The sequence below is a fragment of the Salvia splendens genome, chromosome 7 (assembly GCF_004379255.2).
Source record: "Salvia splendens isolate huo1 chromosome 7, SspV2, whole genome shotgun sequence".
Classification (NCBI taxonomy): Eukaryota; Viridiplantae; Streptophyta; class Magnoliopsida; order Lamiales; family Lamiaceae; genus Salvia; species Salvia splendens.
Window position 1 is genome coordinate 13409032 of NC_056038.1, and position 70131 is coordinate 13479162.

The following is a 70131-nucleotide window of genomic DNA, read 5'->3' on the forward strand; positions in this document are numbered from 1 at the left end:
TTTCTGCAAGACATATAAATCACCCTCACTCATTTTCTGCAAGACATATAAATAGACATAAATTTATGCACTTCACGACAACTGTTTTATGATATTTATGTGTATCTATTAAACTAATTCTTTTCCTTTTGAAGAAAACTAATTTTTCATCTGAAATGCAATTACGATAGCAAACAATGTGCATATCTAATCTAGAGAGAACATAGTGTTGTGTATTAAATTTGAGAGACAGACACATGCATACCATTTTTGACTTCTTTCAAACTAACAACTTTCAATATATATACATAATTTCACTTCATTCCTCCACGAATTAGGATAGTACTCCCTCCGTCCCGCACTACTCGCACTTTTCCTTTTGGGCACGGAGATTAAGGAATGAGTGATAGACAAAGTCAACAATTACGGCTGTAGGTATAAATTGTTACTAAAAATGGAAATAGTGCAAATAACTTGGGACGCCCAGAAAGGAAATAAGTGCAAGTAGTGCGGGACGGAGGGAGTATAAAAGAGATGAAGCATTAATATTTGGAAAAAGAACAGCAGTGAAGAACAAAATGAAAGGTTGACCAACCTCTAACTGTGCGGCGGTGATGGGGATGCGGAGGCGGTGAAGTGCGGTGTTGGATGTGATCGAGGAGAGGAAAACAAGCGGCATAGGGAAATCAAGAGAGAATGAGTGACGAGAAGGAGTCCAGTAGGCTGGGAGGGCGATTTGAGGCAGCGGAGGTAGCGAGGTCGGCGGCTGTCAGGTAGGTGTGGAGAATCGAGGGAGAAAGTGGGAGGGAGAAGTGGAAGCAACGTAAAAGTGTTTCTGTGAAACTAATCTCAAAGCAAAGACCCCACAACCCAAGCAAAAAAATAATTTAAAAATATTTAAATACATATAAACCAGTTTTCGTTAGCGGTCCAACTGGTTCGACCGGCCGATTTTACCGATTCTGGGCGGGTCAACCTACAACTGCCTATTGGTTTGTGGTCCAACCGGTCGAACCGGCCGGTCCGGTTCGATTTTTAGGTATATATCATATTCTTTCGTATATTCCAGCGTCTCATTTTGTTCTCAAAACCGTCTCTCTCTATCTCTATCATTTCATTTCTCTCAATAGTTACTATCTTCTCCTCCTCTTCTCCGGTGATCTCTGTTAAAACTCTTAAATATTGTCCCACATCTACTTGGTGATGATCCTAGCATATTTATATAAGTATGGATAACTCTCTCCCCTATAAGGCCTTTTAAGGGCTGAGTGCCTCATTTCTAATATGGTATCAGAGCGGGCCCAAGTCGATGATGGATTTTTATCTCTTTATCTCTTCTCTTGCCTACCCACGTGATGGAAATCCGATGTGTCATTCTGGCTATACGTGAGGGGGCGTGTTAAAACTTTTAAATCTTGTCCCACATTGACTTGGTGATAATCCTAGCTCATCTATATAATTATGGACAACCCTCCCCTTATAAGGCCTTTTAAGGGGTAAGTGACCCATTTCTAATAATCTCTCTTGATCTCCGGCTAGTTGTGCTTCTCTTTGTGAGTTAGTTGTGGTAAGGATGAGCGGTCGTGCTGCATCGCGTGTGAGTGTGAGTCGAGAGAATCCGTTAGTGGTGGGTGAGAGTCAAGCAATGGTGCTTCAAGCTCGTTGGTGGCGTGGTTTCGTGAGGTGAGTGGGCGACGTTGTTTGTGGCTCATGGTTGGGCGGTTCACGCAACGTCTCATATGACCTAAGATCCTCAGTAAAGCCTTGGATCGTGGAAGATCTGGACGAGGAGTGCATTGAGCCTATGTCCCTCGAGGTAGTTCTGGACTTCTAGCATGTTCTTGGTGCGGCTTTGGAGCAGGAGGACCTTATGTAAGCATCATTCTCGTTTGAGCATCATACTTTATGTGGGCACTTTATATGAGCATCATTCTCGTTTGATGCACGTATAGTATTGTTTGTTTTGTTTTATATATTTAAACAAATGAATAAAATAACAAAAATGAACAAATCGAGCTTTTTTTTATGAATTGTGTAAAATTAAAAACGCCATAACAAAAATGAACAAATCGAGCTTTTTTTATGAATTGTGTAAAATTAAAAACGCCAATAATTTTTTAAGGTATAAGATTACATCAAATATATGAAACAAAATAATAAACGAGAATGATGCTCATAAAAGTTGCTCACATAAAGTATGTTTTTTTAAAATTTTGAACATGAAATTCAAGATGGACTTCATCTAGAAATAAATTATATTGATATTTTATGTCATTATTTGGTTGTCTAAATTATGTTTGATATCATTTTAATAATATTTGGTTGATATGATTAAAAGCAAGACTAATAGAAAATTGAGCTTATTCATTATAAATAACATAGATTGATTTTAATTGACTAATTACGCAATTCCACTAATTTTGCTTATTCATTATTAAGCAATTCCACTACTTACGCAGCAACCATTACCCAGTGATACCCATTGATAAAAACCCATTAGTCGTAACAGCTTATTAATCAAGAAGCAGTCGAAAAACTTAAAAGCCCAATGGGCCTTATATTTTATGTTTCTTGTTTTTAATGCTCATTCATTCTAACCAAATGCAATATCAGAGATTCAGAAATTTCCCTCATTCAAAGAAAACAGAAAATCAATTGGAAATCTATGGCAGATAGACAAGGGATCGACAATCCAATTTCTCAGACTAGTAAGAATATTCGGTTTAATATGCTCCATTCATTAACTTTCTTATTGTGATGCTTTCCGTTGTCATGTTTTTCTTCTTATTAACATCAAATTCGCTTCAATTTTATCCTTTTCCCCGATTCATATATGCGTTTATGTACCTTCCCAGCTTCATAATTTTTGTAGTCGCTTTCAATTTTTGTGGCTTCTGTGTATAAAGTGTATATTATGTCAAAGATTCGACCTTTTCATGATAAGCGTGAGTTGATTTTTGCATAACTTGAGATAGTCGTCTTTGAAATTTTGAAGAGAGCTTATAGTTCTTAGCTGATTATTGGTATATATTTGAGGTGGTTGAAATTTGGATTAGTATCAATGATCGAAGTGTTCAATGTTAAAGTTTATATAACTTGTACTATGTCATAAACTCTTTTGTGGTTTTGCAACAAATTAAATTGTGTGATAGGAGTGGTAGTATCCTGAAGCTATAATTTGGCCTCATAGATCATATCTACTTGCACGACGACTCTCAAGCTCCACCTCGTCTCATTTATATGCTCACGGGCTGGATCGTTCAACTCGTTTCCAACTAATCAGTAAGCTTAGTAAACTTATTTTGATCTAATGATGATCCTAACTATCCTGTAATCAAGCTAGAGCATGTTATTGTTTAGCTTGACCATAGCCTTACCGGACTATCCACCGTCTGAATACTTAGTACTTATCAACAGTTTATAATAGCAATTTACCCGAATTAGCAGTGGATTGAGCTAAGACCTGACTAAGGATTCATTTTTGATATACAAAGAGTTGCTCTTTTGCCACAGTTAAACATGTATGAAATGATCTCTTCAAAGGAAACTAGATATTAGTATTCACATTAGCGTTGCTACTTTGCAATAGATGATGGCGCAAAAGCATCAAATGTGACAGGGGAGACTAAGAGTGAGAGTGGGTCGAGGGTCCATAAGGAAGAGACACATGGAAAGAGCGATGACATCGATCAGAACACTCGAGTTGATGAAGTCAAAGGTCCAAGTGTTGTTCAACGCGTGAAGGAAGAGGTTGAAGCTGTGGTCGGAGCAGTGGTTCACCCCAATAAATAGTACTGATGCTTCTTGATTATAGGAATGGTGATAGTTATTTCATCTCCTTTATGAGTAACATCGTTTTTTTATCCTTGATGCTCTATGCTGAATCTCTTGGATTTTGTTGACTAGTCTGCATTTGGAGTTTTGGCTTTCTTGATGAATTGTATGAGTTATTTAATGGATATTTCTTGGCAGGCCATGTTTTTCAACATTAAGGTGTCAATGGTGGAGATTAATTCACATTGCATCAATATAAATAATAAATTTGTTTGTTCTTTTATGTTTGCAGTGAAATAATTTGATAATTTATTGCGAAGTACTACTACTCCAAGTCTCCACTACTATGTGTCATTTATTCATAGCGCCATATAAAATACTCATTTTAGGTTGATTAAATTTGATTTATTTTAATATATATATCCCAAAAAGTGCAAGTTTGAAAGATAAAGAAATATGATAAATATAACTAATTTCCCCAAGTTTTTGCCATTGACAACATATCCGGCTTAGTAAAATCGCAAAAAAAGTATTCAATATTTCTCAAATTCATATGTATGTTCGGTGTTATAAAAATAGAAATCTTTTTTATTTTGCTTTATCTCATAAAAATATACTCCTATGTTTTTTTTTAGCAACTTTTTCTATCGAATAACTATTAATACTTTATTCACATTTTCTTTTTTTATCTCCTATTTTCTTCGATCATTTTTTATTTCTATATTTTTTCTACTTTATTAATTGTGTAATAAAATTTGTATTATTTCAAAAATATCTATTTTTATAGAATAAATGAAGTAGTATGTTTATTTTTTATAAACAATGGTTATACAATTGGAGCGAGAGGGTTTAATCACTTTCACGCATTAGTTTTATCAAGTAGCTTCAAGAAAAAGTATTTCATCCCTCCATTATAAGTTATGTATTTTTTGTGTTGTCCCACTTAAGGTGAGTCATTCCATTTTAGCAAACTATAACACAATTATTTTCTCCATTTTAGCAAACGATGGCGGACCTACATGGGGTTTGGGGGTCCCATGGAACCTCCGACAATTTCAAATATTATATATTCATATGTATAATATGATAACTTAGCACAGGTGGTAAGTTCCCTCGCCTATCATCTCCCCAGCCTGAGTTTGAATCTCACCAAGCTCATTTTGCTTTTTTACTATTTTCAATTGTATTTTTACTATTTTTCTGACGTTTTCTTATATTTCTTATATCAATTATACATAAAAAAAAATTCATGCTTTATGTACCTATATTTCTTACTATTTCAAATTTTCTTTTAGCTAGTATTTTTGTGGTTTTTTTAAAATTTTATACAACTATTATACACAAAAAATTTCTTGTTATATTTCCTTACTTAACTTATTTCAAAATTTATTCATAATTAATAATATTAAATATACACATATATCTAGTTTCTATATCAGCTAATGAAATCTATCTCATTACTCATCTCCATCGCATCGTAATAATATCGCAACTTTTGGCTATGACGACATCAAAATGTCTTACAATTGTTATTGGTGAATTGGACCCCCAACTTCAAAATCATGCGTCCGCCACTGAACACAATTATTTTCTTATATTATATTATCTTATTTACATTATTCTCTCAAAATTCGTGCTTAAGAGACTGCATTGCTTATGGTGGGACGGCGGAGGCGGAGGGAGTATTAATCAAAGTTTTTCCTTTCTAATTAATTCAGTAGACTGTATATAATATTGGTAGGATGTGTGTACAAGCCCTTTTGTTACTGTATAAAATAAGAAACTATTATGATGGGTCTCCATTTGGCGTTATAAGTTGTTAACATCTTAATATGGTTAAATTTTAATTGAAAACTTTTCGTCGTCCTCCAATTTGCAAATATCCCATAATTCCATTTTGATCTACCCCTACAATAAAAATCCTTAACTTTATACATGAACTAAAAATAAATTTAATCCCTAAAATTTATTTTCTGATCATAGTTTTATTTTTGTAGCTGATGTCGCCCTTTAATCATCTGTATTGTTTCCCACTTTTATTCGATTCCATTTTTCTCTGTTATTTTGTATTGTTTCCAAGTCTTCGTACCCAAAGTAAACCCTCCCCAAAATGAATGGTTTTAGATGTGAGTCTAAGAAAGAAAAGACCGATCACCGACCATAGCAACCATTTATTATATCGAATTAAACACATACATGAAAAATAATTTACTGTAATACTAAACTATATTTATCGAAATCAAGCATCTAAAATGCATTTTCAACAAAGTTCATAATTGTTTTCTTTAATCACATAAATAGTAGTATAGGTTATCCTTCATGAATCAATCAAAAAAATGTGTCGTGAATCATACTTTTCTTGCAAATATGGAAAAAGCTAAAGATAATTAGTTCCAAAAATGATAAGAGATGCTACTTTTGAAATTGGAGTGGGTCATGTATGTTTTTCCAAGCAACTTCCTTCTTTTAACACAAAGGTCATGTTTGATTGGCGGGAAAGTAAAGTTGGCAAGGAAAATGATTCCTGAGAAAATGAATCCTGGGAATATGATTTCTAATAACTTTACTTTCCTATGTTTGGAAAATATCAAGATTTGAAAGTATATATTGACTTAAACACTAAACTAAAAATATACTTATAATTTTTTATTTATAAAAAATAATAATACATATTATTTAATAAATTATTAATTACAAATGATAATAATTATATTATTTATTTATTATTACGATGGATAGTTTAAATATGGATTATACATCATAATATATAATAATATAATAATAAAATAAGATTATTATTATTATTATTATCATTATATTTACTTAATTTTTAATTGAATAAATTTTATAATTTAAAATTTCACTACAAATTTATTGTTAATTACTAATTTATAAATTAATTATAATTATATTATTATATAATTATAACTATATTTAATTATTTAATAAATTATTATTATTATAATAAAATAAAAATAAATATTAATAATATAGTTATAATTATGATAATTTGAATTATAGTTATTTATTATCCTGAAATTAAGTATGGTTTATACTTTTAAATTATTTTTAAAACATTGTAATAAATAATAACAATAATAATGGTGATAATAATAATAATAATAGTAATAATAAACTGTACTATATTGCATTAAATATGTAAGAATCCTAAAACTGGGAAAAAGAATACCTAAGAAAAGTTAGGATTTAGAATCCTGGAAAGTTGTACTAACTTTCCTTGTTTCAGGATTTTGATTACTTTCCCAGTTTGATTAAAAACGGAAACAAACACAGAATTTAAAATTTAAGAAATCAGATTACTTTCTCAGACAGAATCCTGGCAACCAAATATGGCCAAAGTGAATGGTATTGGGATTTGAAGGAACAATTATTATAATTATGGCCCATAACTTTCCCAAATTTCAAGAGTTTATACATCCACTACTTTTGTCTTTGCAGTTTTAATTAATGATCAAACATTCCCATATGGTTTAATATTTACTAAGTACTCATATGGATGATACAACGAAGTATATACGACAACGACAAGGAGTTATAAGTACTATACTATGATTAATTCAAGGAAATGTAGAAGTATTAAAAATTTGGCCGACTTTACAATTATAAAGCAACTCTTCGAATTAGATTATAGTGGTGGAATATTTTTGAACATGTCCTACAAAAATAATGTTATTTGGAGTAAGTAGTAGTAGTAGTATGTTTTGGAGTGACATGCACTATAAAAAGTGCATAGTGAAACTCTTGACTTTCTCGGCCTATATATATTTTTAAAAATGAATATTGTTGTTCAAAATAAATAGCATAATAAAAAGGGCATAATGGTTATTAATTATGTAATTTACTAGTATATTCTACTTTAACTAATAACAAATCTAATGTGATATAGAACAACACCCCTAGAAATTTTAAACAGATAAATATGTATGAGCAAATTTTAAACAGACAAATACTACTAGTATATATTCTTATGAAGGGAGACAATTTTATAAATACAAAGTTGAAGAGATAGTTCATTTTAGTTTGTACCCTAATTATATTCTCCACGCACTATTTTTACTATGTATATTTATCATAGACGTGCTTGCTAATATTGGTGAAGAAGACTTTGTGCTGGCTAAAAGCGTGTCCTCAATTATTGATATTATAATTACTAATTCTTGTCAAGCAATGCATTAATATTAATTAAGACGAATTATTGGCTTAGTCTTAGTCATACAAAAATGTTAAATGTGCATGTTAGCCAATTGGATGTAATGTAAATTAGTGATATCTCAAAAAACTGCACCTAAATGTAAATCCGTGTCAAGCATGATTTGCCAAGTACACAACATATTTACTCGTTCATTAAAATTCATTAAAAGTGAAATGTCAACTACAAAAATCAACATTGATTTTTGAGCAATATCATACTCCATTTAACTCTAGAGTATCATATACAGACTTAATTTAGTACTCCTACTTATGTTATAATTTGCTTTCAATTAAATGTAAGAAAAAACAAATAATTAAAATACATAAAATTATTTTTGAAGTAGCATATAAATTTGTTGTAAAATAGTAGAAGAAGATAAATTTACACAGAGTTTACATTTTGGTATTCAAATACAAATAGTGAGTTAGATGGTTTCCTTCACGGCTTTTCTAGTTATAAGAAAACGCGTGCCCAAATTTGAAGTGGTTAGTTGAGATTGATTTAATTTGACAAAGTTTATCTGAAATCTTGTGATTCATTTTTAATGATATAATGCTTAAAAAGCTTGTCGGTGATACCCAACACCACCCATCGATGAAATTCATTGGTGTCTGATTAATATTGGTGTTTAATGATGAAAATAACTTGCAAAATTGAATACAACCGAAAATGACTCGACTAATATATCCCCAATGGTGACGTTTGATACAAATTAAGATATATAAATACTAAATAATTTATACTCCCTCTCCCTTCGTCCGTGAAATATTGTTCAGCTTTGCCATTTTGATCCGTCCATGAAAAGTTATCCACTTTGTTTTTTTCTATTTTTGTTACATGTTGTATACCCACATTCTATTATAAAACTAATTGAGTATATAAATACAGAGTCCTCATTCCACTAACTTTTTCAACTCATTTTTCTTCACATTTCTTAAAACTCGCGCCGAGTCAATCTTGGACAATATTTAATGGAGGGGGGGAGTAATTTATATAACTATTACTTAAGTGCGTTAATTAAATTCAATAAAACTCATTAAATCATTATATTTCAAGTGGGAACATAACTTTGATTCAATTATACCTAGAAAACTCAATTAGGATACTAAGTGTATATCATAGTATGAGCTAAAACCATTTCAGTACAAAAAGGTAAAATATATAGGTTTGTGTGATTCAAGAGAAATATATGTTTATAATTAAATTATGTAATTAATTATTTATATATTATATATAATAATATAATTAATTGATTGCGTAATCTATTAATAAAACATTTGATTGGCTCTATCGCTTTTTGCCAAGCATTTAGAGAGAAAAATCGACGTGATGAAACGAAAAAACGTGGACCCCATTTTTAAATAATGGGTCCATTTAGAAAATAGTTTCCTAGAAATGCAGCCACAAAATACTAAGAACGTGGAAAAAAAAAAGTTGGTACAAACATAAATGAGGAATATTACATATAATATTAACCTCAAAATGGAGTATATAATAATCTATTATATCCAACTCAATTATACAAGTTGGGTCGAACCAATAATCGAATAGTTCTTGATTAGTGTAAACACAAGAGTTGTGACCAATTGCAGAACTAAACTAGACTGAACTAGAAACTAAATTAGAATTTTCAGATCTATTATTTTAATGGATAAGATATATTGATGTGTAAATTATTTTATCTTCATCAAAAGCCTATTTTATTTCAACACAGATATCCAGGGCAATTAAGTCATAACATATTAGGAGGGCAAATTTTAAAAACCTGAGAGTGATAACCTAGTTGAATGAAGTAATACCCTAGTTGAATGAAGTAGTAATCTAATTTGTCATATGATATTTTTCTAATTTGATTTTCAGCTGAGGCAATTAGGTCTTATTTCGTTTGAGATGAAAATCAATCCATCTTCAGCGATGGGTAAATCCAAAGGTGATCACAAGCTCAAGAGCTCATCTTCTTCTACGCAACGTGCTTTTATTTCAATTTAATCATTCAATTTGATGGTCTTGTTTCCGCCGGTGGTGTAATACGCCAGCGACGGGATTTGGTGATTCCTAGCAGAATTGTGCGTCAAGTGGATTATTACTTCAGTCCACTATCACTTCATTCAACAAGTATATCACTTCATCAAAATATGTGTTTACTTCATTAAACTTCAAGTGGATTATTACTTTAGTCTAATATACGAATACATCACAAAAAGATAAGAAATATTTCATTTTTAAAACACTTCACACCGTCTATCCGTTTTAAAATTTATAAAAATTTAAACAAATACAAATTCAAAGTGGAATGAAGTAATAAACTAGATTTTTTTTAATAAATTACTATAATGAAGTAATAAATTATGAATATATATAAAAAAACAATTCTTGATTGAAGTAGTTTGACTATGTGATGAAGGATGGCAATTTTCGTGATGTCATCCATTAAAAACTAAATCAAGAGTCCTGATTTGATATCTAATTCTGAAGTAAGGGATGGATTTGCATATATTAACAAGATAAGATATGAATATTAGATATAAACAAATTAGGCAGATACAGACATACAGTCGTTGACAAGTGGGACCACAGATGTGCCGGTAGTGGACGGAGAGTTGTAGGCCGGCCCAAGACTTGTTTAATTACGGAAAATGATTTCGGTATGATAGAAATCCATCAGTTTCATCCTAAAATCAATTGGTAATAAGAGAAGAGGCCCATGAGACTTATATAGAGGAAAGGCTCATGAGACTTATATAGTGGATTAGGCTCTTTGTGTACATCGATGTGGTATACAAACAATATAGTAGGAGTAGGAGTAGGAGTAGGAGTATAATTCTACTCCATTAAAATTTATTGCAACACCTTTAAAATTTTCGGTCAATTGCTCTACTAGGTCTACGTCCAAACTTTACCATTAAAATTCTAATTAAATATGGTATGAAAGTTTTATTAGATCGACTAACAGTGTTTGGATCGGAGTTGATAACTCAATATTCTGATAAATATGTTTAAAACAATGCAAATTTTTATGTTTCGCATATTGTATGTATAATTTTAATCTGGTGACACTAGACTGACATTTTGTAATTTTGGAGTATCTTGGGTGGAAAAAATAGCTTATATAGGTAATACCGTAATAGGTAGTGTATTTATTCTCGTTTTGATTCACATATATGACATTAAGAAATGTAAAAAAATAGAAACCTAGTTGAATGCATGTTCATTTTTTATAATAGTAGTAGTATTATTTATTTATAATGAAATTTGAAGCTCAATTACGAAATATAATAAGGGTAAATAAAATATGTAACGATCATAAATAGAAAAAGGAAATTTGAGAAAGGAAGTTATGAATAAAAAAATACAAAAATTATAAAGAATACTATACAAAATTCTTATTTATTTTTTTCCATGACAGATGGCCTAAAATATTTTTTCCTACTAAACTTTGAAAATTATCAAACCTAACTTTCATATATTGACTTAGTAGACCATAAGATCCTAACCTAACAATTTATGAAAATAAATTTCAAAGAATTTAAGATCTCTCTCCCAATTAAAAACTTAAAAACTATTTCTACGAATTTATAAAAAACGGAAAAAAGAAAAAGAAAATAAAGAAAGAAGCAAGAGCGTGAGCAGTGGCGTTTGTATCGGAGTTGGAAGAGAGAGAAAGCTGTGATTTTCTGGAAATCAATCAAATCTCCCTCTCTTCTACAACCCTGGCCTCCTCACTCTCTCTCTCATTGTTTACTTTCCTGCGATCTCCCACTTGAAATTTCCATCCGCCAAATTCCAATCCTGATCAAGGTTTTACCGGGTAAATAACTACACCAACCAACCATCAACCTTTTCACATCTCTCTACGTTCCATCTGCGTGAATCTTGTTTGGTCAATGTGGGTTTCGCTTCCCTCTTCAATGGACTGAAGCTTTCAAGAACACTGTTTTTTAATTTTTTTTCTTCCAAGCTCTTCAGCTGGTTAGTACTACAAATTTGAGCTGCCATTTTTTTTGTGCGTTTTTTGTTTTTTTTGCATTGGTACTGTGAATTCTGTGATGTTTTCACGTATGAATGTTGCGGGAAGAGGTGGTGTATTCGTTTGTAGTGAATTTTTCCTTGTACTCGAGTATTTTGATTGTTGATTTGAATTTATTTGAAAATGAATTTCTGGGTTTATTTTGGCCTTCTAATTTGATTTTTTTGGTATTCGGTTAGGTCTTTCTTAGCTGTGATAGAATCGATGGTGTTAAAGATCTCGAAATCGTGATGCTAATGATCATGTAAATTGGTGGCTGCGTCATGCGAGTTAGTGGGATTAATTTGATCAACATGAGTTGTTGTATTAATTAAGTAGAATATAATTAATCTCGCTGTTATAATCTACTATTTCCAGTTGTTAGACAGCTCATACATGGGTTTTAGGGTAGATTTTGTGGGAGCACGTCATTTTGGCTGTGGGGGTTTAGTGGTTTTGTGAGCAAGCCCTTTGACCTGCTCTATGGAGGCTAGTTTTGGGTGTTTATGCTTATGAGTCTGAGTGACTTTGACCTTTGTAATTGTTTTCAAACAAACTGTAGTTAGTTTAATGAAATGTTTCAAACGATGACTAATTGAATATAGTTTGTAATTCGGCTGTTGCAATCTGTTTCGGGTCGTTACTTGTTAGCCGCTGCATTTGCTCATACAGAGGTCTAAGGTTAGGATTTATGTCGGCACGTCATTATATCTGTGGAGTTTAGCGGTTATGTCAGCAAGCCCTCTGCCTGCTCTCTGGGGAAAATTTTTGGGTGTTTATGATTATGATTGTGATTCTGTTTCTGAGGTAGCAAAGTGAGTCCGAGCTTTGTAATAATTGTCGAATGAACATGGGAGTTGGTGTGGTTAGTTTTATGAACATTAGATGTATATATTGAATCTAGTGTTTAATCTGGCTATAATAATCTGTCTCCAGTTGTTAGACAGCTGCATTTTCTGATACATGGGTCTAGGATAGGCTTTGCGCAGACACATCATTTTAGCCGCAGGGTTTAGTGGTTATGTGAGCAAGCACTTTGCCTGCACCATGGAGGCAAGTTTTGGGTGTTTATTTATGATTCTGAGGTAGAAAAGTGAGTATGAGCTTCATGTTAATTATTATTGAATGAGCATGAGAGTTAGTGCGATTAGTTTTATGAACATGAATTGTATACAATGAATATAGCATTGAATCTGGTTGTTAATATTTTCTTGCAGGTATTAGACAGCTGCATTTGCTCATACAGAGGTTTTAAGGTTAGGCTTGATGTGGGTATGGCAATTTAGCCTTGGTGTTTAGTGGTTATGTGAGCAAGCCCTTTACTTTTTTTGTGGAGGCAAGTTTTGGGTGTTTATGTTTGACTGCGAGGTAGCAAAGTGACTCTGAGTTTCACAGTAGTTGTCGGATGGCTCGGGGTAGGATAAGAGCAAGGATTCGAAGGAGCCAGCTGTATACATTTGGTTGTTTCAGGCCACAAACTTCTAAAGAAGATGGCCCGCATGACATCCATGGACCTGGTTACTCGCGAGTGGTTCACTGCAATGAGCCTCGTATGCACGAGCACAAGCCTATTAAGTATTGCTCAAACTACATATCCACAACTAAGTACAATGTTGTAACGTTTCTGCCAAAAGCTATATTTGAACAATTCAGACGCGTTGCTAACCTTTACTTTCTTCTTGCTGCGGTCTTATCACTGACTCCTATATCACCATTCTCCGCTCTGAGTATGATTGCACCTTTGGCTTTTGTGGTCGGACTGAGTATGGCTAAAGAAGCTTTGGAAGATTGGCGTAGGTTTATACAGGATATGAAGGTCAATTTGCGAAAAGCTAGTGTACATAAAAAAGACGGTTTATTTGGTCTTAAGCCGTGGATGAAGCTTAGGGTTGGAGATATAGTGAAGGTAGAGAAGGATAAGTTCTTTCCTGCAGATTTACTGCTGTTATCTTCCAGTTATGAAGATGGAATTTGTTATGTTGAAACGATGAACTTAGATGGGGAGACTAATTTGAAGGTGAAACGATCATTAGAGGTAACACTTCCCCTCGATGATGACCAAACTTTCAATGAGTTCAAGGCGACCATAAAATGTGAGGATCCCAATCCCAGCCTTTACACTTTTGTTGGTAATTTTGAGTATGATCGACAGATCTATCCTCTTGATCCCAGTCAAATTCTCCTCAGAGACTCGAAGCTTCGAAATACAGCCTACATTTATGGAGTGGTGATATTCACTGGTCATGATAGCAAAGTTATGAAAAATTCCACGAGATCTCCTTCTAAAAGGAGTAGGATTGAGAAACAAATGGACAGAATAATATACATACTTTTCAGCTTTCTCGTGTTCATCTCGATCATTAGCTCCATAGGTTTCATTGTGAAGACTAAATATGATTTGCCAAAGAAGTGGTATTTACAAGTTCCAGATAGTGAAGAACTATACGATCCAGGGAACCCTCTGAGGTCGGGGTTCTATCATCTAATCACTGCTCTGATATTATATGGATACTTGATACCTATATCGCTCTATGTGTCGATTGAGGTTGTGAAAGTCCTCCAAGCATTATTCATAAACCGGGATTTTGAGATGTTTGATGAAGAGACTGGAACTCCAGCTCAAGCCCGAACTTCAAACTTGAATGAGGAACTGGGACAAGTTGATACAATCCTTTCAGATAAAACTGGTACCTTAACCTGCAACCAAATGGACTTCCTTAAATGCTCAATTGCTGGCACTGCATATGGCATGTGCGCTAGTGATGTGGAACTTGCTGCTGCTAAACAGATTGCCATGGACATGGATGGCCACAGCCAAGCAAGTACGCCTCATTCTTGGCGAAAAGGTGGGTGCAGCTTCGGAGAACCAAAAATTGAATTAGAGTATGTTTCTTCGAAAAATGAAATGGATCGGAGGCATCCCATAAAGGGGTTCAGCTTTGAGGATTGTCGCCTCATGAATGGGAATTGGTGTAAAGAACCCAATCCAGATGCTATTCTACTATTTTTCAGGATACTGTCGATTTGCCACACTGCCATTCCAGAACATAATGAAGAGACCGGCACCTTCACTTATGAAGCAGAATCACCTGATGAAGGTGCGTTTCTTGTTGCTGCGAGAGAACTTGGTTTTGAGTTCTGCAGACGGACGCAGTCAAGCATATTTGTCCGTGAGAGATATTCTCCCTCTGGAGAGCCCGTAGAAAGGTGAGACCATGAATTGATATATCCGTTGCTACTTGGTCTGATCTTCTGATAGACGTCTTGACATATGACATATTTTTGTAAGTTCAGGGAATACAAAGTTCTCAACTTGTTGGATTTCACTAGCAAAAGGAAGAGAATGTCTGTCATCATTAGGGACGAGGATGGACAGATCTTTGTCTTTTGCAAGGGAGCTGACAGGTAAAAAAAAGTATAATCAAAGAAAGGAAAAGAATATTAGAAAGATTGTTCTATTTGCAATTCCTTGTTTACGTGAAGGGATTTTTCTGTATTGATACTGTCTACTGCTTTTATTTGACTCTACTGAGTGCTATCATACAAACTTTGCTTTGCAGCATTATCTTTGATAGGCTAGCGAAGAATGGTAGAATGTATGAGGAAGTAACCTCAAAACATTTGAACGAATATGGGGAGGTTGGTTTGAGAACACTAGCCCTTGCCTACAAGAAACTTGAGGAAGACAAATATGCTGCTTGGAATGAAGAGTTTATCAGAGCAAAAACTGCGATAGGTGGTGATAGGGAAGCAATGCTTGATCGGGTTGCTGATATGATGGAAAAGGACTTCATACTTGTCGGTGCAACTGCCGTGGAGGACAAATTGCAGAATGGAGTACAGACTTATATCTTATCAATGCCTTGAACCTATCAATTCTCTATCTCTCCTGTCTTATTTGTCCTTGTTACATCTGTGCAGGTTCCCCAGTGTATTGACAAACTAGCACAAGCTGGTTTAAAGATCTGGGTTCTGACAGGTGATAAGATGGAAACTGCAATTAATATAGGGTCTGACTCCTAACTATTTAAATTATCGTATGGCAACTCAATAATCAAAGCTTTCAAAATGCTAACCCAGACCTCGTCATTATGCAGATTCTCTTGTAGTTTGCTTCGACAGGGCATGAAGCAGATATGTATAACAACTATGAACACGGATGCATTAGTCCAAGATCCCAAACAGGTACATTCTTTGTCCAGAATATGATCGATATGTGGTGAATTTTATCTATCTATGGAAGCCTTAGTTTTTGTCTTCTGCTCTGTAGGCTGTAAAAGAGAATATCTTAATGCAAATTACCAATGCCACCCAAATGATCAAGCTGGAAAAGGATCCCCATGCGGCATTTGCTCTGATCATTGATGGGAAAACTCTAACTCATGCCTTGGAGGATGACATGAAGAATGTATTCTTGAATTTAGCAATTTGTTGTGCTTCTGTCATATGCTGCCGTGTCTCACCTAGGCAGAAAGCTCTGGTAGAGTATATATTCTTGTCCTGGGTCAAAGAAATTCATAATCTGTTGTTTTGCCAATTCTGTTGGATGCGTAATGGTTCATGGTGGCCTCTTTTCCTTGCTCAAAATCTCACAGTTGGCTATGCTTTTGGTCTTTAGGTAACAAGATTAGTTAAAGAAGGAACTGGGAAAACGACATTGGCAATTGGTGATGGTGCTAATGATGTTGGCATGATTCAAGAAGCAGACATCGGTGTTGGCATTAGTGGATGTGAAGGAATGCAGGTTGGTAACAAATCTCTCTTGCATATAAAACTTTATATATGTACAGCTTACTAATTTGCTGTCTCGGAATGATGACTTTTCTTCCATTGGCGCAATATTGTAGCGTTAATTAAGCATATCAAATTGAAATAGAAAGCTAGATATGTTGAAGATTAATTTATAATTTCTCTTGTTGGTGAAAAAAATTACACCACATGCTTATAAATCCCATGAAACTTGTCTTGCTTTTGGTACACGTATTGTATTTGTACGATCCCAAACTGGCTTACTCATCAGCTATTTTCAGGCTGTGATGGCTAGCGACTTTGCTATTGCACAGTTCCGGTTTCTTGAGAAGCTTCTGGTCGTACACGGTCATTGGTGTTACAAAAGAATTGCTCAGATGGTAATTCCTTATGGCCTCAAATCATATCACCATAATGCAAAGACCGACCGTGCTCTCATTTTAACTCCGGGAATCCAAATATCTTAATGCAGATTTGTTATTTTTTCTATAAAAACATTGCTTTTGGCCTCACAATCTTCTACTTTGAGGCGTTTGCTGGCTTTTCCGGCCAATCTGTGTATGTTGACTGGTACATGATCCTATTCAACGTTGTTCTTACATCCTTGCCCGTCATTTCGCTTGGGGTGTTTGATCAGGATGTAGATTCTGAAGTATGCTTACAGGTTAGTTTTTCTGTTCCACCTCTCTCTCTGATTGTGTGTTCATGAAAACTGTTGATGCAACTGCAGTTTCCTGCTCTATACCAACAAGGCCCGAAAAACCTGTTCTTTGACTGGTACAGAATATTCGGATGGATGGCAAACGGGCTATACACATCCCTCATCGTGTTTTTCCTCAACATCATCATCTTCTACGACCAGGCCTTCAGGGCTTCGGGCCAGACTGCAGACATGACAGCCCTCGGGACTGCTATGTTCACCGGCATCATATGGGCTGTCAACTGCCAAATTGCTCTAACAATGAGCCACTTCACATGGATCCAACACCTATTTGTGTGGGGCAGTGTCGCCTTCTGGTACATATTCCTATTCATCTACGGGGAGCTGAACTATGCACTCGATGTGAACGCCTTCAGGATCCTCACTGAAGTCCTCGGCCCAGCCCCGATCTACTGGAGCACCACCTTGCTTGTGACCGTTGCGTGCAACATGCCTTACCTCGCCCACATCTCATTCCAGCGCCTGGTGAACCCGCTCGACCACCATGTGATCCAGGAGATCAAGTACTACAAGAAGCACATCCAGGATCATAAGATGTGGAAGTCCGAGCGCACCAAGGCCCGCCACACGACCAAGATCGGCTTCACGGCAAGAGTGGATGCGACGATCAGGCAGTTGAAAGGAAGACTCAACAAGAAGTACTCTCTCAACAATGCTGTGCCACAACAAACTTGATTCTGCGTATATAGTTTTTCTTGATGTTTTTTGGTGCTTTTTTTATTTTAGTTGTTTTGGTTTGATCGAAATCTTGTACCTATTTTTCTATTAATTCTTTCTTGATGGAGTCGCAAGTGTAGTGAGAGTTGTCTGTTTGTAGAAATAGTTTGTAAGATCACCTATTCAACAAAGGTAGCTACATATTTTCATTTCATTCTTTAATTTTTGTGGTTTATTAGCTTATAACTAAGTATTAAGTCGAATTCAATTTTTGTAGTATGACAATACTTTCAATAGTTAATTAATCATTACATACAATCAACTCAATTATAAATATGTTTTCTTTTGGAATCATTTAATCCCCAAAATACAAAAAGGGCGGAAATCCAGAAGAAAGAAGAAAAAAACTGACAAAAGTGAAAAAAGAGCAAAAAGCAAAGGAATATGAATAAATTAATCGTATTATTTTGTTTTACGAAAAAACTACACAAATGATCCCTAAACTATGCGTTTTGCAGTAAATGGTATTTAAACTCTAAAAATATCGTGGGTAGTCCATGAACTAAGATGTAATCACATTTTTGATACTTTTTCACTATTCATCATAATTTTGCACCAAAAATGCCCCCAAGGTATGAAGGGCATTTTTGGACTTTCATGTGATATTTTCTTTATTTTTTTTCTAGTACTAAATATGATATTTTTTTATAGTTTGATTACCTAAAATGATATTATTCACTTCACTTTTTTCAATCACTTTATGTTATATCTTCTTTCTCTCTTTTTCTCTAAAAATTTTAGGAAGTAAAAAATTAAAATAAAAGAATACACTATGAAATTCTTAAATATGAAATAAAATTTAAAATTTAAAATTTAATTATAAAAAATTTTTTAGCTAAATTTAATTTTATTCTGGTTCAATAATTTTTTTAATATTAAATATTATAATTAATTGAAAATTAAGAATTTAGTTTTAATTAAGAATTAATTAATTTTTAATAGTAAAAAATAATTTAATCACAATCAAAATGAAATTTTGCTACAAATTATTTTTATAAATTTATAATTTTAATTTTTATAATTAATATACTATTTAAGAATTTCATACTATTTTTTATTTTAATTTTTTACTTCCTAAAATTTTTAGAGAAAGAGAAAGAAAATATGATATAAAGTGATTGAAAATGTGAAGTGAATAATAATATTTTAGATACTCAAGCTATAAGAAAATATGATATTTAGTATTAGAGAGAAAGATAAAGAAAATATTAAATCTAGTACCTAGATATGAAAGTCCAAAAATATCCTTCATGTCGTGGAGCACATTTTTTATGCAAAATTGTGATGAATAGTGAAAAAGTATAAAAAATGTGATTATACCTTAATTCAGGGACTATTCACGATATTTTTAAAATTTAGGTAATATTTGCATGCAAAACGTACCGTAGTTCAATCTTGTTTTATTTGTTGGTGATGAAATTTTGGTGTGAAGCGAAAAAAATTGTGTTTTCATTGATCGAATCGCATCAAAGTGATGAATTCTAGGTGTTTCTTATTGAAATGCCGGTTCTTGATTCTTCTTTCCTCTTTACGTCGTTTTCTCTCTCCAGAATCCTGCCATTTTCAGCTTTATTTGGTTTAATTTTGTGAAGAATTTTGATATGATTGGGTATTCTGAATGGAGCAGCGTGTGGGGAATAAATTTCGGGTGGGGCGAAAAATTGGGAATGGCTCATTCGGAGAGATTTACTTAGGCATGTTGTTCCTGATTTTGTTTAATTTGATTGTTTAAATTCGAGACATTTTCATTGAATTGGTTATTTTGTGTTGTTTGCAGGCACTAATATTCAGACGCGATGTTGCAATCAAGCTCGTACGTAGTTTGAAGTTTTCATCTGTTCTTGCATGTAAATTTGTTTAGATTGAAATTGTATAAGTAAAAATATAACTTGAAGTTTATCTATGGTAGATTGATTATTGATGAATGAATGTTTGCTTCCTGCAAAAAACATGAAACTATTAGCTTTATCTTGTGTTTCTTTATCTTAGGCTTGAACCACTTTCAATGTTGTGAGAAACATGTATGTGATAATGCAACTTTCGTTGAGCATGAGATTAGTTTTATGCTCTTGCCTTCCATTCTTAGTGTTTTTAGAGATCGTCACTATCATTATGCTACTTCTTGTCATCTACACGATGCTATATATTATCCGAATCTTAAGATAGGAGTAATAATAATGATTGATATATAAATAATTGACAACATTATTTCTAGGGAGTTGAATCTCTTGTTGAGGGAACACAAGCTACATCCTACATAGAAGGTTCATAGTTGTAAATTTATCCCAAAAATGTTAGTCAAATATTTCCCTTGCTGTTGGATATCATCGTAATGTATTTATGCACTTCTTTGGTAGATTCTCCTACATTGTCTTTTTTGTTTATGATTACTTTATTAAGAATGTAATTCATGTGTTCAGGAAAATGTGAGGACAAGACATCCCCAATTGCTTTATGAGTCAAAGTTGTACAAATTACTTCAAGGAGGAAGTAATATCCTCTTTTGTTGTTTCAGTTGCTTGATGTTTATTTCCTTTTATACATGGTTATTATACTATATCATTATCCTCATTCTTGGCAGTTGGCATTTTTTTTATTTTGACAGCTGGAATTCCAAATATTAAATGGTTTGGGGTTGAAGGTGACTATAATGTTCTCGTTATGGACTTACTGGGGTCGAGTCTTGAGGACTTGTTTACCTTTTGTAGTAGGAAGTTGTCGTTAAAGACTGTTCTCATGCTTGCAGATCAGATGGCAATGCATTCTGTTTGACACTGTTTGATTAGGATTCTTAAACAATTTAATGTTTCACTTGTTTTGGAAATCTTTGTTTCTCTTCCAGCTTAATCAACTTGAGTTTGTTCACTCTTAAGTCTTTTCTGCATCGAGATCTAAAGCCTGACAACTTTCTTCATGGGCTTGGGAAGGTGTGCAAATCAGGTTTTCTGTTTACCTTATTTTGAAAGTTTTCTCAATTTTGTTTAACGGTATGCTTCTTAAGTATCTCGGATGAGAACTCCATTTACTGACCTGTAGGTTTATGCCATTGACTTTGGGCTTGCCAAGAAATATAGAGATTCTAACCATCAGCATATTCCATATAGGTATGGTGTGTTCTGTGTAGGTATCTTCAGAACTTAGAGATCTTACGTGGTAATCTGAGTTTCTAATCATTTAGTTTTGAACATTTTCTTCAATGCTATATTGTACCCGACCAACGTAGTTCAGCAATACTTACTGTATCATGCAGAGAAAATAAGAATTTGACGGTAACAGCCAGATTCGCAAGTATAAATACACATCTTGGCATCGGTACGCATGTGGCACGTTCCATATCTTTTGCCCATTTGACCTTTCAGATGTCGTAGAAAGTTAATTTGTAGTTTCTTCTTCTCCACTGTGTTAATCTATTGATAGAACAAAGCCGGAGGGATGACCTAGAATCACTCGGTTATGTTTTCATGTACTTCTTAAGAGGAGGTTGTTCTTGAATCTTGTCTTGTTAGTTCACTCTACTTTAAGTTCTTGTGATATGCTCACTCATAACTCGAAAAAAATGTAGCCTTCCCTGGCAGGGACTGCCAGCTGGAAACAAGAAACAAAAGTATGATAGAATTAGTGAGAAAAAAGTTCAAACATCAATAGAGGTGATTAACGTTTTATAGCTTCTGGATTGAAGTATATTCCCTTCTGTGCTGGAGATGGACTTTAACTTGGTATTTCCTTTGCAGTCTTTATGCCGTGGCTATCCAACCGAATTTGCTTCTTATTTCCATTATTGCCGCTCACTAAGATTTGAGGACAAACCTGATTATGGTTATTTAAAAAGACTTTTCCGTGAAGGTGATGACGTCTACCTTACCCTCCCAGCATCTTCTCCGTTCCTACCATCCTCATTCTATGCTTTGTGTTTCTTTTGGCAGGTTTTCAATTTGACTACGTATTTGATTGGACTATTTTGAAGTATCAGCAGTCACAGATTGCTAATCCTCCATCTCGTACCCTAGTAAGTAATAACCTCCATTAAGGCTGAGCTGCTCTAGTCTCCAAGTACAACCTGATGAATTTTGGGACAGGGTGCTGCTGGAACATGTTCAATGGTGCCACATGGTAATAACGACAGAGACTCATGTGATTTTTGGTTTGAGTTCCATCACAACTGGTGATTTGTTGCTTCCCAAATTAGCCCTGTTATTTTCATACAAACAACCTCGTTTTTTAGCCATCTTTTACCGATCAGATGGTTGTTCTGGTAAGCTTGATTGCAAATGCTTCAAATTTGATGGATTTTCTATAACTTCATGCAGGTTTGGATGAAGGCAAGCCACCTCTTCGTGGGAGAAATGTTTTAAATTCTGCAAATTTGAATTTGTCTAAAATGAAAGATCCAGTTGCAAGTGATAATGCTGTACCAAACGAGGTAAGACTACCCTTTCTCTAACTTCCAAAATTGAAATACATCGAAATTGAATGCATTTTCCTCCTCAATGTCTCTCTTCATATTGTTCATGTTGCTCGGTTTAATGATTTCTGCAGATATCCACTTCAAATGACCAGAAAGTCAGAACATCAAAGCAACCTGCAGTTTCTAGTAATCAGGATCCAGAGAATTATCGGAATAATGGCGATCCTTCACACACAGTCAATGGAAGTAATGCTGCCCAAAAAAGTCTGCCTGCAACGTCTCACAACCCCTCCAACACAAACGCTAGCGACTACGCCCTCAAGGGAATGGAGAGAATGAATATTGGCAATGACTAGATAATGAATGCAGTATTATCAGGACTTGTAGCTACAATTTTTCCCTTTATATACATATACGATACCTATTTAACACGGAGGGGAGTCTGTTGTTTCTCCCTCAAGGAAAGCTGCTCACGGAATCCTAACCAGTAAATGGTGCTTGCAGATAATGAGATGTAAGGTAGCTTCCAAGGTGAAGTGAGAGTTTTGAGGCGACGAGAGTGAGGTTGGTCATGGTGAACAAGTTCGAGGCCGGGGTGAAATACCACCTCAGGTAAGGCAGATTCATTACCTGTTTAATGTTGTACTAGCAATTCTTTTGATTTGCCATTTTCATGGCATGTAGTTATAAAGTTTTTGAAGCAAAAATGCATACAATTTTTAATGGTATGTATTATGTTATGGAAACTTGAGAAATTGAATGCACACTATGCTATTTGATTGCATTAGTTGTTTGCACGGTGCACACTATGCACAAACCCTTGATCAAGATCAAATAAAAACCTCAATTCATGTCAATCACCATATCATAATCAAGTTTCACAAAACAACTTATCCCAACATTTGGAAATATTAATTGAAGCCATTGGCAAGATTGGAGCAAGCATGTTTGATCCATCTTAAACTCTTCCTAAACGAGCTCTTCATCTTCCCTTCAACTCCATAGGCTTTGTAGCCTGCAATCCTCTTCTTCCTCAGCAGCTCAGGATCCATCCAGCTCTTTGAATCTGCATTAATTTTGTTTTTCTTCATCTTCATCTCTTTGAAATTGTAGTCTACATTTTGATAGTCTGAGCTGCTGTAGCTCCTCAAATCATTCATGCTTCTTGGCTGCATATACTCATCCCTTGTAGACTTGGATCTTGAAAACTTCTCCATGGTGGATGAGAGAGAGAGAGACAAGGGTTTTCTTTTCACTATATGGATGGACAAATACTACACATAGCACACAGTGACCTTGTCATTATAAAAGTGCTTCCCTTTTGTTATTTTGAGTTTTTTTTAAATGTTCATTGCATGTTGATACATGAGGCTGGAGGTGGGTTCTCGCCACGTGGCATGGCTGGACGTTGAATTTTCAAGTAGACTTGCATTGTTTTATGAAATCTTCCATGTGATGAGCTAAGCAATTATTTGGCATTGATCTATTCTTAGGTCCCACACATAGCTGATCAATTATAGATTTGGTTTATTTTGTGAAATCCGAAACACTCATCTACAGCCAAGAGTAATTTTGAAGTTATCTCATTGAGAACCAATAGTAATTCCGAGGTACAATTTGTAAAAAGATTTTTATATAAGTTGATTGTAGATATAGAGAAATGGTTGGTTGATATTAATATTTTAATTTAACAATTTTCATAAAAATCACAGTTGAGTTTGTCACTTTATTCATTTAATTTAAGTTATAGTGAAAAAATGAACAATCAAGCTTTTTTAAAGAAATTGTAAAATTAAAAATATTAATAGTAGTAATTTTTAATGTACTGCGAAATATTAAAAAATTGACTGAAATACCCATCGATGGAGTAGAGCAAAGAATAATATTCCAATTCCTTTGAGTCTTCCGTTGCGATTCCATCTCGTCGTTTCCGATGCCTGTTTATGTTTTCTTTCTTTAAATTCTCGCTCCACATTCATATCCTTCCTCCACTCTCGGTCTTCTCGCAAAGAATCCCGGCCATCAGTTGAGGTAGCAGCTCTCTATCGACTAGAGGTAGCAGCTCTCTATCGACTAGTATTTGATATCTTGTGTTTTAAGCTGATTTAGATCTTATTGTCTGTGTTTTGGTTTCCATTGATTGCTGATATGTGCAGTTTATCTGGTGTTATATCTGAGTTTTGTAAGTGAATTTTGATGCGAGTAGTCGGTGATTCTGGATCGTTATGTAGTGAAAGACACAATTCTTCAATTTACGCGGATTTGCAATGTGGATTTTGCTTCAAACATGTGAAATATAGATCAAACTTCTCGAGTAGTGATTTAATTAATGCCTTGTTATTTTTCTTTTTTGAGAGAGTTAATCTAAATGTTAGCTTTGGATAGATGATTTTGTGCGTTTGTGTACGTACGTTCTGAATTTCTGATGTTTTGTATATGGATGAGGTGATGTTTTGTATATGGATGAGGTGTTTCACATTAGAGTTTGACGGAGAAATGTGTATTTTCTTGGAATGAGTTTATAATACCTGCTATATAAACAATGTGTTTGTTGGTCTTGATGAATGGCAGAGTAAGTCTTTGAAAATGGCCGGTGACAGTGAACCAAATGAGAATCATGTTACATCCGTTGACAATAGTGAATCTCTGGAAAACAAGAGTGAGGTATCGATTGATGCATTGGCAAGGAAGGTGCAAGAATCTTTGTCACTTGCAAAGAGGCATAAGTTTTGGGAAACCCAGCCTGTAGGACAGTTCAATGAACTCGGTGATACGAGCCTGCCTGAAGGTCCGATTGAGCAGCCAACGCCACTTTCCGAGGTCAAGCAGGAGCCCTACAACCTCCCATCTCCTTACGAGTGGATAACGTGTGATATAGACTCAGAAGAGGTTTGTGCTGAGGTATACAATTTGCTGACCAACAATTATGTTGAGGATGACGAGAACATGTTCAGGTTCAATTACTCAAAAGAGTTTCTCCGGTGGGCACTCCGCCCTCCTGGTTATTTCAGGAGCTGGCACATAGGGGTTAGGGTGAAGAGTTCGAAAAAGTTGGTTGCATTCATCACTGGCATCCCTGCAAGAATCCGGGTTCGTGACACTGTTGTGTTGATGGCGGAAGTAAACTTCCTGTGTGTTCTCAAGAAGCTCCGATCAAAGAGGCTTGCTCCGGTCATGATCAAAGAGGTTACCCGGAGGGTCCATCTCGAGAATATCTGGCAAGCGGCTTATACTGCTGGTGTTGTCCTTCCTACGCCCGTCACAACTTGTCAGTATTGGCATAGATCTTTGAACCCAAAGAAGCTCATTGATGTTGGGTTTTCTAGGCTTGGCGCGAGGATGACAATGAGTCGCACAATCAAGCTGTACAAGCTATCAGATCAGACGGCCACACCCGGTTTCAGGAAAATGGAGCCTCACGACGTCCCTGCAGTCACTCGTCTGCTTAGGAACTATCTGCAGCAGTTTGCTGTCGCGCCAGACTTTGGTGTGGATGACGTAGAACACTGGCTGCTTCCAAAGGAGGATGTTGTGGAAAGCTATCTGGTCGAAAGCCCCGAAACTCATGAGATTACTGACTTCTGCAGTTTTTACAGTCTCCATTCTTCCATACTAGGCAGCCAGAACCATTCTGTTTTGAAGGCTGCGTATTCTTATTACAATGTTTCGACCAAGACTCCGTTGCTTCAGTTAATGAGTGATGCCCTCATTGTTGCCAAGAAGAAGGACTTTGATGTGTTCAACGCGCTGGATGTCATGCACAACGAGACCTTCTTGAAAGAACTGAAATTCGGGCCGGGCGATGGCAAGCTTCACTACTACCTCTACAACTATCGGCTAAAGCATGTTTTGAGATCGTCGGAGCTAGGCCTTGTGCTCTTATAGAGTCGACTTCTATGGATTTCCTGCCCAGTCCTGGCCTGTTCTTGAAGAGAACCCGAAATGTGCATCAACAATTGATGATTAACATTTGTGCTGAATTTTGATTTTCATTCATATTTTGAACTTATTTGCCTTGTGCTGTTGTATTCTGCCCAAACCGGGCCGAATGTGTGCTGTTGGATCATAGATGAGTTCCCTTTGTTAATCTGATGCACTGTGCGTTTCGAGTTAGTTTAAATGAGTTTAATGGAAAATGTTGGATTGAGGAATGTTGTTTCGAGAGCATAGTATTTGTAGAGATTGAGTTCAGCATTATTAGTTCTCCCTTCATTTCATAGTAATAGTCATTTTTTTGGTTTTGGACATTCCATAATAGTATACCCTTTTCATTTTTTTTAGTAAAAGTACTCCCTCTGTCTGAAGGTAATTGAGATATTTCTTTTGGGCACGAGATTTAAGAAATTGATATGGTAAAGGTTAAAGTAGTGAGAGTAGGGCACAGATTTAAGAAATTGATATGGTAAAGATTAAAGTGGAGAGAGTAAAGTAAGATAGAGGATAAAGTAAGAGAGAGCAAAGTACTATGAGAGAAGATTGAATTTTTGTTAAAAAGGAAATGACTTAACTATCTTGGGACAACCTAAAAAGTAATACGACTCAACTACCTTGGGACGGAGGGAGTAGCACATTTTCTCACTTTTACTTTTTCCTCTCTTCGAGTACTTTATTATCTTTTTATTTATTTCATTATGCACATTTTCTTAGTTTTTGTGGCGAAAATAAATGCTTCCAATATTATGTAACGGAGGGAGTAGTTGTCTAGCTTGTTTAGGAATCTAGGGTGTAGAAGTAGTTTGTTAGGGGGTGTATTCATTTTCGGACTGTTCGAAGGTAGTCGAGTTATTTCTTTTTGTGATAATCTTTTTTTCTATCTTGTACTTCAATCTTTTTCCTACATTATCTCTCCACTTTAATTTTTAAAGATAAATTTCTTAAATCTCATGCTTAGAAAAAACGTCTCAACTACAATAAAAAACGGAAGTAGTACTAAGTATTTACTATGTTTTACTGGTCAAGAAAAATAGTACTAGTTCAGTTTCAGCGTATGATGTGTGTACCCTCGACGTTTGTTAAAACCTGATTCCTAGCAGTTGTGGGACAAAAAACAACAAAAACAAAACAGGAAAAATAAAGCGACATTCTTCCTAGAATGAGATCAAAATAAAAAATTAGAATTGCTATCTAACCACCAACAATCACAGGAACTGAGAGTTGAGCAGAAACTGACAGAATATACATCTTTAAACTAACAGCATTCTTGTTGTTAACATCCTATGAAATAATGTGCATTCCTCAACTCATCCTCACCCAATATATTCATGAAGCTCGGGCCAATCACGACAAACAGAGAACTTGGCTCCATCGCATGCAAAACAGAACAACTGGAGCACATCTCAACAGATGATACAGCAGAAAATTCTTCAATCAAAAAGAACTAAACCACGATAGTGGCTTCAGGCTGCAGAAACACTAAATCGTAATTGCTTACTTTTGGAGTTTGAGTCGCCTCCTTTCTCCTTTCCGGATTGATTATGAGAAACAAACGGAGCAAATCAGCCATGGATCATAACTGAAGTAGATGGTGGGTTCTTGTGTTCAGCGAACTTACTTACATTGTTCGATTATCTGTTTTAAGTGCAGGACCACTGCATCTGCTTCTTCAGCCAGTTGCAAGAGCCTCTCCCACTCTTTTACTGCTTCAGCAGCTAACAATTCTTCATTTTCTGCCTCCGCAATCTTGTGCGCAGCTTTTTTAGCAGCATCTTCCATTTCAGTTGTAATGCTACTCCTAGTATCTCGTCTTGGCTTTGACCTGGCAACTTTTTGTTTCGGCAAAGGTGTTTTGGTGCCCAACGGAGCATGTTTGATCTTGTAGCGTTTTTGAACCTGTCCGAATATTTCATGGGCATAAAGCATCACAAAACCTTGATAAAGTATGTAGACATACTAGGCCTTAAAACTGTATGTTAATTATACATATAGTTTAAGAGTAGGATACTAGGGTTTTCATGAACCAATGTGCTATTCGGAGCTGAGCTTGAAAACTGCTTGTTTGAGCTCGTTTAGTGAAGCTCGTTAGCTAAGCACAGTATTATTAGGCTGGTAACCAATGTTATTGTGGATAAAACGATATGTTTTCAAAATAAAATAATTAACATTTTAAACATATACAGTATCTAAATTTAGAAAGTTCATTTAGACTAAAATAAGCTCATGAGCCTCTTGGTATTCGATAAAAAAAAGTTCGGATCTTGGCTCGATACAAAACGAACCAAGCTTGAGCCCATCGACATTCGGCTCAGCTCGGTTCATGAACAGCCCTAGTTTGGAGCATGCAAAAGAAAAAAATTAAACTGACATTGGTGCAGCAGCAACACAATATTATGTTTATTTGCATTTAATATTTTGTGCAGGAAAACAGAGTGAAAATCCCTATGTGCGCACATAGGAGATGATTATCTAGCAGACATGCTACCCAGCAGTGTAAGTATGGAAGGTACAGTTCAAAACTGAAACACAAAAGATTAAATTAATACTATAAACTAATGGCATTTTAGGTCATACACATTGAAGTTTAAAGACACGCTTCATAAAATGTAAACATACACCTAACATAATGACATGTAGATGAGGAATTCATATACCTTCTCAACTGTGCCTTGTAAAATAAGTTTCCTCAGCTTCACACTGAGCAACCTTCTGAAGTTTTGTGGCACCTCATACTTTTTCTGCCAAACACAAATTGAAAGAGTTTTAGGGTATGCAGCACATATTTGTTTCCGAAACTGGGAATGAGGAGAGAACTAAGGGTCATATAACAAAATAACTTGATAGTTCAGCCTGGAGCTATTCATTTCCTCAACCAGAAAGGATATAAAATGATATGGGTGTACAAAAAGACTCAGCTGGAATACTGCAAACTACAAACCAAACACTGGTGCACATTAATTAATGTGCTCTCGAATTTTCTTTTCAAAGCTCGTTCAAGTAATAAGCATCTGTTGTTCTAATTATTCATCTCCATGTAAGTGTAAATCAAATTAACAAAGCATCTACCTATAGTAGAGAATAGAAACACAAAGTGTGACATATAATTGCACCAAATAGATTTATAATATGACCTCAATAAACCTCAAAACTGAAACAAAATCAGGTCCATTGCGATCCTTGATTGACGAAAGTGCTTCAAGTATCATTTCATTGTACCTGAAATATGGGGAAGTCAATCTACCAAGACAGTAGCAGAGTGCATATGCAACTGTAGCAAGAAATAGAATGATAGAAGGGAAGTTGTTCATGATATGCCTCCAGCAATCTAATGTCATATCTAAAAGTAAATGATAAAGAGAAATCGAGATCAACAACCAGTTGTTCAGAGAAATTTGTTTTAAAGAAAGTCATATGGTCTTCACAGCCTGAGCATCAATTAAGAAATAGTAAATCATTACTCCCTCCGTCCCCCATTTTTAGTCCACTTTTGCCATTTTTGTCCGCCCCCCATTTATTGTCCACTTTCACTTTTAGGTCTCACATTCCACTAACTCATTTCACTCATATTTTATTTTAAAATCAATATATAAAGTGGGACTCACATTCCACTAACTTTTTCAACCCACTTTTCTTTACATTTCTTAAAATCAAAGTAGACTAAAAATGGGGGACGGATGGAATACAAAATAGAAAAGATGAATGACCATCAGAGTTTACTAATAGCAATAATATACAAGATCCTTTCAAACAAATGGTCCTACCAGATTGTTTTGTTAAGAGTATAATACTGCATGAGAAGATCACTGAAATGAGAGGCGAAGCATACTTCTTAGAATTTCTAACACCCTCAGGGCTTTGAGGAGGTTTGTCAATCACATTGTCTATAGGAACCAAAGTTAAATCTGAACTCTGAGCTTTGTGTATCAGAGCACCGTTTGTGATTGACTTTGCTCTGGAATTCACAGAATTAGCTCCCGAGCCTTGTCCGCCCATATTCCGCCATTTGTCCTGATTAGAACATCAGAAAAAAACCAAAGAATTTATCACACAATAATATAGGACGAGTATTACACTCTCCAAATAGCTCATAAGATGGTCTGTTTAAATGAAGCAATCCCAATGAAAAACAGCCTAAGTCAAAGTAGGTTGTTTTAACAACCAACACTAACAAAAAAATAGCAGCAAACAAATCAAAGGCTTTAAGAGATAAGTCTAAAGTTCAATAAAAACACTCATATCTTCAACATGAAAAATTGCTCCCCAATAACAATCGGAAGTAACTCAGTGACAGTTTGCACTCGATAAAACGTTCAACGGGGATCTACACGAAATAGATATTCACCTACATTACATTTTATATATCAAAGCCTCTCTTGACTTCCAAGTTATTACTATAAAAAAAGTAATCCTCTTTCAGCTGGTATGCATCACGATGATAATGGAAAAAAAACACAATGGCACTGCATCATCTACACCTCCAATGAAACAGACAGAGCAATCAACAATTACTAACGTAAACATAACTCAGAATTAACACAAACCGCATATAATCTATAAGTTGCTCAAACAGCACAACATGACATTGTCAATTTCACTCTCAAAATTAGTGTTATTTCATAAAACTAACACCGATTAAACGGTAGAGGTCGTCAATTCACAAAATCCACAAAAACTTGTAGAAGCAGACGCATAATTAATCTCACCAAAACGACGTAAACTTGACCAAACTTAATTAAAAATAGCAAAAACAACAAAACAATTAAAAAAATACTAAAAGCAACAGTAGACATTGCATAAAATCGAAAACCTTGAGGTCAACGTTGGATCGGTTGGAGAGTTTGTGCTTGAACTCGGAATCTACGAGAATGTTCTTCCACTTCCCGGCGCCGTACTTGGCGACACCCGCCTTGAGCGCCTCCTCTTCCTCTGACGTCCACTTGAGCTTCTGATTCCCCATTCTGGAAGGCAGATTTACGGCGGAGTTCGGTGAAGCGCTGCCACAGTATCGGGTATCTGAGCCTCCCGCTTCATCGACCTCAACACTCAGTCGCTTTATAGGATGCAGCCAAACACGTGTCACCTGTGGTTGTTTCCTATCTGTAAATATTTTTCTAATTTTATTTTTTAATTTACAGTTTTCCACTCTTCGTCCAATAAAAATAAAATTTTACTGAATATCATGGATTTTAATGGAGTATATAATTGATAAAGTAATTGGATTATTGCCTCTTCTTCTTCGTAAAAAAAATTCATTCTCTTGAGTTTATTATCTTTTGAAAAGATATATTAATATACATTTTTCAATTTATCTTTTCTCTTGAGAGATCTTTTAAAAAGAAATAAGTCATCAAAAATAGAAGTTGATTATTTTTATAAGACAATAGTATTTAATGTTATATGCATAGACTTACATGGTCGCATGAAGATCCTTGGAACCCCATTCATTTAAAATTTACCTATACATTAGTATTATATATTCATTTAGGGAGGGGCACCACAGTAATTGCAGTACTTATCAGAGAGGCAGATACGTAATCGCAACAAAATTGTGCGATATAATTATCTAGGAGAACGGTCATATATTTTTGGGCTTGGGACAGGCCGAAGTCTTAATGTGGGCCATCATGTTAATTTAACTATGCTACCAAACGTTGATTAAGCCCAGATAATTAAGCTATCTTGGGCTTATCTGTGCTACCAAACTGGACCTTAATTTTGAATGCTAGATGAATAATTTTTAGGTTTTATAACTTGAACTAATGACATCTGCAATGTGGCTGAGGGGGGGGGGTGTGGTTCGAGGTACGGAGAGTATTGAAGGCATGGGGTGTGGCACGGACACCACTAGGGTGCCGAAAGAGGAGTGGGTGACCGGTTCTGGGGTGCGATCCGACACAGATAGGAGTGCACGTTGCCGAGGAGAATGTCATACCAATAGGGTTCTAAAAATATCCATGTTTTATATTGGGAGATATAATTATAATTTAATTAATACTAGTATAAAATAAGAACCCGTGAATATTTCTTTTGCATATTCTAGAAATCTATTTAAATTAAGTATCTACTCAAGTCACAATACTACTTTGGTAGGAGATAGAAATGAGGTAAATAAATAGAAGCCACGCCTAAATTTAGTCATTTAGAGAAAGGCAACTTAATTGTGCACCATACACTGCAGGCTCGTTATTAGGCAACGTAAGATACAATTACACATGATATAATTAAGTATAATGATCGAAAAATAAAGATGAAATTAAAAATACTTTTGAATATAAAAATAAATTAAAATTCTTATTCTCGAAAATAAAGTTAACAAACTGAAGCCAACAGAATTAGTCGATTCATGCTCCCTTTCTGGTTAAAACATTATTCGGTTCGTTTTTGCATGTGAAATGTGAATACCTTAAATAGAAAATAAACGGTTGCCGCGATATTACGTGCTTTTTTCCCAGAATATTTTTGCACTCACTTCAATTTTGCTATTTATGCTTCCATTTTCACCCACACTTTCAATCCTTCAATTTCTTCGCGCTCTTCAGCCAAAACACAACCAAATCGAGCGTTAGTCGTCTCTAGATTAGGCATTTTCAACTTATCGTCATGATCTGTGCATCGAGAATTCTTCATCACTCTACAAAGGTGATCCATTTGATTTCCATAATTAATTGCTTTATTTCTCTGTAATGGATGCATGCATTCGCAATTTTCTTTTTTCCTGATCATTTTTCTGCTCTGCGTCTTCCTTTTTCTGTATGAGTATGAATCGGATTCGTTTTGCGATCTGCATGTTTTTAACGAAACGTCGGTGAGCTCAATTGGAAATGGTTTGGTCTGTAATTTGGGGATTTTGCAGCTAATTTGATCAATTTGAGCTGTTTTGTTTTCTGAAAATTTCGACAAATCATGCATCGTGGAAATGTTGTATAGCAGCAATTCTGTTGAATTTTAGGAGTATTTGCTTATACCCCTCGAGGATTAAATTTTGACACAAATAGAGAGGATTTATGCGTGCTTCACGTTTGAGCTGCTGTGGATGGAGATGCTAGTATTTATAGTGATAAAAGCTTATTATCCTACTAATATGCTGATCAGTAATTTAGGAAATGGTTGTGGAAACTGACAATTGATGAGAATGGGGCAGTAGAAGAAGTTCTGCAAGGGGGTTTTGGAGTGGAAGTAGAAGAAGAGGTGAAATCAACTTGAAATTTCTTTGAATGTGGAATCAGCCAATAAATTCTACTACTTTGGATGGTTTGAAATGGGTCAAATCAAATTTTATGGTGTTTTCACCTTGATTGTATTGGTTTCGTGGAATTAATTACCTATCAATATTTGAACTATTTAACTTATCATTTACATGGGAGTTGATTAAGAAATTAACATTAGGTGCATGCTACGGATTTTGCTCACTAACAAAATAGGAACTCTTAGCATTGTCTTGGCTATTTCCTCGTAAAGAATCATGTTCAATGACGTCATATTTCTTTGTTCTCACTCTACAGCTCAGACATACACATCATGCTATACAAAAAGACCGTGCTTTTCTTGTATGCTGGTTTACCCATCATGCCAGGATGGATGCCAATCATATAGATGGTAAGTGGCCAAGAAATAGTCACGTCTTCATTGTTAGCTCTTGTCTCTTTCATCTCCTTGTGTGCACATAATTTGTTGGAAGGCGTCAACTTTTATGCGTAACCAATCCATGATTTATTATGATTAAGATTAAACATGTAATTAACAGAGTTGCATGTTGCTAGAACTATTGAATGCTTGTTTAAATATAGTGTGTATATGCATGGTTATGTTTCTATTTTCAGTGATGCATGTATGTGTATGAATGGTATTCAATTTTGTTTTAAATGCATTTTCTATTGGAAATAGATGTTCCAAGGTCCAGCCAACTTGATCTTGGATCTGGAGACAAGTATGGCACTTCAATGTTTTCCATCAGAGGCTCTTCTTGTCAAAGTTTCCAATCAATCAATCAGACACCGGTGATGATACATGCTACTATGTTCCTCCTCTATTATTTTGCTGCCTCTTTAGTTGATTTAAGCATAACATGGGAAAGTTGTAATGAAGATTTCAACTGTTAGAATGGAGAAAGGAAATTTTTTAAGGACAGCAATAAAGGGTCATTCCCCTGCAACGACCTCAGTGTACAAAAAAAGGTTGTCAGAATCTTATACTATTATATTTTTACTCTATTTCTATTTTATGTGATATGATCCTTTTTTCATAATGCCTATTTCAGCCAACAGAGGAACTTCATCAGATATTATTCTACGGATTCAGGTTTGTTAGTATCAAATAGACCTGCCTGTAAATCTTGTTCAAGGACATATTTATTTATTCGTCACAGAATGTCTATAAGCGGCTCTGGTTTCCATTTCTTTTTATTTAAATATTTCATACTTATGTACATTAATTACTAATTGAATAAGATGATGCCAGTAATACCTGTAAAACATAAAAATTCATAAAGTCACATTGGCACAATTTCGAGGATGTTTTGATTTTAAATCGAGTCCTGCTCTCTTCTATGGTTTTGTTTTCAGGCCTATCTATCTTGCTCTAATGTGTTACTGTGAATCAGGTCTTCCACCACACCAAGAGATTGGGATGCCTTCATTATCACCCACAATGACCGAGGCAAGAATTATTCATTTCTACTATTCTCCTTTTCATGTATCAGCAACTTTACACATAATTTCTTGTCTTGTGCTTAAAGGGAAATATTGCAAAGTGGATGAAAAAAGAAGGAGAAAAACTTACACCCGGAGATGTACTGTGCGAAGTGGAAACTGTAGGTCCCTGTTTTGTCTATATAGCCTTCTGTTAATGGAATTTGCACGCTCTCCACATTCAGGTGAAATTTGAATTTGTGCACTTCCACATTTGCTTGCTGTTTCAAGGATAAAGCATCGGTTGAAATGGAATGCATGGAGGAAGGATATCTAGCAAAAATCGTGCTCGGGGATGGATCAACTGGAATTAAAGTTGGTGAGGTATTAGCTGATGTATCCTGTGAATTTGTTGTGCAAACCTATTGCATGGTCTATCAATTATATACTTGTTTGAGATGTTTTTGTCTTCCAGTTCTTAAGATAACGTTTTGATTACTCATGACTTTATTTTATGATCTTAGATAATTGCTGTAACAGTGGAGGAAGAGGAGGATCTTGACAAATTCAAAGACTACTCTCCATCAATATCTGATGCAGCAGCTTCGTCCAAAGAAACCCTTCACCACCAACTCCAACCAAAGAAGAGAGTCCCGAAGTGGCGGCAACCAAGCCCCCAGAGCGATCATCAGCAGGGGGCCGTATTTTCACTGGCCCTCTCACAAGTATGCTCGCAAAAGATGATAAGGTAAGTAATTCAATGCTGTTGATAACAAGAGTTACACAACTATACACCTAGATAATAAGATTTTTTATTCTCCTGAAGATTTCTGCTCCATGCATTTTCATAACAGGTACATATTTCAAATACAAAAGGAACAAGTCATGATGGACGTGTTACGAAGATCGATATAAAAGATAGTCCTGGTATATCTCGTCCGCCCTTATTAGTGCCTAGTTGACTCACAGGGGTTTCTTTGGTGCTATCTAAGTGATTTCTCTTCCTGCAAAATTTGTGGCCATAGATTATCATTATTTTCATCCAGTTAATCTCTTAAACAATTTGCATAACCTATTTTAACTTCTCCATTTTTGCAGCTTCAGGTGGCAAAGAAGTTTCCCCTGCCCTTGACTACGTAGACATGCCACAGACTCAAATTGGAAAGGTACATACACAGAGAGAGATATATATAGTTATATTTGGTAAACTATGAAAAAGTTTATGCATTTGGAGCTTAAGTCCCCAGTAGTCTCAGTTTCTAAATTGTAACCGAACCTTGTGCCTAATGTGAATCACATTGGATTCGAACTGCATGCTGATATGCAAACAACATTAGGATAATGAGGGTGATCTATGATGATGTGGATCTATGTTGGTCACATTGGATTCTCTGGCAGGTGACAGCATCACGTCTGTTGCAATCTAAACAAACCATTCCACACTACTACCTAACTGTAGATACATGTGTCGACAAGCTAATGGAGTGAGTTTCGCCTCTTGTTCAAATGAACACTCGACCCCACAAAGTTTACTGTATTGTTTGATCTCTGTAACTTTCATGTAGACTGCATATCCATCTGAATTCGTTGCAAGAAGCTTCAGGTGGGAGAAGGATATCTGTCAACGATCTTGTCATTAAGGTACCAAAACATTAAGGAACATACAATCCTTCCTTCTCCATGTGCCTGTCCTTCTTCATCCCTCTAAAGTGGGCAATGGGCATTAGAGCTTGGGTTTGACTCATAACAACATGATCAAACTTTTTCTTGTTTCAGGCTGCTGCTATGGCTCTTAGAGAGGTTCCTCAGTGCAATAGTTCGTGGACCGATGATTATATTCGCCAGTAAGAACGCTTACAAATTCAAGCAATTGTTTAACAAACAAGAGTCTACTAAAACTGCAGAATCTTTCCATACAGGTATCGTAATGTGAATATTAATATTGCTGTGCAAACAGACAACGGATTGTGTGTGCCTGTAATCAAGGTGAGACAACAGAAATTCAAATCACATTATGTAATTATAAACTCAAATTGCATCATCAATGTTGTATTTTCACTAAATATTCCAGGATGCTGACAAGAAAGGTCTATCAAGAATCGGTAAGGAAGTTAAGCATTTAGCTGAGAAAGCAAGAGAGAACAGCTTGAAACCTGAAGATTATGAGGTAAACCTTTATCAGCAAGCTCCCTAGCCTATATAAGAGCAAAGCACGTGAAATCTGTGGATTCTTATCACTATTTTAGATACTAAAGTATTCTTATCTTACATTAAATCACTGAACTATCAGTATAGGTGTATTAGATGTTGTAAGAAGGCACAGTTTTTATAACAGTGACAGATTAAGTTTTTTGAATTATAATAGCAATAGATTTTTATTCACTCTCTGCTATTAGGGAGGTACATTCACCGTATCAAACTTGGGAGGGTCTTTTGGTGTCGAGCAATTCCGTGCAATCGTCAACCCACCCCAAGCAGGCATTCTAGCCGTTGGATCTGGTAAGACTAACTAATTCCATGTCGCTCATTTCTATCTCAAACTCTGTGGTACAAAGATCTTCACCATATGAACAGCTCAAAGGAGGGTGATACCTGGCTCAGGCCGCAAGCAATACGAGTTTGCTTTGTTCATGACTGCCACATTAAGCTGTGACCATCGCGTAGTTGATGGTAAACTTACCTGATTCCAAAAACATGACCTAAACATTACTATATAGCAATGCCTGTGTTGGTGGCACTTCATGCAGGTGCCACTGGAGCAGAGTGGCTCAAGGCTTACAAAGGCTACATCGAGAATCCACAGTCTATGTTGGTCTGAGTTGAACCACACTTGTTCGTTTCTTCGAAGCATGAGGATGTTAGTAATAAAGCCATATGCTATGTTTGTAGTTGTAGGCGTGGAGACAAGCACGCGAGAGCTCCATATTTTCCCTATCGAATTATGATTCATTTAGAGAGTGAGAATTTGGCATCTCAAGTTTTCTCTGTCTGCACACCATTGTTCATATTAACTGTTGTTCCAAATAAGATTTATGATAGCGAGTACCTATCTTGACTCTTGAGCATTGCTAATGTTTCTGTTTTTATTTTCTTCCTTTTCTATTTCTTGTATGTTTCCCTTTCCTTTGTCTCCCCTTTCACAGTTCCCGTTTCGAGCACGTGGAACTGCAAAGGGAAAGAAAGAGAAAGATAAAAAAATAAAAGTATTTACATGGACTTAGGTGATCAGTGTTCGTGATAGAAATATTGGTTCTCTATGGGGCCGTTCATTTGCCATGATTAATCTTATCTCTTGTTCAATCGCATCCTCTATGGGGCCGCTCGGTTAATTGTGATATAAATATTTAAATGCTGATACCAAAGAAGGATGAAGCAACACTTTTCACTTTTCTGTCTCTTAATATAGAAGAAAATTTTCTTTTACATTCCTTTCTATATGTCTGATATGAACATCTAAGTAATGTTTTGAGTGAGAAATTAAGTTGCAAAAATCACTCAACTATTACTTAAATATTTACATTCATATCTTGGTGAACTTCACTATCCCTCCATTGCATTAATCAACCTGCCGCCTTTGAGTTTCGCAATTCTCTGATCAACATGTTAATCATTGTTAGGAAGAAAAAGCATGTACTGTATTTTCTGAATTAGAGAGCTGAGTTTTCTTACCCGAGGCTGACTCGTTCTCCTTCCAGGTTTGAGCTTTGATGTCACATTCATCAGACGCACAAGCTCTGGCAAGACGACGGTTGCAAGGTCCGGTCGGTCCCGCCTCCTGAGCTCACTGCATTGCAAGGCCAATTTTGCCAGCTCCAGAGCCTCCTGAACCGGCCAGTCTTGAACTCGAGGGTCAAGAATCTCCATGAATCGCCCGTTTTGGATTGCTGTGTCAACTAGATGTGTTAAGCCCATTGGAGGCCTGGCAGTGATGATCTGCAGCAAGATGATTCCTAAGGAGTAGACATCCGATTTGGTCCCAAGCAACCCTGTCTGTTGATACTCGGGATCGATGTAGCAGAAAGTCCCCGCAGCCGCTGTCACTCTGTATTGAGTCATGTTGTCGGCTTCGGCCGCAGGGATGAGCCTGGACAGGCCTACGTCGCTGATCTTGCTCACGTAGTTCCTGTCGAGGAGGATGTTCCCGGGCTTGAGGTCACGGTGGACCAGCGGCTGTGGCCTCGCCTGGTGGAGGAAGTTGAGGCCGGTTGCGATCTCTGCAGCGATTGAGAAGCGCGTGAGGCATGGCAGGGGTGGGGAGCCATCTTTGCAGGAGAGGCGGTCTTCGAGGGAGCCCTTTTCCATGTACTCGTAGACGAGGCAGCCGTATTGGGGGCAGGCTCCCATGAGGATGACCATGTTGGGATGCCTCAACCGGGTGAGTACGTCCACCTCTTGGTGGAACTGGTTTAGGGCATCCGGTATGTTGGATTTGAGAATCTTGATGGCAACGGGCGTGTTATCGATGGTGGCTCTATACACGGGTCCGTAGCTGCCTTGGCCGATCTTATGGGAGGTGAAGTTGTTGGTTGCAGCTTCTATCTCATCACCCGAATACCTTCTGCATCGACCCAAGCTGTATTCCAATGCATCCTTTACTTTCTCCAGCTCAAGATCTGCCACTTTGCGCTGTGCCTGCTTCTTCCGTTGTACTGCCTCTTTTGTTTTTCTGATTTCTGCAATGTCTTTTTCCTGCTGATGCATTCATATGCATTCATTTATCCAGATTCAAACAGAAAAGTCATTTCAATTTCAATCATGTTATGTACCTTAGTTAGGCAAGCTGCATTGTACTTTTCTTTGATCTTTTCCAGCTCTAGTTTCACTCTATTGAGCTCCTCTTCCAGATCCTGCAACGAGTAGAAATTTATAAAACGAGTGTTCGAGTATTGGCGTGTCGTGAAGTTAGTACCGTTTCTAGATTGGAGGATGCATCGGGTTCATCTAGAAACTCATAGGAGATATTGGAGGTATAGCTGTTTTGATTAGTCGAGCATGCAGAGTGGCGTGACAAGTTCCCCGCGGGGAGGCGCTGAAGCGCCTTGGCCCTAATCAGTGGAGTAGAACACTGGCTGCTAGTCATGGAGTATGCAGGGGAAGGTGCTGTACTGGCTATAGACATCTCCGAGGGGCTACTTGGTTGATATTCTGTATCCTCATCTCTGTAGTGAAAATGTAAGTGCTATTACACTTGGGTGTAAAAAGAGAACTGAAACCACTATATAAATAAGTACTACTACTATAATGGAAGATGTGCGATGAAAACGTGAAAGATCGATCTGTACCCATGAAAGGGGACGGGTGCAGGGTCAGTCGGGGACTTGATTCTGTCAACTTTGGCCTTAGACACGGAGTATACGGAGCAGAAATGTGGTGCTAATTTGCCTACAAATGTAGCCACATCTCCATTCCTAAATGCCCTGCCATGAGAAATAAGAAGCGGTGAGTTGATTTGAGTGATCGAGCTTCACTATATCTATATGTACCTAACCTGGATATGGCGCCTCGGCTGGAAGCACCCAGGACTATGTTCTTGATGGAGTAGGCGCTAAGGAAGTCGGACAATGCGCCTGCGATGTCCTGGTTACGGAGGATCACCTCCTTGGTCCGAACCTAAACTTGTCATTATCAACGCCAGTATATTTTTATCCGGGCAAATTGCCAATAAAATCACAAAGAATAGTCAAATGATGGTTCGTCACATACTTTTCAAAACTTGAATGACAAATCACCTAAGTTTTAGAATTTTGCAATTGTTTCATGTGTCAATTTTCCAATGAAACTCGTGATAACGTGACAACCAGATTTATCTACGCAGACAAAACATCGTCGAGTGGTTTACCTAGAACACATGGTGGAATAATTGCAAAATCTGGTTACCACGTCATTGTGACATTGTTATTCATAGAATTTCATCCCTAGATGAATTATCTACCTACCAAACATGCGCTAAGTAAAGTACTTACGCCTTTACGTGCGCAAACAACTCGAAAAGGAAGGAACATTTGTTGCATTTCCGAGTGACCGCATGCACTATCCTCTGCACGTAAAATTAATCATTGCAATAACAAAATTATTAATCTTCGATTTCAAATTGAAATGAAATCAATTGGGATTTGGGAGGAAAGTAAGAATACCTGATTCATGTTGAAAGGTGGCGACATGAACGAGGACGATGATCTTCTCCATCAACCTCAAATTGTCGAGGGCCCATCGCAGGGCGTGTTGGCTATTCTTGTCTCGGTCCACAGCCACCACCGTCGAAGCCCCTTGCGTCGGTGACGGTGAGTTCGCCATCAGCGGCACACCACCGCGGATGGCGGTTGCTGCTTTTCGCTACCTCACCGGATCAATCCAATGCAAATGCAACCACATTTTTCTCCAATATTTGTTTTTCTTTCGCCCTTTTTTTTCGTCGGTCTGCTTTTTTTCACCATATTTTTATTATTTTATTTTGTCTTGATTTTATTTTCTACTTATAATATAGTTGAGCCATTTTTACTATATACTTCATCTCAATCCTAAGGTTAAAATGAGGCATTTTTTGACAAATAGAATAAAATATAAAAAATAAATTAGTAAAATAGAATAAAACATAAAAAAAGATAAATATTAAATGTGTTGAACTTTGTCAAAAATACTCTCAATTACTTTGACAAACTCAGAAAAAAAAATACGATTCACTTATCTATCAAAACAACTATAGTAGTTTTTTAGGAAATAGTATGTAATTGATGTTTGAAATGAGGTTATTGCCATTAAAAAATGAATAAATAATAGGATTACTGGAGCATGTAACTTTTAACAAATTAATTTTTTTTCCATGAATTTCTAATTTGGTACATATTTCAACAATTCACAAACTTCATTTGCGATGCTAATTTCCAACTTCAATAAATTCCAGCTTATTAAAAATGATATGGATGATGAATTGGCATTTGTAAAAATGAGTTGGATGATAAGATGTGTTTTATAAATAAACTATTGATAAAAACTGTTTCAGTAGGGTTTAGAATCTAAAGGGTTGTGTACCTTTTTTCCAAAGTTTTTTCCACGGAGGCGTTCTTCTTCACCACCGACAACGGATATTGCGGCTGGTACACACGAATTTTACACATTTTTTGAGGTCAGACTTAGTTTGATTTGATTGAATATTGCATGATATGCTTAGGCCACCCGCAACGTTGCTTAGGCCACCCCCAACGCGTCGCACGGGTGGCCCGTATTCAGTCACGAAGGAACGAGACGGCGGCGTGACGCGTTACGGCGCCCCGTCTCGTCCCCAGCCCATTCCGTGTTCCGTCACGACATGACGAATGGCGAGACGTCTCTCCACGCGCCGATGCGACGTGGCGCGCCCCGGCGCCATGCGTGACACCCACTTGCCGGCCCGCGAGTGGACATCGTCACGCTGACGCAATAAATTATTTTTAAAAAAAATCGAATTAAAACAAAATTTAAAAAGTGGAAAATGGTAATATTACCGTTTATAGCCGTTTTCTATTTTTTTATTTATTTTTATACTCTATAAATACTCCTAATTCATCATCATTTCACACACAACTACACATCTATTCTTCCCAAATCATCTCCATTTCCTCTCCAATTTTCATCTAACATCTCATCACAAAATGTCCGGCGACGGAAACTCCGGCGGTGGCGGCTCCGACGAGTGGGATCTCAACGCGTTCGGCGACTGAGAGAGCATGTACAACACATTGGGTGGTTCCGGTTCTTCGACCCCGGGCACCAAGGGTTCGTTGACGCTGGGGGGTACCAACCACCCAATTTTGACGTGGATGCATACGCCCGTCCCTCTGCCCCGCGGTATTCGCAGGGATTATCCCAGATTCCGGAGGATTATTCCGTTGAACTTACTCCGGAAGAAGGCCGAGGCGGGGGAGGAGGCCGAGGGAGTGAAAGCTCCAGGGTGGAGGCGGAGGCGGACGAGGAGGAGGATCTAGGCCGATAACCGTACGGCCCCAAAGAAACGCTGGCGGTGTACAACGCCTGGATCAACGCCTCGTACGATCCCATCGTCAGAAATCAACAACCCCGGAAGTGCTTCTGGGAAAAGGTCACCGAGGCCTACCACCAGATTAAGCCGAAGGGGTCCCACCGCCGCACATATAAGATGCTTCGCGCTCACTTTGACCGAGTCGACAGAGAGGTCAAACGATTCTGCGCCATCCACAAGAATGAAGTTGCCCATTACCAAAGCGGAGCCACGGGAGCCGACATTCTGAGGTCGGCTTTGCGGGTCTACTTCGACGACACCGGCAAACAATTTAAATATGTCGATGTTTGGGAGGTCGTCAAGGACGAGGAAAGGTGGGCCGGCGGTGTGCGGTCCAGCATGGGCTCGACCTCGAAGCGCACGAAGCACACGACGAGTGGCCAATACTCGTCTGGTAAGGGCGGTTCGGGCAGCGAGACACAAGAGTTTTCCTCGCAGGAGGTTGAGACCCCGACAGACAATGCCGGACCTCGGTAGACGATGCCGGAGGGTCCTCCCGTGGGCGCCGTCGGCCGCAAGGGAGAAATGCGGCCAAGGCGGCTAGAGGGGGAGGGGCCGAGCAGAATCAAGCCAGGCGGGCTCGGGCTCGGGGGGACCCCCCAACTCCCTTATGGCCATGTACATGACCGCCACAATGGCGGACACTTCCCGCATGACGCCCGCCCAATACCAAATCTGGCTTAACGGAATTACGTTTATGGCAGCACAACTTGGCATTCTGCCTCCTCACGGCTTCAGTGCACCTCCACCGCCTTCGGGAGATTATTCGCCTGCGGAGTAGTTTTTTTTATTTTCTATCAAATTGTATTTTAAATTATGTCATTTTTATTTTTTTAGGATTTTAATTATGTCTTTTTTTATTTTTTTGAATTTTAAGTTGTATTTTTATTTTATATTGTAATTTTATTTTATTTTAATGAAGTGTGTTTTTTTAATTGAATTTGGTTGGAAATAAAAATAAAAAATGAAATTGAATGAATAGTAATTTAAGGGACGAAGGGTTGCAGGTTCCGTCCCTTAGTTAAGAGATGTAGTAAAAAAGTACAGTGGGGCCGCGAATAGTAATTTAAGGGACGGTTTAGTGACAGCGTTGTGGATGGCCTTAGTCGAACATTATGTCAATTGGTTACTTTTATGAGTTTATTGAATTTTGAAGGATAAAAGATTAAAAAAATATGAATTATAATAACTTCTGAGGCTGATATTGACTTCGTCTTTCAAATAGCTTCGCGTCGCATACCTTAATCAGAATCTGGTAGTGAAAATTATGGTCATTTTGCTCAAATCTCCAACAAGCACGTGTTTAAATTCTTTCATTGAATTACTCTATTGTTGAATTACATTTGGCGATTTAGATTATATTATTAATGGCCGGGATTTATGTGAATATTTCATGGTGTGTTATGGTGAATTGGATTGAATTGTATAGATTTTTTTGTTGGATGAGCTTGAATAGTTCGAATGTCATTGGTGAATTACGTGAATGGATTTTCCACAAAACTTCGTGATTTAAGGATTAACCTGTCGAAGTAGGCTCACAACATATCACTAGTGCCCTCAACGACGCTGTTGACACAGAACGTTGTTGTTTTTTGAGAGTTCGCACAACCGAATTTTCATAAAGGTTGACGTAGCACTCGAAAATCCTTTTGGTTAGAATACTTTAGGTTAGAATACTTTATGTGAGCTTCAGTTTTGGGAATCTCTGCTCCATGTGAAAGTTGGATAAACTTGATTGCCTTGGGGAGTATATGACCAACTATTCTCAAAGAGTAGTTGTCCTTAGACAAAGAATCAACTATGTCGAAAGACAAATCTAATGATGAAGTGGATCGATGCTGAGCTTCAGTGGAGCGACACAAAGATAAGCTTTGAGTTGTTGTTGATAAGAATGTGGATCCATGAGACTTGATTAAAAAAAGACAATGAAAAAAGAATTGAGAAAATACGGTGAATATATAATAGCATGCGATAAATTTATAAATAAATAAGGATTTTAAAAATTTAAATGAAAAAGGCCAAGTGGACATTTTTATCAATGACATATTTATTTATTATCATTAATATTTATATATTAATAAAAATATAAGAAAATATATAAAAATAGTAAGTCATGTGGCGAACCACGATATGCTTCTTCCACATGCTTTTGCATTGCACCATTTCGGAGTTGGCGAGTGTGTTACCCATTGCAGCACCATCATCTACTAATACAATAAAAAGCAAGTGATGCCCGCAGGGGCGTAGCGCAGTTGGTAACGGAGGGGCAGATCTTGCTGCAATGAGCCTGGGTTCGAATCTCACTGCTGTCGTGTAGTTGCTTACATCTCTCAGGCACAAGTGTGAGGCCATCGTGTAGTTGCTTCCATCTCTCAGGCACAAGTGTGAGGCCTTGCAAGTGATACAATTGTACCTCAAAACAGTATGATTAATATTGGAGGGAACATATTTTTTGGTCCACGAACTTTACCAAAGTATCATTTTAGGTTCGTGAACTTTGAAAATATCATTTAAGGTCCACCAACTATGAGCTAATATAATTTGAAGTACTTTTTACTATTTCCAAGTTTTTTTGGACGAAAATACCCTCAATACCTTAAAGGGTGTATATTTTTAATAAATTTATCATATACTCATATTTTTTTATAAATATCTTTACAATATATTTTTGACAAATTTTCTAAATATAATTTGACCTTCAATATTATCATTTAATTTTGTGACATGCAAGAAAAGATATTTATTCAATTTTTTATATTAATCTATAGTTGGTGGACCTCAAATGATATTTTCAAAGTTCACGGACCTAAAATGATATTTTGGCAAAGTTCGTGGACCAAAAAAGATGTTCCCTCTTAATATTTTATTAAGTTCATCTATAAATTGATATATTCTGTGATCTAACAATAGTTGCTTCCATCTCTCAGACACAAGTGTGAGGCCCTGCAAGTGATACAATTGTACCTCAAAACTGTACTATTAATATTGTATTAAGTTCATCTATAAATTGATATATTCAGTGATCTAACAATATTCTATGCATTTATCCACCATGTGTTTGAATCCATGAGGCTTGCAGCTCAAAATGCTTTGTCACATGTTCCATATATTTCAATGGACTGGAATCCCTATTATGCAATACCGTGAAATCATGGTAGTGCACTAATGAATTCCATGATCTCGATAACTTAAAATGTTTTTGTTACATACTGTTTTAATGAGATGAGATCTTAACGTGAAAGTGAAAATCTTTGCGTCGATATAATTTTGATGATTGTGTTTTCGATGTATGTTTTTTCGTACTAATATATTTTATTTGTTTTATAATTTTAAAACTAACATAAAAATTATCAAAATTGGTGAAATGAATTATGACTGAAAATGAGGCTGATCTTATTACAAACTTTGTTGCTGAAATAAAAAATATTAACGTGATTTAAGGAAAATTTGATTGTAACTGAAAATGAAGCTAATTTTTATATCCTTTTCTTTTGGGTGATCTTATTAGAGCATCTCCAATGGCAGACGTCTAGTCGGACGTGCGCGACGGGCGACAGGGACGTTCGCCATTATGGCAGGGGAGGTCGGATACGGACGTCCCGTGAGGACGTCGGCGCGACGGGCGGGCGGACGTCCGCCATTGTGGCGTGGGTCGGACGTCCGATTTTTAAATTTTTTTAAACTCTATATATACGGCTCGTTGAATTTTATTTCATTCGCACCACTTTTGTTAACAAGTTTCTCTCTCTACATCTCTAATTTCAAGTATATCTAGAATATCTAGTGACAGTGATAGCGAGAATGAATTGGAGGTCGCTGTGGAAGGTGCGATAGATAGGCTGCTACAGCAGAGGGCGCAGCGGCAGCAGCAGGCTGCGGTACTTCGGCCGATCCATCGTCAAACTACAGTACCCCGTGACCACATTGCTGCACATATTCGGTTGTATGCAGACTACTTCACTCCGCAACCACGTTTTGGGGAAGCCTTATTCCGGCGACGCTTTAGGATGCATAGTCCACTGTTTCTGCACATCGTGGGTGCTTTAGAGAGAAGATACCTGTATTTTAGGATCAGGGAGGATGCAGCTGGCAAACCCGGACTCACGCCCTTGCAGAAGTGCACTGTCGCAATCAGACAACTGGCGTACGGAGGCGCGGCCGACATGTTCGACGAGTACCTCCACATTGGCGAGTCGACAACCGTCGAGTGTCTGCAGAATTTTTGCGCGGGCGTGAGAGCGATATTCGGTGAGCGGTATCTTCGGAGTCCGAGCCCCGAAGACTACCAGAGTCTGGTAGATATGCATAGGTCGGTGCACGGGTTCCCTGGGATGTTGGGCAGCATAGATTGTATGCATTGGGAGTGGAAGAACTGCCCCGCCGCCTGGAAGGGGATGTACACTACTGGCTTCAAAGCCAAGCATCCCACGATGATCCTAGAAGCTGTAGCTGACTACCGGCTGTGGATATGGCATGTTTATTTTGGAGTCGCAGGGTCGAACAACGACATCAACGTTCTCCAGTCGTCGCCCCTGTTCAATGCTCAGTGCAATGGCGTTGGTCCCGCCATCAGTTTCGTCGCCAACGGCAACCAGCACAATATGAGATACTATTTGGCGGATGGGATTAACCCAAATTGGCCCGTCTTTGTGAAGACAATCAAGCATCCGCTCAGACAAAAGAAGTCATACTTTGCGAGCCGTCAGGAAGCAGCGCGCAAGGATGTGGAGCGGGCATTTGGTGTGCTCCAGAGTCGATGGACGGTAGTCAAGGGTCCTGCACGGCAGTGGTATATTCCCAACATCGGCGATGTCATGTACGCATGTATCATAATGCACAACATGATTGTCGAAAATAAAGCTGCGGAACTGACTCAGTGGACCAATGAAGATGATACGGGTGCAGGTCCAAGTCACGGCGTGGCCACCGCGAATGTGAATATGGGGGGTACCTCATGGAGAGGTCGAGCGGATGCGTGCATTTGCCGACATGCGGCAAACAGATGCCCATGTTCGACTTCAGAACGATATTATCGAAGAGGTTTGGACGCGGAAGGGTTGACGTTGATGTTAGTACTTTTTTTTTGTTTTATTACTATGTAATTTTTTTTCAAATCATGTATGTTTTTTTTAAATGAAGTTGTTAATTTTTCCGTTCGTATTCGTGTTGAAATTTTATTTCCGTAAACGTAAATTGTTTTATTTGTGAATTTGTGATTTTTTTTTATTGCGGAAAGTCCTAGTGGGAAGGGCGATGAGAAGGGCGGATTGTGAAGGGGATGTCCTAGTGACGTGGCAGTAGGATGGGAAGTCCTAGTGATGTGGCAGGAGGTGTTTTTGGGAAGTTTTAGTGGGACATCCGAACTTGCTATGTCCTTGCAGCAAAAAGTGAAATGATTATTTTTAAATAATTCTATGGAGATGGTTTACCTTCTAGGACGAGCAAGGACACGTGGTGTTCTTGGAGTCTGTATCATGAAAAGTCCATGACTCCTTTTTCTATATTCTATGCACTAATAATTGTTTTTTTGTTTTTTGCCTAATTTATTTTGTTCTTTTTCTACAGATGCATTGATTGGAGATAGATAATTGCATCTACACGTGTCAAATGAAGATGTAACGCAATTAGTAAATGCTTTTCCACAGCTGCTCCATCTCTCTCTCTCACCTCTCACCAGCTCAAAAATGAGAAGGAAAAATTGAAAAATTAGCTGAGGAGAAATATTGCTGAGCATGCTTTCAGCCCTTGAGTTATTGATTTGTTTGTGGGGTTTCAATTCAATATTTGTAAGTAAGAGCCCTTTCACTTAAATCTTGAATCCATTTTCTAAGTATAAAGATTGAATCTTTGCTGCGGCGGCATCATTCCCTTTTCTAGTTTTTGTTGTAATTTGTTGGTATTCGGAATTTATTTTTGCGGAATGAATCTTGATTGAGAAAAAGTGAAAACTCAATTGGAAAAATGCGTTCTTTTTTTCAAGAGGCTGAGAGGGGTTGCCTTAGATCCATGAAATCCATATATATCTCCATGTGTCAAAAAAGTTGACATCTTTTGAGGGTTTCTTGTGAATCTTGTGGGGGTCGGTTTTCCTTTTTCCTAGGTTTGTTTTCCTCCTTGCAGATATGGATAAGGGTTTGAATTTTTTTGTCCTTTTCTTGATTCTCGTGAGTATATAAGTGTAGGTGCTTGTAGATTGGGATCTTGGTTTTTAAGTTTGTTGTTTATTTTGTGTTCTTGATTCCAATCCTTAAAAGTTCTGTTTTTGGAAGTATGTTTAATGCATCCTATGTTTGACTCCTAGATCCCTATTTACCTCTTTCACTTTTGATGAAAGTTCGTTAGTTTCAATCTCTTCCTTTTTGTCCTTTTTTGTTTAGTTCTTCAAGAATTGCTCCCTTTTTGGGTATTGATTCAATTGGTAAAACTTTTGATTCCTCTAAGGTTAGCTTTGCTGCTTGAAAAGATCGATTTCGAGAATCTGAAATAGTTTTGTAGCCTTAAATCGGGTTGGTATTGCAATGATGGAAGAGATATCTCCTTCAGCAGTCGCGGTTACATTTGGTTTAGGCAATCCTGTGTGTGAGAATCCCGCGATTTCAAGCCATATGGAGATTGCTCGACTCAAATTAGTGACGGAGACAGCAACCTTGCTGTCTGATCCAGCGTTCGGCTGGGATGCTGGTTTTAATCATGTGAAAACTGAGGTGGATGGCATGTTAGACACAACACCGGTTAACGAGAGCAGCCAGGCGGAAGGTAGTAATGTTCAAGATAGTGAGGAAGACGAAATTATCTTGTTTGGAGCGGACACTAGCTTTATAGGTGGTGTAGAGTTGCTACCCCTACATCATGGCTCGAATATAGCTGTGCCGCTAGTTTCTGCTTCAGAGACAAGTGTGCCGATCGCTGTTGAGATTGAGGGCGTGGAGAATGGCCAGCTGGTTGCCAAGGTGATTAGTGTGGAGGAGAAAGGCATGCCAACAGGTCAATGTTCGAGTGGACCTGCAATTAAAGAATCCCTTGTTTCTGTTAAACTGCCCTGCCAGAAAAACCCGAGCAAAGGCGGTGTTAAGAGTGTTTTTGAGCTGGACTGTGTGCCACTCTGGGGGTCAGTGTCGATATGTGGGCATAGGCCTGAGATGGAAGATGCTCTTATGGTCGCACCACATTTCATGAAAATCCCGGTGAAGTTATTTATTGGTGACCATGGAAACGATGGAATAAGTCAGACTCTGAATCAACTGACGTCTCATTTTTTCGCAGTTTATGATGGTCATGGTGGATCTCAGGTGCAGTGTTGTTGTCTCTATATATATTTGATAATTTTACATAAACCTGTTATTATTTTGTCGATCGACACAAATGATTAATGTTTTCATAATGGTTCTGTGGTGTGAAAAATGTGTTTTCTGCTAATTACTATTGGAACTTGATTTTGTAGGTTGCAAATTACTGTCGTGATCGTATTCACTGGGCTTTGGTGGAGGAATTGAACGAGTGTAAAGTGGTAGAAGGGAGCACCAAGGACACTAGGCAGGTCCAGTGGGAGAGGATTTTCACAGATTGCTTTCTAAAAGTCGACGATGAAGTTGGGGGCAAACCGGTAGAGGGCAGCCCTCAAGTGGATATTGAAGAGGATTGCATTGTCGAACCTCTTGCCCCAGAGACCGTCGGATCAACTGCTGTCGTTGCAGTTTTGTCATCATCCCATATTATAGTTGCGAACTGTGGAGATTCAAGGGCTGTACTCTATCGTGGTAAAGAAGCAATCCCGTTATCAGTTGATCACAAAGTAAGCTTGCATCTTATTGCTTTTGCTCCATTGCTTGTTTTTCTTGAAGCCCGTTGGCGTTGTATTCTCATATTTCGTTTAATTTATCTGCCAGCCAAGTCGAGAGGATGAATATGCTAGAATTGAGGCATCCGGAGGCAAAGTCATCTCGTGGAACGGTCACCGTGTTTTTGGTGTTCTTGCCATGTCAAGGTCTATAGGTAGGTCTACTTTTCCATTTGTATACCAAAAAAGATCATTTCTTGTGCCTTTTATATATTTCTTCATGCTTTATTATGCAATTTCTGGTAGTAAGATCGAGTTGAGATCATTTTCTTAACCCGTGTTTGAAAGCTCCTAATAATTACTCAAAATTGTATGTTCACGGGTGCTTGGTTTGAACAACGTTGTTAGATTGTGGAGTACTAATTTGTGACAAGTCCGACTTTCAATTCTCGAGTCTGTTTCTCGCTCTTTCTCCTGCATTATTCATGTAGTTATAGTTATACAACTGAACTTTCACTTGTCTCGGGCGCTGTTCTCAGGTGATAGATACTTAAAGCCATGGATCATACCCGAGCCAGAGGTAATGTTCGTCCCTCGGAACAGAGAGGATGACTGTCTCATCCTGGCCAGTGATGGGCTGTGGGATGTGATGACAAACGAGGAAGTGTGTGAAGTGGCAAGGAAACGCATTCTGATCTGGCACAAGAAGAATGGGACGGACCCGTTGGCAGATCGAGGACAAGGTATCGACCCGGCAGCCCAATCGGCTGCGGAGTACCTCTGCCAGATGGCCCTGCAGGCAGGGAGCAAAGATAACATATCTGTAATTGTGATAGACTTGAAGTCTAAGAGGAAGATCAAAACCAAACCTTGATTGATCCTCCATTTCCACTGTAGCTTTTAAATTAATATTTTCTCATTTTTACATAATCAGTCCATATGTTTTTTGTCTTCATGGACTTGAAAAGTGTGCATGAGGATGTTTTTTAGTAATGTAATATAGAAAAAGAGAGGATTACTTAATTTAGGAACTTTTTGTGTTTGATTATTGTTACATTGGTGTTGGACGAGAGTCGGATCAAATATATGTAAAGAGAAAATGAGGTTGTTAAATCTAATTACATGTATAGATAAAAATAATTAATTTAGAATCTGTGTTATATATCAAGTCAATATCATGAGTTTAAAATTAGAATAGTACTACTATAAAATTATAGTACTAACAAAAATACCATCCAAAATACAACGTTAATTAATATTTTAAGCAAGGATGGCAACAGAGATTACAGATACTGAGAAACACTCTCTCTTTCATGCTATGTATATATACAATATATACTTTTTGATTTGCTATTTTGGTCCGTCCGCGATTAGGAGATCCTAATCTCGGGTAGGGTAGGGTAGGCTAGCAATGAGATGGATAAGGGAGCTTGCACTTTGATGGAAGCTGTAAGGCAAGATTAGGGTCTATTCCAAGGGATGGCAGCAGCTTTGAGTTTTAGTAGGAGCAAAGGCACCTTATATCAGCATGAGACAGGGCTGAGCGGCACTTTGCCGACGGCGGTGGTGGCCTCGGTGGAGTCACCGACGGCTTGCACGCCATCAGATCCTCCCCTGACATGTTGCATATGTTCTGACCATCTACATTTATGATCACCAACATCAACATTGCTGCTGCTGCTACTACTACTACTATCTTCTTTTCATACACTAAATTCTTCCTCATTTTCTTGTTTCTTTATCTTATATGCTTTTGTTTCAATTAGTGATGATCATATATATTTATATATAGGACTTCATGGCCGCCCTATTAGACCTGTGAAATTATTTGAAAGGAGATATTTATTTTTATTTTTATTTTTATTTTTATTTTTATTTTTATTTTTTTTTATTTTTATTTTTATTTTTATTTTTTTTTTATTTTTATTTTTATTTTTCATCTATAGGTTCTTCGCTAGCTTTTTAATTTATTTTCCACCACAAATGTTGTGTTTTGGATCTTTGTAATCACATAACGTGTGATTGGATTTTATCTTCAATAATAGTGTTTTCACTTTGTCAAGTTGACTTCAAGTCGTCTTCGTAATTAGGGTCGGTACTGTTGCTTCCAAGTCTTCACGTGTTTCAATCATGCATAGAGTAATATAGTTAATGAATTCTTCTCATATCATTTATTGTGGGAAAAATGTGTGCCTACGTATACTCCACCATTATTACATTCAATTAGAGTTAATTCACTTATGGTGATGTGTCTCTTCATTGAATGAATACAACACATGGATTCGAATTCTATTAAGAGCGGCGAAAGATTATAGTAGTATATTTTGTTATCTTATAGTATTCGCAAAATTTCATGTGTTAATGTAGGTGTAATTCACCTCTTATTAATTTTCTATTCATGCAAAGTTTAATTCATTTTGGTACGTCCGTCAAATTGGTATCTATTTATTTATAGTTAAAATTTTTTAATGAGATGAGTCGTATTTTCCTTTAATACTACTCCCTCCGTTCCATATTAAAAGAGTCATTTTTCTATTTTGGTAAGTTCCAAGTTAATCGAGTCATTTATATTTTTGACAAAAAGTAATTATTTTTTTACTTTATTCCCTCTTACCTTTTTTCACCAACCATTTAACACACTATTTTTAAATTCCGTGCTCAAAAGAAATGTCTCTATTAACTAGGGGTGGGTGGGTACGGTATACCTTACCGAAACCACCATACCGTATACCTTACCGTAAATACGGTATGGGAAAAAATCATACATTTACCTTACCAAAGTTTTCGGTATACCGAACTTCGGTATACCTTATTTTCGGTATGACGAATTTTCATACCGATACCGTACCTCATTTTCGGTATACCATACCGAAGTTCGGTATACCTGACTTTCAACATCAATTAAAATAGAAAATTAGAGTTTTTAGAATATTATTTATATTTTATAATTTTAAAATAAATTAAATATAATTTATTCATAATTATATTTATATTTCACAATAGATTTTATAATTTAAAAAATATAAAATATATTTTATATATAATTGTGTTTATATTTTTGTGATATATACCTTAGTTTACGGTATATACCTTAATTTACGGTATATACCGAATTTCGGTATGCAGCGGTATACTGCGGTATTTGAAAATCCATACCGTTACCTTACCGAAATTTTTCGGTAAGGTATCATACCATACCGAAAGTCACGATATACCAAAAATTCGGTATTTTCGATATTTTTTCAGTACGATAAGACCGGCATTTCGGTATTTCGGTATTTTTCCCCAGCCCTACTATTAACAAGGAACGGAGGAAGTAATATTTTAATTATTTTTTTTATCTCTCATGTTTTACTAATTTCACATTAAAATGCATATCGTCCACTTTAATAAAAATTATTTTTTGTGGGTAGAGATAGAATTATTGAGTGAAAAAAATGGTTATTTAATAAACACCGAGCAAAATTTAGATATAAGAATAAAAGGAACCAATTACAAGCTACGTGGACGAGTTGGATGCGTGAAATCATTTTAGTGATAGTAAAAATAAACAAATGCAGTACTGGTACAGGTTTTGTAGGTAGAGATCCCTATCTTTTTTGATGGAGACCATAAAGGCAACATGTACTCTCTCTGTTCGTCTAACAAAACAATGTCGAATCATCATTTTAACCCAGTTAACTAATTCGACTCATTTACATCACATAGATGAGTGACAAATTATAGGTATTGTAAAGAATCATTTACATTTTAACTTATTTTCAAACCAAACATTTGTCAAAGCTAAAAAAATCCCATTAAAGAGAAGCATGATAATCCAACAAAATCTGGGGACTACAGCTGAAGCTAACAATAGATAATGCTATACAAAGCACCAAATGTAATACTTTAACAAGAGAGGAGTCTAGTCGAACCGAGGCAGTGGCCAGAATTGCTGAGAGTCGAGTTGAAAGATCAGTATTCCATCTCAGGGGCGAGGTCTCTTGTTGCTGCATGATGGGCACTTATATTGCTTGATCTGCTCGGCTTTGGCAGGAGTAATTTTGACACACTTGCCATGGAACCACTTCTCACATATGTCGCAGCATATCCAGAACTCATCTGATGCATAGTTATCCCCACAGGCACCACACAATGTCTCCCCATGTTCGTCGTCTTCTTCCTCGTCCAGCTCCTCCTCGTCTTTTGGCTGTGGCTTTGAAACTTTAACCTGAGAGTTGGTTGTGTTTTTCATTAGAGCACGAGCAAAAATTGATACCATTAAGAAGTGTAACATTAAAAATAGGAGAATCAATTCCATGTACTTGAATTCACCATTTATCGTTTATGTCTAAAACTATGCCATTGAGCGCCTACACGAAATAGGAACCTCATTTTTACAGATGAAAGTTTAGCGATCTAATTCAATGAAACAAAGCAGTGTGGGATTTAGAGACCTAATCATACTTTATTCCGAAAAAAAAAACTTATTTGGGTACATGTAATGCAGTAGAAGAATGTGGTTCCTAAACTGCCAAGTTAACATTACATGGGGAGCAAGTCTATAAAAATATTGGTCATGCACGTAAGGAACATATAAAACTTGATACGCACAGAAAAACAAATAGGGTCTATTTGATTATGGTGAACTTTGGATTGATTACTATTAAGTAAAAAGTCTTACAGATGAAAGTTTAGCGATTTATTCGATGAAACAAATGGGGTCTATTTGATTATGGGAGTAGGAAAAAGAAAAGAAATAGAAACAAAGAATCATAGACAGTACCGGCTTAGAATTCGACTTGGATTTGCTGCTACTGTTTGAGACTGGAGATTTCTCTTTCTGCAGTTTTTTGGTAGCCTCAGTCACAACTTCAAATACAGTAGGAAGATCATTGATCAAGCTGAATAGCCGCTTCCTGCACAAATGACGAGCGAACGGACTGATGGAAGCTTAAGCAAGCTTTATGGAAAAACTACAAAATACTACATATAAAACAGAACAGACGAATGACATACAAGCTGCACTGTTAGTATCTACAAACATTATGTGCTAATTCCAAACCACTCGAAAATCTAAACAATAACAAAAGGCAAAACCAGGAAATACAAAGAGGAACTAGTTACTACCACTCTCCCAGTGATAACAGTTTTGCATAAACTGACTAGTAATGACAGTGACAGGCACTTTACTAAGCAATGAATTGCATGCTAATATTGAAAAGATTAATACAAAGGCGTACCTGTCAGCTTTATCAATGCTAAATCTAGCACCAAAATAAAAAGCAACGGAAAGCAGCCATGAGTCACTGTGGACAGCAATAAGAGCTAGCCAGTCTTTTTCTTGCATCCCATCTCTAGCAAAGTTGATGCCCAAAGCAGGCTCGGGGAGTTCAGGAGGCACCTCTTCAACAGGCAAATTGACATCCCATTCTCCATGAGGATGTCCGTATAGGCATAAATTCTCCCTCTCTGTGAAGCAAACCCACGAGCAGAATCAATACCAGCAGCGGTAAGAAAAAAACCAAATAAGAAGATATTGTTAAAATCCTAAGAATAAGTAAAACAACATTCTAAGATAGGATTATTTGTAAATTCTCATGCCTCCTGTAAACAGACACAACCTAATGTTTTACAGGTAACGAAGCAATCATATGTTAACAAGATTAAACAAGACCTATAGCAGTATTATGAGATGGGCAAGACATTTCCGAAAGGCCTATACAGTGATCTATCAGCTAGAGTATACAAGTACTTCTACTCAAATAATTTTCTTTAATTGCATCAATCACAGGTTTACACTTTACAGAAAAGGTATAGAAGTTTTAGTAAACAAAAGTTAATCCTGAGAGAAAGAATCATGTGACTGTGTAACACCAAAGCAGTTTCTTGGCATGAAGCAATATATTGCAGACACAATGTATATTAGACCAAAATCAAGAAACTCGGTAGAGCAAAATCCAATTGATTCCTGAAAATAAAATAACTAAAATCCAGAATACTGAGATGAGACATTCGAGAAATCACTTTCAATTTAATCCAACAAGGTGCAACACGAGAAATCCTAGAACAAACCAATGAATCTACAAATCAGTACAAGACAAGTGTCTAGCTAAAACGAATGGCACTTATTTGCATACACTCATGTAGAAACATGCCATATTTGCTTAAGTAATGGCATACAAATGCAATCAGATTAAGTAACATACATCAGATAACTGCTCAAGACGGTTCTTACAAAAAATATTTATCCAATCCATATACGTCTAACAAATTGCAAAAACAAAACAAAAAACACCTAAAAACAAAAAATGGGATACATATCCTTCCTAAGCATATATACTTTTCAAAAAACACCAAATTCAAACTCAAAACCAACGATTGAAGCCATGACGACACACAAACTCACATAACGACATCCAATCTCTGCAGATTGAAGCCAATAATGCTAATTGCTAATATCTACTTCAACCTAGAAACAGTGAACAAAATATGAAACAAGGGAACCGGAGCAGCACTGCAATCAAAGAACAAATGTGGAGACTACCAGGATCACACTGCTGGTAAAATTCTTCAACATCTGCATAAACAAGAGACAAAGCTACATTAGGTAACTGAGCAATAAATAAAACCCAGGCAAATTTACAAAGGTAAAAAAATTACAATCGCCTACCTGTTGTAAGGGCTTTAATAAGTGCAGCTCTTCGGCCCTTAAAATCCTTGAAAACTTCCTCAACAGATCGAGGATACAACCTCGCAGCCATTTGTCACCTTTTAGCCTCCTTGAGATCAAATTTATAAGAAAACTGGACTATTGTCGTTGAATTAAGTTAACCGGATCGAGAAATCAAAACTTCATTTTAGGTAGAGGATTTTCTATTAGAAATGAGTCACTCACCCCTTAAAAGGACTGGGGAGGGTTATCCACACTTATATAGATTAGATGAGATCTTCACCAAGTCGCTGTGGGATAGAATTTAGAGAATTTAACATTTTCTTCAGTTGGAATTGAGGGGTTGAAGAATCAAAATATTGTTGTTGCAGGTTTCAGTTTACTAGATCGAAAATTGGAAGCATCATTAGTTAGACAGAGAGAGAGAGAGAGTAAGAGTTGAATGACGATGGGTGGGTTTAACTAAATTTGTGTTTTGAGTATATTTTATTATTTTTTATATTTGGATAAATAATATAAGTAATTAACGAATTCGTTTAAGTTGATTTATTAATTATAATTGACTGAAGTCTTGACCTTTGCTTCTATTTTGAAATTGAATTTCAAAACGTTAGCTTGATCTTGGATTTAATTCAAATCTTGCTACATTCATTGCAGGATCATCGATTAGTCTTGAAGTCATCTATTGAAATAGAAGCCTAATTTTAAAGAATTTTAAACTGTATTTCAATAACTTAGTAGAAGAATATCTGAAGGGTCTTTTCACCTTTTAAAATAAAGAATGAATTACATTATTTGTCCTTAACTTTTTGGGTCGTTACACTATAGATCTCTAAAAAAATAGTGTCATAAGATCCTAACGTTTAATATAATCACGAATGATGTTTTTTCGGACTAAAACACCCTCAGACCTTATAAGGACATTTTTGCCACTCCATTATATTGATGGCATATGATTTCTGCCACATTTCCTAATAAATTCTGGTACTTCATACTTAATTAAAATTTTGTCATTATTTATACTTTCTAATCATTTTATATAATATCCAAATCTATCATTATTGCATTAATTAATATGAATATAATAAAATGAGACCCTTTCTTCCTTCTAAAACTCATTTTTTGGTATTTTTCGCGCTTCTATTTCTCCTAATTTTTCTTTGTTTTTACCTTGATTTATGGATCAATTTTATTTATTATGAAAATATCCTAATTTTGCAGTATTAATTTATAAATTTACATTATCTTACTTTCAAATACTATTATTAATAAAAAAATCTCCAAGGATTAAATAGCTAATATCACATGGTTGAATATTTTAAAAATATTACTCATGTTTCAATTTTATCATAAACGGCAAGAAACTATGCAAATTTATATCTAAAGATTGAATGTTCATATGATGTTAAAAATTTCAGTTTGAACTAAATTAAAATTCTCAATGAAATTTCAATCATAAAATCAACTTAAAGTTAAGCTTAGAGTAACAAATTAGTTCGATGATATATAATGAAATACTCCATCCGTCCTTCAATAATGGTCACTCTTATTGTGGACACGTGTTTTAAGAAATGTAAAGAAAAGTTTGTGGAATGTGGGACCCATTTTTTATATTGGTTTTATAATAAAATGAGAGTTAAGTGAGTTAGTGGAATGTGAGACCTACTTACCATTTATGGTAAAATGAAGTGTGACAATTATTGTGGGACTGACCGAAATGAAAAAAAAGTGACAATTATTGTGGGACGGAAGGAGTAATATTTTAAACGTCAGTGTTTTCAAGTAAATAATTACTGTATCATTTAATTAAATGTGAAATATTTTTTATTCTGTGTATTATTGATTCAGATTTTATTGCATAAATAACTTCACTTTTCCCGACTTTTTGTTGTTTCTCAATGAATTTCCTACATGATATAAAAAGTATTTTTCTTTGCAAATATTGACAAAACTTTAATCACGTATGAAGTAGCAGAACTTATTAGGAAATCACATTAGAAGTTGCTGTTCAAAGTGTGACATAATTCATATGTGTAATAGCCGAGACTGAGACTCTCGGGAGTTATGAAATAAAATGCGAGAAATTTTATTTGAGAATGAATAAGCATTGTTATTCTTGAATCAAAATTATAAATACAACTTCCTGAATCTCAAACTAAGCATTACAAATGTTGGAAGGAAATTTTCACCAATCTTTGTCGAATTTTCATACAAGCTGGGAAATGCGTTTAAGTCGAGCTACATTATTACATGGTTGAATTCCTAGCAACTACGTCGGTCTTCAACACTAGGCCTTCTCGGCCCAGATCCCAGAAAGCCGAAGAGGCGAGTCATGGAGGAACACCGCCTCGGCAGCTAGCTATAGACACTGCCAACCAATATAGATCAGCCCTCATACCTGCCAGTCACCCACCACAGGAACAAGAAAAAGGGTAAGATAATGAGAAGATTGATAGGCAAAACAAACAAGGTTAAGAGGCAAACCTACTTTAAGGTTTGGAGACCAAACTTGCTGAAAGGAGAAAGATGGCAGGCTGCCATCTGCCTGCGCACCGGGTACAGCAAATTGCAAAGAGAATCGCAGCATTTGCATCCCATTTCTAACCACCCTCTCTCCAGCTCTACCTGCAAAAAGGACACACAGACTGTAGTAAGTACATAGCAACAATTAAGGACTGAGAGGGCCTGCAATATGGCAACAAATGAGGCTGAGATGCAAATAAATGCATGAGTACGAGCCTGCATTTCTGCAAAGGGAACAACCACTGCCCAATCATCAGTTTCAGCCGAGTACACAAGCCTTTCCCCAGGCTTTCAGTTAGACATGGGTTATAAATAGCCCCTCAACCTCTTCCTCTCTCACCATCATCACAAGCAGTCACATTCCAGTGAGCCAAGAGAGAGAGGGACCGAGGCAGCAAGAGGATTGAGGGAGACCAAGAGCCGAGTTACAGATAGCAGCCAAAATCAACACACAGCAGGTAACCTCCCAACAACTCAGTTGCATCATATAGCACACAAATAGCTAAAGCATGAGAACTTAAGAGCACAGAAGCTCAAGAACATAGGAGCATGCTTTAGAACCCAACAGTAGAGACCAAGTAGAAATCAAAGATCGGAACAGTATGCCTTGTACACAAGTTAAGACATCAAAGCTCTCACAAATAAGCTTTGGCCCAAAGAACTTAAAGCTTGAGAATTTTAGAGCTACGAAGGAAGAAGGGACGAGAACTTAGCTCCTAGACGAAGGACCGGGCTACTGTTGACGGCCAGAGGCTGCTGCGGGACCCCTCGTGGGAGCCAGAATAGCGGCGAGACGCCGCGACGGCGCTGAACTGCCGAGGTGAGGCGGCGACGAGCAGCTGCTCTGCCCCGAACGCCACACAACGCCGAGCGGCTTGGAGCAACGTCGGTGCGGATCCCGAGAGAGAGAGCTGGAGACAGCAACGGCGGTGGCTGGAGGAGGCTGACCCGGCGTCGGCTACGCCGATTGCTCCGTGACAGCCGCGTCACTGTTTCTAGGCGAGCGGCTGTTCAACAACAGCGATGGAAGAGCGGTGCCTTCTCCCCATCGGACTCCACCGAGTGAGGAAAACCGGCGGAGGGAGAGACGCCGGTGAACGGTGATAGCCGGCGGAGAGGAGGCTAGGGCTTGCGATTTGGGCATAGCCTTTTGAGAAAGAAATGGGGGAAGAGAGAGAGATGACGGTATTAGGGAGTAAAAATTGGGCCTCCCCAATTCTAGAAACTTGAGCCTAAAATTATTTTTGAGTTGGGCTAGATTTAATGTGAAGGAGAAAAGAAATGGGCCAATTAATTAAGCTGGGCCGAAAATTAAATATTCTGGGCCCAAGAATTTATTTCCTAAGCCACGGAAGAAAGGAACTTATAAGCCGTGAGTGAAATAAAAGCCAATAAATAATTAAGCGGACTGTAATGGTCACAGAAAGTATTTTTTTTAAAATACTTAAGATGATCCGGGAGATAATTATACCCGGACAGATCGGCCAGACTCAGAATAAATTAAATCGCCGATTTAATTAAAGGTTTAAGACTTCTAATTTTAGAAGGCAGGAATTATAATAATAAGCACACGCTTAGGCATGCATTCATGCAAGATAAATAGTTTCTTTAAAAGCCTAATTTAAGTATATTAAATTTTGTAAAGGGACGTCGTCGCTCGACGAGTAATCTCAGGACAGGAAAACACCCGTTTTGCAAGAGTTTAAGCAACTGAGGTGGGCTTTCTTTCTCTTCCTTCTTTTAAAGCGTGTTTTATGTGAAAACATGATTATTTGAATGAGTTGTCATGCCATGTTTTGTTTTATGATTGCCTATCTGTTGGCTATGCCAACCCAGTTAAATCGAATTCGGGTCCCAGTAGGTCAGTAAATCCTACTCGGACTAGTGTACACATAGGGACCGTGAGCTAGCGCTAGGTTGGCCGGTTCGTGGGTCGTGAGCTAGCGCCAGGTTGGCCGGCCCAGTGGTCGTGGAATGTGGCCACATTCCCGACTCACGCAGCTGATATGGCATATCATCAGAAGTTTAAATGACTGCAGTCTATTTTCAGAAAGAAATAACAGATTTTAGTGACCGGGATAGATTTTCAGTAAAACCCCGCGTTCACTCAGCTTGGCTGACAACTAAAAGAAAAACAGTTTTCGGCATGAGCCCACTGAGTGCATCAAGTACTCAGCCCTGCATTTTGTTTTCCTTAATGTGCAGGTTGATTGTTGTCGAAGCCGAGGAGGTGTTGGGACAGAAGACTAAATAAGCAAAAGGATAGCTGGTGTAGTATGTCTTCATACATATTACATCTGTCTTGGTACTCTTCCGTTGCGCAAATTTTAGAACTTGCTTTCAGCAAAGACAATTGTTCCATAACTACTCTGATTCAGTATAATTTGTACCCTCAACACATTTCAGACAATGTTTTCCTTTGATCTAAGCATCTTATGATGAGTTGAGACAGCTTCAGTAAGTTTTAGTCGCGATATAGCTACACTTTCTTTGACTAGGGAGATGTGGTCGTGACAGAGTGGTATCAGAGCAATTTTCTTTCGCTCTGACCCAAGAACCTTCCTTCTAAGCCTCAGTCCAGAAAAGATAGTACTAGGCTAGGAGATGAACAGAATGTTAAGTACAAGATCCCAACACCTCAGCTCGACACGATCAACTGCAGCAGAAACAGGGGCCGACGCCCGCTCGTCCAGAAAAGAAAATTTTAAAGAAAGAAAAATATTTTTTTTTTCATTTAAGAATGAAAATGAATTTCATGGGATTTTTAAAAAAAAAGAAGAAAAGAATTTTCACAGCTCTTTTTGGGAACGAAAATGTGTATTTGAGATTTTTGCAAGATGCAACGTGATAGTTGATACTTCGCATGAGATATGCTTAAAGTATCTGTGACTTATGAGCTTGACATGAATGTATAAGTGTCATGTGGACTATATATGCGAACCTAGAGTGCTTTAGAGAAGTACCTTAGGTGGGACATATAGGACCAAGTACTAGCAGAACGAGGATTTTTACCGCCTTCCAGGGTGATGAGACCAATTAACACCCATCAGTTTGGGTAAGCTTCTAATTCCAAGGAATTATGAGAAAGAAAAGACGAACTAGAAAGTACTAATGTACTACTTATAGACAGCAATTAAAGGAAGTTCATTCCTTTAAGCACACAGATAGTATACATAATATATGTATACTGATGAACCAAGAAGTCCCCAATGTCTTTATAAAGACCAAGCCATAACGAAAATAGTGTACCTTCAAGCTTGTTCAGGAGATGCATCCCTACATGAACAGAGATCGTACCCGCAATCCAGTAAAGTGACCTAATCGGGTGTAACAGGCTCAAGTGGCTACGTGACCCAGAAATGATACTCATAGCGTGCTATGAAGCACGATGGGGAATGCAATGTTTTACAAGAATCAGCGTTCTAAGTTATCGAGAACGATATGGAAGCATGACCTCCAGCTGCAGTTATCAGTTTAACAGCACGATGAAACATATGGTTTCCTAGAACGCGTTATTCACGCCAGAGCTCCACGAGAACACACAAAGGAGTGTCACATAACTAGAACCGATGATTATAATCAATAGTACTTACTTGGATCTCCAATGAAATTCTTTCTAAGAGTCCTCCCAAAGGACGGTATCCCCGTCTGTTCAGACTTTAGTTTGACTCCCAAGTAACATGTCAGTATTTCTTTTTCTATGCGAGGTTTGACTCACTTCCAGTTTATGGACTGCAGTCCTTTGACTCACCGTTCATAAAGAATAAAGTTTTGACTGTGTAAAGCTCCGGTCACGTACCTTAAATTCTACAATTGTTCATATCTACGACCTTCAGAATAAGCCTATTCTTCAGACATCGCCTATTGAAACTTCTGATTGACTCACGTTTTGCAAGTAGTTCGCCACTTTCATTCTTTCACGAAAGCGGTGACCCAGTTTCAGTTCCCAAATATGGGATACCTTTATGTTTCAAGCATCGTTATTTGTTGTTGTCTCATTTGAGCCACAATATAGGGGATCCATATCCCGATTTCTTGGACTTGTGCAAGGAAATTTCATTCTTATGATGCTTACAGTTCTGACCCCCAGAATGGTAGCGCCTTTTAAGTATTTTCTCAAGCGCATTTCATATTGTGTTGGAACTCTTGTTCACCTCCCTATTTTGAAACCGTGTTGTAGCAATATTTTCCCTACAGAGGTGAAATTATCCTATCTCAGTTCGAGGTTAAGGCAAGCATATTGCACTTTTCCCTAACGAGCTTGCCTAGCTGATTTTTCTGGAAAATCATTTCAGTGTATTGCCTTGTTAAACCTATGAAATCATTGATGTGATTTTGTTCTCCCATATCAAGATGCCTTTGAAGCATGATCAATGTTCCTTCATTGCAACCGCCTACGTTTCTAAATTTTTCGCGATTGATCATCTTGGGCGGTGACGTGTTTGAACCACTATCCTTGATGCTCAAATCCTTTCAATTTGATTGGACAATTGTACTGTCCTATTTGGCAGCTTACTATGGAAATTACAGTTAGTTCATTTCCATCCAGTTTTCATGACCTATCTCATGATTATTTCTAGCTCCCATCAAGGGTGAGCCTCAACTCCTATGAGTCCATTTAAAACCAGTTGAACCCGTAGTTTTTTTAATGGACAAGATAAGCTCCATTGAACTCAGTACTTGCCTTCAAGGTCGAATATCGACGAAAATTCATATGATTTGAACAAGCAATGCTATTCTTGTCAAATTGGGTATTCGAGAGCCCTTCAGATTTTCAGTCATACTTCTTATGTATGATATCAGTTCCTATCCAAGTTAAGATTATTAGATTAATCATCGAGTTATTGATACGAAATTATCTGGAGAGTATTCGGGGAAGAGGAAAGCTTGATAGCATCGCTACCCTCACCATCCCTACTGTGAAAGGAAGAACCGAAATTCTCCTTTAAAGAGTAATCGCAGAAGAACCGATTTAGAGCCCTATAATACAGAGCAAGGGCAAACGTTAGCAGTAAAACGCGAAGAAGTATTCTACGATATGCCACGGCTCAATTGAGCGGCTCAGAAAGGAGCCGTCGATAGAGTTTTGTGTTAATCTAGACACGGGACCTAGACCAAGTTGGAAAGTCGTGCTAGATTATCTCACCACGAATCGCTTAGTCGAACCAAAAGAGCATGGAGATAGTAGCGTTGGGAGAAAGAAGCCAACACCTCCACGTGCACAGATCCAGTATTCAAGGTTTAACGCGAGTAGAATAAAGTCTATGCTAAGTCATGACAAAGAATCGCGGTAAACACAAAAGCATCTTGAAAACGATGAAAGTAGACTACCTCAACTAAGCGAGAGGTTACGAGGTCATTAGGCTAGCTCAATGACTACGATTACGATCGATACAAGCATTTGAGAACTTAGTATTTGGCGATGAAATCTAAAACGAGGAATGGCTTCAACAGCCAGACGAAAAAAAAAAAACGTCTAATGGATGACTTGAATCAGTCATATTATCTCAGTCACCAGATAGAATGGCGCTTAAGGAACTGCAGAACTTAAGATCTAGATACAAGAACTACTAGGTCCGCGTTTTTTTTAGACTCAGTGTGTGACCATGTGGTACACCTGAATTCTTCACGAAGAAGGATAGAACGTTGAGAGTTGAGCAAGTTAGCACTCAAAAACAAGTATCCTTTACCGAGAATCGACGATCTGTTCGATCAGCTGCAAGAGCTAGTCTTCTCGAAGAACGAGAAGGAACACGAGGAACATTTGAGGGCAACTTTAGAAACGTTAAGAGCCGAGAAACTCTATGCTAAGTTCAGTAAGTGTGAGTTCTGGCTTAGCGAAGTGAACTTCCTTGGACACACGGTGACAGCAGAAGGGATCCGAGTAGACCCTGCTAAGGTTGAAGTCGTGCAACGTTGACAGTCACCAACGACACCCAATGAAATTCGGAATTTTCTAGGACTGGCAGGATACTACCGAAGATTTATTGAGGGATTTTCTAAGATAGCAAGGCCGATGACTCAACAGCTCAAGAAGGGAGTTAAAGTCAATTGGACCCCAGAATGCGAAGCAAGTTTCCAGATGCTAAAGGAAAAGTTGACCTCAGCGCCAGTTCTAGCCGTGCCAGAAGCAAGAGTCGACTATGTGGTGTATACAGATGCATCGAAGGTCGGACTCGGGTGCGTGCTGATGCAGAAGGGCAAGGTGATAGCATATGCGTCACGCCAGTTGAGGCCGCATGAGTTGACCTACCCAACGCACGACCTGGAATTAGCAGCAGTGGTACACGCTTTGAAGATTTGGAGACACCACCTATATGGAGTCCGGTGTGAGATCTTCACGGGTCATAAGAGTCTCAAATACTTCTTTGAACAGAAGGATCTGAATATGAGACAGCGTAGGTGGCTGGAACTAGTCAAAGACTACGACTGTGGAATAAATTACCACCCAGGCAAAGCAAATGTGGTAGCAGATGCTTTGAGCAGAAAGACTACGCCTCAAATGGCTACCTTCCTCACACAAGAGGAAGAGCTTATCCGGGAATTCGCCAAGATGCGACTGGAGATGGTAAGAGCCCCGGAGACAGTGGACAGCAAGATTTCCACCTTGGTCATAGAACCAGATTTAAGAGCCAGAATCATTGACGCCCAGAGATACGATGAAGCCCTGGAAAAGATTCGTCTCAGAGTGAGGACCGGAAAAGGGGATTGTTACCGCGAAGAGGCGGATAATGCTCTCACTTTCAAAGGGAGACTATGCGTACCCAATGAGGAGACACTTAGGAACGAGATCATGAGTGAAGCTCACGAGACACCCTACACTGCCCATCCTGGGAGTACAAAGATGTATCAGGACTTGAAGAAGCAATGTTGGTGGGATAGCATGAAGAGAAGCATAGCATCGTTTGTAGGAAGATGCCTAGCTTGCCAGCAAGTGAAGGCTTTACATCAACGACCCTATGGGAAGTTGCAGCCTCTCGAGATTCCAGAATGGAAATGGGAGCATATAGCAATGGATTTTGTGACAGGGCTGCCAAAATCGCAGCGGGGAAACACTGCTATCTGGGTGATTATAGATCGCCTCACCAAAAGTGCTCACTTCATACCAATTCGTATTACATACGGGTCGGACAAGTTGGCACAAATTTATGTGCAAGAGATCGTGCGCCTGCATGGTGTGCCAGTAACGATCACCTCAGATCGAGATTCAAAATTTACTTCTAGATTTTGGATGAGCCTACAACGAGAGTTAGGCACTCGGTTGAATTTCAGCACAGCATTCCATCCACAGACGGACGGACGGTCCGAAAGGACGATTCAGACATTGGAAGACATGTTAAGAGCCGTAGTGCTTGACCGTGGAGTAAGCTGGGAGACAGTACTTCCACTTATAGAGTTTGCTTACAACAACAGTTACCAGGCAACTATTGATATGGCCCCGTATGAGGCACTCTATGGGAAAAAGTGTAAATCACCACTTTACTGGGATGAAGTTGGTGAGAGGAGGATTCTCGGACCAGACTCGGTAGAAGAAATGATAGAAATCGTTCGACAGATCCGAGGAAGAATCAAAGAAGCTCAAGATAGACAGAAGTCCTATGCAGATACCCGCAGAACAGATCTACAGTTCAAAGCAGGGGACAAGGTTTTTCTGAAAGTGTCCCCATCGAAAGGGATAACCAGATTTGGCGTCAAGGGCAAGCTGAAACCGCGTTTTATCGGACCTTACGAAATCCTAGAAACAGTTGGCCCTGTGGCGTACAGATTAGCGCTCCCGCCAAGCTTCGGGAATGTTCACAATGTGTTTCATGTATCACAGTTGAGAAAGTACGTGTTTGACCCCAAACACATAGTGCACCAAGAAGGAATGGTGTTAGAACCAGATTTGAGCTACGAAGAAAAGCCAGAAGCAATTCTGGACAGAAAAGTTAAAGAGTTGAGAAATAAAAAAAATATCGTAACAGTGAAAGTCCTATGGGAGCACCACGGACGCGAGGAGGCGACGTGGGAGCTCGAGGATCAGATGAAAGAGAAGTACCCACAGCTTTTTGCCTAACCGAGACAAAATTTCGGGACGAAATTTTTTGTTAAGGGGGGTAGAATGTAATAGCCGAGACTGAGACTCTCGGGAGTTATGAAATAAAATGCGAGAAATTTTATTTGAGAATGAATAAGCATTGTTATTCTTGAATCAAAATTATAAATACAACTTCCTGAATCTCAAACTAAGCATTACAAATGTTGGAAGGAAATTTTCACAATCTTTGTCGAATTTTCATACAAGCTGGGAAATGCGTTTAAGTCGAGCTACATTATTACATGGTTGAATTCCTAGCAACTACGTCGGTCTTCAACACTAGGCCTTCTCGGCCCAGATCCCAGAAAGCCGAAGAGGCGAGTCATGGAGGAACACCGCCTCGGCAGCTAGCTATAGACACTGCCAACCAATATAGATCAGCCCTCATACCTGCCAGTCACCCACCACAGGAACAAGAAAAAGGGTAAGATAATGAGAAGATTGATAGGCAAAACAAACAAGGTTAAGAGGCAAACCTACTTTAAGGTTTGGAGACCAAACTTGCTGAAAGGAGAAAGATGGCAGGCTGCCATCTGCCTGCGCACCGGGTACAGCAAATTGCAAAGAGAATCGCAGCATTTGCATCCCATTTCTAACCACCCTCTCTCCAGCTCTACCTGCAAAAAGGACACACAGACTGTAGTAAGTACATAGCAACAATTAAGGACTGAGAGGGCCTGCAATATGGCAACAAATGAGGCTGAGATGCAAATAAATGCATGAGTACGAGCCTGCATTTCTGCAAAGGGAACAACCACTGCCCAATCATCAGTTTCAGCCGAGTACACAAGCCTTTCCCCAGGCTTTCAGTTAGACATGGGTTATAAATAGCCCCTCAACCTCTTCCTCTCTCACCATCATCACAAGCAGTCACATTCCAGTGAGCCAAGAGAGAGAGGGACCGAGGCAGCAAGAGGATTGAGGGAGACCAAGAGCCGAGTTACAGATAGCAGCCAAAATCAACACACAGCAGGTAACCTCCCAACAACTCAGTTGCATCATATAGCACACAAATAGCTAAAGCATGAGAACTTAAGAGCACAGAAGCTCAAGAACATAGGAGCATGCTTTAGAACCCAACAGTAGAGACCAAGTAGAAATCAAAGATCGGAACAGTAGGCCTTGTACACAAGTTAAGACATCAAAGCTCTCACAAATAAGCTTTGGCCCAAAGAACTTAAAGCTTGAGAATTTTAGAGCTACGAAGGAAGAAGGGACGAGAACTTAGCTCCTAGACGAAGGACCGGGCTACTGTTGACGGCCAGAGGCTGCTGCGGGACCCCTCGTGGGAGCCAGAATAGCGGCGAGACGCCGCGACGGCGCTGAACTGCCGAGGTGAGGCGGCGACGAGCAGCTGCTCTGCCCCGAACGCCACACAACGCCGAGCGGCTTGGAGCAACGTCGGTGCGGATCCCGAGAGAGAGAGCTGGAGACAGCAACGGCGGTGGCTGGAGGAGGCTGACCCGGCGTCGGCTACGCCGATTGCTCCGTGACAGCCGCGTCACTATTTCTAGGCGAGCGGCTGTTCAACAACAGCGATGGAAGAGCGGTGCCTTCTCCCCATCGGACTCCACCGAGTGAGGAAAACCGGCGGAGGGAGAGACGCCGGTGAACGGTGATAGCCGGCGGAGAGGAGGCTAGGGCTTGCGATTTGGGCATAGCCTTTTGAGAAAGAAATGGGGGAAGAGAGAGAGATGACGGTATTAGGGAGTAAAAATTGGGCCTCCCCAATTCTAGAAACTTGAGCCTAAAATTATTTTTGAGTTGGGCTAGATTTAATGTGAAGGAGAAAAGAAATGGGCCAATTAATTAAGCTGGGCCGAAAATTAAATATTCTGGGCCCAAGAATTTATTTCCTAAGCCACGGAAGAAAGGAACTTATAAGCCGTGAGTGAAATAAAAGCCAATAAATAATTAAGCGGACTGTAATGGTCACAAAAAGTATTTTTTTTAAAATACTTAAG

At 37.7% G+C, this 70131-nt stretch overlaps 7 protein-coding genes and 2 pseudogenes across 17 annotated transcripts; 5 read left to right on the plus strand and 4 right to left on the minus strand.

Annotated features, from left to right (window-relative positions):
* The first annotated feature begins 11571 nt into the window (after positions 1-11571).
* On the plus strand, positions 11572-18313 carry LOC121741672 (probable phospholipid-transporting ATPase 4). Of its 3 annotated transcripts, none has more exons than XM_042134527.1 (11): positions 11572-11935; positions 13190-15179; positions 15267-15377; positions 15533-15809; positions 15894-15982; positions 16070-16157; positions 16243-16452; positions 16591-16716; positions 17003-17101; positions 17194-17385; positions 17505-17945. In XM_042134527.1, the coding sequence occupies exons 2-11, from the start codon at positions 13378-13380 to the stop codon at positions 17808-17810; spliced, it is 3300 nt and encodes a 1099-aa protein (XP_041990461.1). In that variant the 5' UTR covers positions 11572-11935; positions 13190-13377; the 3' UTR covers positions 17811-17945. The 3 variants fall into 3 exon arrangements, with proteins under 3 accessions (XP_041990461.1, XP_041990459.1, XP_041990460.1); XM_042134525.1 differs by having other exon boundaries at positions 11574-11935; positions 17452-18313; XM_042134526.1 differs by having other exon boundaries at positions 11574-11774; positions 17452-18313.
* Positions 18314-20820: 2507 nt separating this feature from the next.
* Positions 20821-22920, plus strand: LOC121810438 (annotated as a pseudogene).
* Positions 22806-26573, plus strand: LOC121741546 (glycylpeptide N-tetradecanoyltransferase 1-like). 4 transcript variants are annotated; one of them, XM_042134371.1, is made up of 3 exons: positions 22806-22932; positions 23069-23176; positions 25136-26573. In XM_042134371.1, the coding sequence occupies exon 3, from the start codon at positions 25151-25153 to the stop codon at positions 26447-26449; it is 1299 nt and encodes a 432-aa protein (XP_041990305.1). In that variant the 5' UTR covers positions 22806-22932; positions 23069-23176; positions 25136-25150; the 3' UTR covers positions 26450-26573. The 4 variants fall into 4 exon arrangements, with proteins under 4 accessions (XP_041990305.1, XP_041990304.1, XP_041990302.1 ...); XM_042134370.1 differs by having other exon boundaries at positions 22810-22947; XM_042134368.1 differs by lacking the exons at positions 22806-22932; positions 23069-23176 and adding an exon at positions 24434-24619.
* On the minus strand, positions 23476-23781 carry LOC121810439. Its single transcript, XM_042211207.1, has one exon. The coding sequence runs from the start codon at positions 23779-23781 to the stop codon at positions 23476-23478; it is 306 nt and encodes a 101-aa protein (XP_042067141.1).
* A 1084-nt stretch (positions 26574-27657) lies between the features above and the next one.
* LOC121741547 (telomere repeat-binding factor 4-like) lies at positions 27658-31548 on the minus strand. 2 transcript variants are annotated; one of them, XM_042134372.1, is made up of 6 exons: positions 31305-31548; positions 30324-30505; positions 29629-29713; positions 29152-29235; positions 28116-28393; positions 27658-28023 (listed from the first exon to the last, which is right to left on the minus strand). In XM_042134372.1, the coding sequence occupies exons 1-6, from the start codon at positions 31452-31454 to the stop codon at positions 27942-27944; spliced, it is 861 nt and encodes a 286-aa protein (XP_041990306.1). In that variant the 5' UTR covers positions 31455-31548; the 3' UTR covers positions 27658-27941. The 2 variants fall into 2 exon arrangements, with proteins under 2 accessions (XP_041990306.1, XP_041990307.1); XM_042134373.1 differs by having other exon boundaries at positions 28120-28393; positions 31305-31547.
* Positions 31549-34071: 2523 nt separating this feature from the next.
* On the plus strand, positions 34072-38032 carry LOC121810440 (annotated as a pseudogene).
* Positions 38033-38492: 460 nt separating this feature from the next.
* Positions 38493-41462, minus strand: LOC121810964 (U-box domain-containing protein 34-like). Its single transcript, XM_042211711.1, has 8 exons — positions 41259-41462; positions 41088-41161; positions 40613-40734; positions 40407-40541; positions 40034-40283; positions 39891-39971; positions 38794-39813; positions 38493-38715 (listed from the first exon to the last, which is right to left on the minus strand). The coding sequence occupies exons 1-8, from the start codon at positions 41416-41418 to the stop codon at positions 38665-38667; spliced, it is 1893 nt and encodes a 630-aa protein (XP_042067645.1). The 5' UTR covers positions 41419-41462; the 3' UTR covers positions 38493-38664.
* Positions 41463-48751: 7289 nt separating this feature from the next.
* LOC121741717 (protein phosphatase 2C 16-like) lies at positions 48752-51969 on the plus strand. 4 transcript variants are annotated; one of them, XM_042134600.1, is made up of 5 exons: positions 48752-48928; positions 49580-50427; positions 50580-50930; positions 51025-51130; positions 51455-51969. In XM_042134600.1, the coding sequence occupies exons 2-5, from the start codon at positions 49657-49659 to the stop codon at positions 51787-51789; spliced, it is 1563 nt and encodes a 520-aa protein (XP_041990534.1). In that variant the 5' UTR covers positions 48752-48928; positions 49580-49656; the 3' UTR covers positions 51790-51969. The 4 variants fall into 4 exon arrangements, with proteins under 4 accessions (XP_041990534.1, XP_041990536.1, XP_041990533.1 ...); XM_042134602.1 differs by having other exon boundaries at positions 49585-50427; XM_042134599.1 differs by having other exon boundaries at positions 48752-48924.
* Positions 51970-54688: 2719 nt separating this feature from the next.
* Positions 54689-58011, minus strand: LOC121811592 (PHD finger protein ALFIN-LIKE 4-like). Of its 2 annotated transcripts, none has more exons than XM_042212458.1 (6): positions 57793-58011; positions 57568-57700; positions 57442-57474; positions 56138-56366; positions 55681-55813; positions 54689-55125 (listed from the first exon to the last, which is right to left on the minus strand). In XM_042212458.1, exons 2-6 carry the CDS (start codon positions 57656-57658, stop codon positions 54883-54885), a joined length of 729 nt encoding a protein of 242 aa, XP_042068392.1. In that variant the 5' UTR covers positions 57659-57700; positions 57793-58011; the 3' UTR covers positions 54689-54882. The 2 variants fall into 2 exon arrangements, with proteins under 2 accessions (XP_042068392.1, XP_042068390.1); XM_042212456.1 differs by having other exon boundaries at positions 57568-57705.
* Between the last annotated feature and the right edge of the window lie 12120 nt (positions 58012-70131).

Coding starts and splice junctions, on each gene's coding strand:
- LOC121810439 (XM_042211207.1), bottom strand. CDS start 23,781: ATGGAGAAGTTTTCAAGATCCAAGTCTACAAGGGATGAGTATATGCAG.
- LOC121741672 (XM_042134525.1), top strand. CDS start 13,378: ATGGCTCGGGGTAGGATAAGAGCAAGGATTCGAAGGAGCCAGCTGTAT. Junction 15,983..16,069: donor GAAACTGCAATTAATATAGG/GTCTGACTCCTA, acceptor GTCATTATGCAG/ATTCTCTTGTAGTTTGCTTC. Junction 16,453..16,590: donor CACCTAGGCAGAAAGCTCTG/GTAGAGTATATA, acceptor TTTGGTCTTTAG/GTAACAAGATTAGTTAAAGA.
- LOC121741547 (XM_042134372.1), bottom strand. CDS start 31,454: ATGGGGAATCAGAAGCTCAAGTGGACGTCAGAGGAAGAGGAGGCGCTC. Junction 29,714..30,323: donor GGTGTTAGAAATTCTAAGAA/GTATGCTTCGCC, acceptor CCCATATTTCAG/GTACAATGAAATGATACTTG. Junction 28,394..29,151: donor TACAAGGCACAGTTGAGAAG/GTATATGAATTC, acceptor ATATTCGGACAG/GTTCAAAAACGCTACAAGAT.
- LOC121741546 (XM_042134371.1), top strand. CDS start 25,151: ATGGCCGGTGACAGTGAACCAAATGAGAATCATGTTACATCCGTTGAC.
- LOC121741717 (XM_042134600.1), top strand. CDS start 49,657: ATGATGGAAGAGATATCTCCTTCAGCAGTCGCGGTTACATTTGGTTTA. Junction 50,931..51,024: donor CGTTATCAGTTGATCACAAA/GTAAGCTTGCAT, acceptor TTTATCTGCCAG/CCAAGTCGAGAGGATGAATA. Junction 51,131..51,454: donor TGCCATGTCAAGGTCTATAG/GTAGGTCTACTT, acceptor CGCTGTTCTCAG/GTGATAGATACTTAAAGCCA.
- LOC121811592 (XM_042212458.1), bottom strand. CDS start 57,658: ATGGCTGCGAGGTTGTATCCTCGATCTGTTGAGGAAGTTTTCAAGGAT. Junction 55,814..56,137: donor AGCATTGATAAAGCTGACAG/GTACGCCTTTGT, acceptor TCATTTGTGCAG/GAAGCGGCTATTCAGCTTGA. Junction 55,126..55,680: donor CCAAGTCGAATTCTAAGCCG/GTACTGTCTATG, acceptor ACCAACTCTCAG/GTTAAAGTTTCAAAGCCACA.
- LOC121810964 (XM_042211711.1), bottom strand. CDS start 41,418: ATGGCGAACTCACCGTCACCGACGCAAGGGGCTTCGACGGTGGTGGCT. Junction 39,814..39,890: donor ATGCAGCTTGCCTAACTAAG/GTACATAACATG, acceptor ATGCATCAGCAG/GAAAAAGACATTGCAGAAAT. Junction 38,716..38,793: donor GGAGAACGAGTCAGCCTCGG/GTAAGAAAACTC, acceptor CATGTTGATCAG/AGAATTGCGAAACTCAAAGG.